Source organism: Trematomus bernacchii, unplaced genomic scaffold (genome assembly GCF_902827165.1).
Source record: "Trematomus bernacchii unplaced genomic scaffold, fTreBer1.1, whole genome shotgun sequence".
Taxonomy (NCBI): domain Eukaryota; kingdom Metazoa; phylum Chordata; class Actinopteri; order Perciformes; family Nototheniidae; genus Trematomus; species Trematomus bernacchii.
This window is the reverse complement of record NW_022988043.1, coordinates 14,539,853-14,611,941: the sequence shown is the minus strand read 5'-3', so window position 1 is coordinate 14,611,941 and position 72,089 is coordinate 14,539,853. Positions and strand designations below refer to the sequence as shown.

Here is a 72,089-nt window from a genome sequence, read left to right as displayed (position 1 = left end):
ACCTCCTTCACTTCATGAAATGGCTGCAGCATCAGGAGGCAGCGGGACACACACACACACCTCTCTACACACATCGAACTGCCCAATTACTCCCCCTTTTATTAGTTTTATGAAGGAGATGTCCAGTCAGTCACCAAGGCGCATGATGTGTGTGTGTATGTGCTCTGCTCAGCTCAGCTCTGTGTGTTCGGTGTGTTTGTGTCTGTCCGACACCGGCATTTGTTTTCAAATGTTTATGAACAGTAATTTACACACATATGGCTAACTCCATATATGCGGCTGTTCCCAAAATAAATTAGTTTAATCTTAATCTCGATGTAGTGCTAAATGCTGTCGGAGTGCACCGGAACGAACGACACTATCATAATATCTTCTGAAAACAAATGACACACACACACACACACACACACACCCTGGCGACCGGACATCTCCTTCATAATGCGCCTTCTCCTCGTTTTCCCAGCATTCACTGATTATCCGTAAATCATAAAACCAAAGCGTTGATTTATCTGTTTTCCCGTTTTGAATAAACTGAATAACGTCGGTTTTTTGGTTTTCCGAAAAACCAAAAAACAACACCGGTTCTTTTTTAAACTTTGTTAATATGTTTTGGATGCATATTGTTCTAGTATTTGTTCAGGCTGTTACATACAATTAGCCTCTGTTGCTACCTGCTGGTGGTGAGTAAATATTAAAATCAGTTAAAATTGACAACCGGTCTGCGATTTTTTTTTTATGTATCTGCCGGTCCTTGGCACAATAAAGGTTGGGAACCCCTGGTCTATAGCATTGGAATTTTCGGTACCACTTTACAATAAGACTACCCTTATACAGGATCTATAAAGGGTTTATAATTAGGTTATTAATTAGGTTGTAAACACTTTATTAATCATTAAGAACCATTTATAAACCAGTTCTAACATAGTTTTCATACATCAACACAGGCTCACTATTTGGCAAGATGACTAAGCCCATATTGGCACTAGCTTACTTCGTCTTCTTCATCAGCCAGCATCCTTGGTATCTGTTGTTCACTGAGTTGATTCTCCCCCACTTCCATCTTGATGGTTCTTGGCATCTCTTTATGACCATTTATTTATGAGTTACTAACATTCATAACTGCCAAAAGGGAGCCTTGTAAAGTGTAAAAACATTCCCATTAAAACGTAATAGAGAAGTGTTAAGCATTAAGTGGGATAATACTGTAGAATAAACGGCTTCTGTTTGAGGTTGGTAAGATAAGGTCATCCTTGTAAGTTAGAGAGATATTTGATTAGGTAGGTAACTTTATGCATTGATAAGGTTAATTTAAATTCGCTATGATCGATTATGTAGACAAGCTAACATCAAAGTAGTGTTGAAGAGCGGCGTAGTGTATGTGAAATCAACCTCACAATAAGATGTGTGTATATTACAAATAATAATGTCATATTTCAAGATGATTACTTAGATATTACAATATGGTTGGTTGAGCTGGAGTTCATTATTGAGCTTACACGTTAACGTCAGTCATATCTGAAGAACGAACCCAAACGTTGTTCTTTTTATTAATTGTATTACCAAATTGGTATCAAATAAATAGTAAGCATTGGTAATACAAATGCTGATAAAGTAAACTATTTTATTTTAGTATTTGTGTCTGTATTCTGTCCTTGCGTATGCATCGCACTGCATAGCTAACAGATAGCGAACAAAGACTCAGAAGACAGTTGTTGAGTTGACCATTTACTGAGGCTTGAAATTGTAAAACTGCAAGAATAAACAGAAAAATACAACACAAGTTACACAATTGAAATAATACATGTTGAAGATCGTGCTCGTTGTTCTCGCGTCCAGGAAGAAGTTAAAAAGAGACAATGTAGTCTCGAAAAGGTTCAAAATGCGTAATTTAATAAAGTAACGTGGTTTTGAAACAAACACAGCGCCATGTTCGGGAGGAGGAAGAAGTGAGCGATTCTCCGTGAAGTGAGCTAATATCCTATTCCTGGCTCCTCCTCTGACGAAAGGGGGACCTCCCTCCTCGAGTTCTTCTGTGTCTGATATCGCGTAAATCAGAGGATTTAGACGTTGTGTGTTCATTGTATAACTCCACACGCCTTTTCTCCTCTTATTCTCATTCATGACTTTTTATTTAATGCATTTTAACGGCTGTAATCATTTTTAGCGTGAAACCGAAAGTGACGTCATTGTAAACAGCGGGGGAAGCGACGATAGAGAGAGAGATTTTCTTCATGTGTGAATAAAATGTTTTCTTGGTTCTGTTGCATCTTACTTTGCATTTCATGTGAAAAATGTGTATTAGGTAAGCGTGAATGTTATAAATCATTCATAAATGGACATGTGTATTCAACTTAAAAACAACGCACCCTTTCAGTAGTTATACATGTTAGTGACTCATCAATAGATGGTGATGTGTTTCACACTTTACAATAAGGCTCCCTTTTACCAATTATAAATGGTAGTAACTCATTCATAGATGGTCATAAGAGATGCCAAGAAACATCAAGATGGAAGGGGGGGAATCAATTCAGTGGAACAGATACCAAGGATGCTGGCTGATGAAGAAGATGAAGTAAGCTAAGTAGCCAATATAAGGCTTAGCAGTTCAGATAAATGTGGGCTCACTATTTGGCAAGCAACCGGTCACAGTTGCCCTGTTTATCTCATGTCTTATAAAAGCTTATTAATGATTTATTAAGTGTTCACAATCTAATTAATAAATGAATTACAAACTATTCGTAAACCCTTTATAAGGGTAGTCTTATTGTAAAGTGGTACAGAATTTTCTAAACTAATATAGTGATTACATAATTGTTTGAGTCCTCTCCATGTATCACTTTCCAGCCAACACTCTCAAAAGCAGGCTCAAAATCTGCTTAGTTTGGATTTAGCAATACACTCTCACTCCATAAACGTCCAGGAGCGACGCTTGGTCAGGGTCCCGAGGCGTGCAGTTGGGACGCTCCTAGGCTCCTTCAGCTTCATAAAGGGACGCAAATAGCTTTCAACTGATTGCAATGTATTCCCATCTGCGGCGGGATTTGACGCTCATGGAAGCACGGCATTCGTTTGTGTCGGCGGCATTTAAAGGCAATGTGAGCGTCCATTCCCATTGGATAACGGAGAATTGTACACCCGGAAGTAAGTATTCCCCTTACTGTCGATTGATTTGACAGTGATATCTGCACTACTCATCAACTAAAAAAACACCAGATTATCCTTGTTAATTACACAACATTGATTGGTTTAAATTGTGTGTAATGCTTTTGTATTTTTCCCCTTCGATTCGGAGAAACAAATATTTTTTCGGAGTGTAGGATGGCAGAAGACACTACACTACCCAGAATCCCGAGCTATCGTTTAGGACTACACCATGTGCTCTGTTTGACAAACCCCATGATTAGTTCTCAAGCTCTGTGATTGGATGTTGGAGTGGCAGTGCGCGAAGTTTACACGCGTCAAACAGCACTTTGAAATGGAATGAAACCCATCGACGGCACACTATCCAAATCAAGATTCGAACGTCTCCTATTGTGAAATTAAAACCGAACTGTAAAAGAATAGTTTCCGGTCTATTCTGAGCCCGATCTCTGTAGATAAATAAAGAACTACGACAGATGTGTAATATTTAATGCAGTCGAACCATTTATTACAATGCATTCATGTGATGACTTTCAAAGAGTAAAGCAAGCTGAATAAAGTATAATTTTATCTTTTACGAAAAAAAAATTTTCATATGGAATGCAGTTAGAGGTCAACCAATCACAGAGCTTGAGAACTAATCACGGGGTTTGTCAAACAGAGCACATGGTGTAGCATGGTATGGCTACTCAGTTTTTGAGTTACAGCCCAGTCCTCCAGCGATTGTACAGTGCAGCTGCGGTGCGGTAGCTGAGCGTGAACAGAAGACCCCCAGAAGAACCAGCATTTCAATTATTATAATACTACAAGTGAAAATATATGTAAGTATTGATCATTTGTGTTGTTTGTGCTGTACTATACGGTCTGTTTCTTTATTGTGTTAGTTAAGTGAGAAGTAAAGAAAAGCTGTGTTATGAAAGTTAGCTTTTGCTAACTTTAGATCCATAACAATGCAAGCTAGTAGCCTAATAGCCCTTATGAAACAAAAATATATTGTAATATATTGGTAAATATAATACAATATACTGGATCATACATTTCCATATATGGGAAAGTAGTCCTTATATTTTTAAATATATTGCAATATATGCATGGACCATGTATGGCTATATATTGATACATATAAAAAAAACATATTGCAATGAAAACAAAAACTGCACTATACATTTATATGTAATAGTTTTATTGAAACACTCATTTATCTTTCATGAGTTACACAAGTTTACATAAAATTGAACAGATATTCATAAACAATTATCTCACTTCGTTTTGTATAGTTACCCACTTTATATATGAACATATGTTTGATGGTAGCCTATATATTAAAAAAGTACAAATTGTCCATTGAATGATGGAAAATAATATACAGTTTATAAATATATACAGACACACACATATATGCACGCATATATATATGCATATATGCACGCATATATATATATATATGCATATATATAAATATGCATATATATATGCATATATATAAATATGCATATATATATTCACATATATATATATATATGCATATATGCACGCATATATATATGCATATATGCACGCATATTTATATATGCATATATTACGGCCGACCGGCTATTTGGAGTGGAATGCAGCCCATCCACGGCAGACAGCCCAAACAGTATTCGAATGCGCCACTTCCGGCTGACAGTGGCTGACCTCCGTCTTCGCTAAACATAACTCTCTAAAACGTGTTAACGTTCTCAATGGACACATTACGTGCCAGTGATCATCACCAATCAATCTCACAGATTTCGGGGAGGCCCCCCCCCCTCTCCAGCAATAGATTGATCTGATTGGCAGATTCAAATCTGCGTTGCCGCCTCTGTCTGTTGATTCTGTCGCTGAGTGTCTGTCAAAGAGAAAGCATTCATCAGGTGCTTCGAAACGGAAAATTAAAAAGAAACGAGAGGAAAATACAGCACGAGAGTCCGGTATGTGTGTGAGCATTTAAAACTATTTTAAATTGAAATAATTCTGCATGTACACTACAAGTAGTCTAGTTGCTTAATCCGTATGTCCCGTCTCTCGGCACTACAACAGCTACATTAGCTAACGTTAGTTAAATTAGCTATGTTAGTTCTCTCGTTTTAGAGATTTTATATGTTTAACTGCTCTGCCTGTCATCTCTGCTCTGTGTCATTGTGTTGTCTCCTGGGTTCTGTAGTGCCCGGAGTCTGTCTTTTTATTTTTTTCCTCTCAAACCCCATCCCCTCAGGACGCCTTTTGCCCCCTGTCAGGTCATCATTGTAATAAGAAATTGTTCTTAATTGATTTTCCTGGCTAAATAAAGGTTCTACTACTATTTATTCAGTTATTTTATTACTGGTGCTGCTAATTGCACTATGCGTATTGTTGTATATTGTATATACGTATGTATTTACTACTACTACTTACAAAATCGAGGGTTGTAGCTTTGTGTCAGTACATATTTCAGGGTTTTTCTATGCCTTTGTTAATCTAAATTCTAATACTCATAGGCGACTACAACTCCTGCCGATGCCGAGGCCCAGTTCTCCCTTCCCACCACCCCAGGCTCATTGTGCTAGGTAAAACTCTCATTCAATAAAAGTAGTCTTTTAAAGGTGGGGTAGGTAATTTTGGAGAAACCAGCTTGAGTGCGCTAGAATTTGAAAATACACAGCCGGAAAAAATCTGCCACTTCCTTACAGAGCGCCTCCTCCAACACACACAAACGCGCACATGACCAATGAGGGCACGAGATAAGTTTGTGCACAGATGGAAGGCTGACAGGCAGGTAGGCCATCCAGTCATTTCAGCCGGGCCGGCTAAAATGATTGGTCGTGCTTTTTACAGTACCACGGCTTCCACAGATGACATTTTTTTATGGATTTTTTGTCAAAGCACTTAAGATATTCATTGCTATCGGGATGTTAAGAGCATTCCATGGAATATAACAAAAAGTGTATCTCGAGCCGGTTTCTCAAACTTACCTACCCCACCTTTAAAGATGAATGCAATTACATTTTAAAAAGTTTTAAACAGAACTGTTACAGATGCAGATGCTTGGTCCAAATTCCATAAAATATACCAACCAGTAGCGCCACACTCAGACGAAAATGTACAAAGCCTATTCTTCCACTATTTGTATTCCCACATTATTCACCAAGCCAGCCCAGGCTTTAATATAGATATTATGGATATTGTTATAATTCCTGCTGTCTTTTGTGAACTTCTAATTATTTGTAATTGTTCTGTTCCACAGATGCTGTAGTAAACCACCATCCAGGGACCAAGACATCAGATATAAGAACATCCATTAACACAAGAATTTGTGAGTTAAGGCACAAAAAAAACAAGATTGACGATTAAATAGGGTACAAGACTGTTTTTTTGGCCCTGTTCCGGACCTTGTTTTAATGAGTGATCAGCTCATGTTTAAAGTTGTCACCAGGTGAAACAAAAAACAAGATTGTTAAATAGGATAACAGACTGCTCTTTTTGGCCCTGTATGAAATAACAATGCATCATTTATTAACTATACCTATACAAAATGTAATACATTTTCCCTACATTATGTAATAACACCTCCTTTTGTAATAATTTGCCCATTATGTAGTAAACAAGTTCAATGCAAATATGTAATACATGTCGCCACATTTTGAAATATATTATTACATATTGCTGTGGTTATTACAAAATGAGTTGCAAACAATAACATTACAACTGTTTATTTATTTATTCAACCATGAATCATCCTTACTCATAATTTAAAAATATTTCAGTAGAATATCTTTCATTGGCCAAAACTAGATCAAGTGTTACCATATTCATTAGCCAACATGTATATCAACATCAATTTTGGGATATATTTACAGTTTGGTTATGGTTACATAATGAATATTACAGTTTTTTAAAAGGGCAACTCACGCATTTTGTAATAACCATTGCAAAATGTAATCATTTATTACAAAATGCAGGGAAATGTATTTTATATTGCGTTCAGGCTGTTACAGAATGCAGCAGATTATTACAAAATGTGGGTTTTATTACATAATTACATGAAAATGTTCTTGAGTCATTACATAATGTGTTGTTTATAGGCCTTTTCTTTTATTCTTTCCTTGTCCTTCTTTTAATGAGTATTTTGATAACTGTTACACATTGATAGAAAAAAACAAATTAAGCTTCTCATTATTCAGACTCAGCTCTCAGCGCTTAAGCTTCTTTTAAATGTTGATAAAACCAAGGTAATGCTCTTTTCAAAAGCTAAAAAGACACCAGAGCCTGTTTTAGATATTGTAACTACGCAAGGAATAAAACTTGGAAATGGTTACCTGTTACAAATACCTTGGTATCTGGCTTGATGATTGTCTCACTTTTAAACTTCATGTCAATAACCTGCTTAAAAAACTGAGGGTTAGGCTAGGTTTCTTTTACAGGAACAAGTCCTGTTTCTCGCTTGAGGCCAGAAAAAGGCTAGTCACTGTGACCTGTACTGGACTATGGTGATCTGATCTATATGAATGCACCTGCCCATTACCTGATCAAGTTAGATGTCGCCTATCACAGTGCACTGAGATTTGTGACAAACTGTAAAGTATTAACCCATCACTGTACCCTGTATGCAAGGGCAGGTTTGCCTTCGCTAACTGTACGGAGGCTCAGTCCCTGGTACATTTTTATATACAAAGCCATGTTAGGGAAACTTCCATCTGCTCCCTGATCTCACGGCGAATTGTAAGTGGCTACTGCCTGAGATCGAATGCTGTGGTTTTATTAAATGTGCCAACTGCTAGGACTGTCTTAGGGAAGATAGCTTTTAGATGCGCAGCTCCGCTAACTTGGAACAGTCTGAGCAATTTGGTTCCACTAAATGTTTTTAAAGCAAGGATAGATGCTATCCAATCGGAAACTGTTGGAACCTGTAAATGTTACTAGCTATGTAAACTGTAGTCACTGTAAATATGCTGTATGATGTCCTTTTTTGTTTTTCTGTTATGTTTATATGTATTCATGTGGAACCTACTTGCAGCAGGTCACCCTTGAAAATTATTGATTATTAATCAGTATCAGTTGGTGTAGCCAACAGCAAGATTTCCTTTATTAAATCTTTTCAATTAACCAGTAAATCAGAAAACAAAATAATGCAATATATTGACAGTTAATATATGGGGAAATATATTTTCTTTGCGTAAGGGAGCAGGGACAGTTAGCTACAAAGCGAGCAGTGAGTGAGTGTTCAGACACCGGCGCACACACTCAAACGGACTTGTGTGCCTGACTCTACCAACAGGCTTTCATGATTCTGTTTAGATATGCAAGTATAAGCCATGATAGCTTATTTTATTAACACGCTAATTTGATGTGAAAATCAATGGAGGCTGAGTTAACTACTTCTCTTTGTAGGAAAACCTACCGTCCATGACTGCCCCTGAGCTGTGTTTTATTTGTTAACTTCATATTTTTAATTTCCTAAAACATTTATTCTCCTCTCATATTAACAGTGTGGATCATTGAGACAGCGTGGTGTCCAGAGGTCTTATCCCGTTTTCCCACTTCCTCTGAGGGGACAGCACGGAGGGGGGGGCATGAAGAAAGGCCTGCACCAGCTTCATCCACGCTGGGCGTTGCTGTTATCACTTGCTCAGTGTCATTTCATTTGACCAAATGTCTTTATACATTTAATATATTTTATTATTATCCACCTTTTTCTTTTATGTCCTTTTATTTAAAACATTCTTTGAGACTTAATCTTCTGGTTACATTTCAATAAATGTAATTTGTATAATCACTCTTTTGTCTTTATTTTACATAAAAATGTTAGAGATTCCATTCAAATCTGTTGATTATTCATATCTTCCTCAGTCTAGGAATAGTATGTCGAATTTGTAATGCTAAATGTCTATCATTTTCTCACAGGATATAGAATGAGACAACACCGTTTTTATCCATTGTGTATGAATGCTTTAGCTCTTCAGACCAACATAGTAAGATGTGAGCATGTTCCTAATTGTGTTGGTATGCAACCGGTCTGGTCTGTTTAATAAAGCAAATCTGCCACTTTTATATTGTAGAATTTGTTAAATTAAAGCAGTCTTTAATTGTTTGTCCTAAACATACCATTATATGTGTCACGTTCTATTTCGTATAAGGCTTCGCCCTCTAAGGCTATCGCTATTGGGTAATCCCACTGCGCATGCGCAGCACTGACAGACTTAATCCACGCCCACCTATGACGTGGGCCCCACCTACGGCCTCACGTCCGTATAAATAGGAAGTAGGCCCGTCAATCTGCTCCCACTTTTCTTCAGCACGTAGTAGCAGAAGCACTGTAGCAGGCACATTAGTAAAACAAAGATTCCTCCCTTAAGTAAAAGCTTTGTTTCTAGTGGAAAGATGGAGATGGGGCAGGTAAGTCAGGGCTGTGTCCGGAACTGCCTTTCATGTGAGGCGGGCTACATAATGAGTTTTGACAAACACTCACAGTGTGAGTCCTGCTTGGGTTTAGAGCATGCGAAAGCTGCTCTTACCCCACAGGTGTCATGCTCATTATGTGCCCGGCTCCCTCTGGCCCTCAGACAGCAGAGAGCGGACGCTCTCGCTGCTGCTGCGGTCGAGGATGATTGGGCAGTCCAGGAGGTTTACTCTGTGGATGAGGCCCTGGATTTTCTGGATCTGAGTGGAGGGCACGAGTCGGATGACTACGCCCCCTCCATTCATGGATCACCAGGTGGTTCCCCCATCCTCTCTCTCCTCCGGACGGAGGAGACAGAGGGGGGTCCCGGTGTAAGTCCGGCACACGGACCAGTGGTCTCTCTCTCCGCCGTCACGGCTCTGCCGTCGATTGGCGGAATTCTCCAGGAACTCCCGGAGATCATCTCTAAGGCAGCCGCCTGGCGAGATCTCCCCGTTCCCCCAGCTCAGGAGAGCGCGTTTTCGGATGACATGTCCGGGGTGTTCTCCCAGGCACAGAGGGTCAAGAGTGACCCGATCTGGCCACGCTTCCCGCCCATTAGGAAGTACCAGGAGGGGGCGGCGGCGAACCCCAGGACACTGAGGGCTCCGATATCCACGTACGCTCCCCTCACGAGGGTGGAGGGATTTACGGATAGGGGTTTTCCGACCGTGCCGCCTCTGGAGCCGAGCCTCACGACGTTCTTTGGAGTTAAACAGGCCAGCACGGTTGCCGGACGGCGACCCATGCTGACTGCCTCCAGAGATAAGTTTGTCGCCCGACAGACCGACCGGATGCACCAGTGTGCTTACCAGGCGTCAGCGGCGGCAAACAATATTGCGTTGCTGGTGAATTCCATGGTTCGTATAGCTGAGCAGTCCGACACCATGTCCTCAGTGGAGGCTGAGGAGATCGGTAAGGCGGCCAGCACTGCACTTACCCTGAGCGCGGCAGTCGCAGTTTCGCAGGCGCGGATTGCGACGTGGGCGACTCAGGTCCACCGGTACCTCTGGCTACAGCAGGGATCTATACCGGAGGGTGCAGGGAAGGAGCTGATGGAGGCTCCAGTCAGTCCGGACGGACTGTTCGGACCTCAGTTCCACACCATGGTGGAGTCAATGAAGTCTGCAGCTGGCTTCAGCCGGACAAACGTCCCCAGCAACAGCAGCGACAGCAGCACCTGCAACAGTCTCAGCAGGGGCAGCAGGGGCAGCGCGGGCAACGGCGAGATCAGCAGCGGCGCCAGAATCGCCCTTCGGCGGCTGCGGGGGCACCGTCCCATGTCTCCGCTCCTCCTCCGTTTACGTCAATAGACCTGAAGGATGCCTACTTCCACATAACCATAATCCCAAAACACAGGAAATTCCTGCGTTTTTCATTCCAGGGAATTTCGTACCAGTTCAATCGACTGCCGTTCGGATACTCCCTGGCTCCTCGCACTTTTTCAAAGTGTGTGGAGACGGCTCTGGAGCCGCTGCACAGAGGAGGGATGAGGGTGTTATTTTATCTGGACGACCTGCTGTTGCTGGCTCACTCCAAGGAGGAGGCTGCTTTACAGACGGTACAGCTCGTATCTCATCTGTCAAGCCTGGGTTTCATTGTCAACTGGAAGAAGAGCTGTCCTCTTCCCTCCCAGGTTATCGTTTATCTGGGAGTGGAATTGAACTCAGCCCGCATGAGAGCGCGACTCTCACAGCAGAGAGTGGAGAAAGTGACAGCTCTCCTCCGGCGCGTCACACCTCGCATGATGTCAGCTGGTCACGTGGTGATCCCTCTGGGACTCTTTCACATGAGGAGACTCCAGAGGTGGTTTATTCGCCTGCACATCGACCCCGTGCGGCAGAAGAGACGCATGGTGTACATTCCCCCTTCCGTGGGTTCGGATTTAGCCTATTGGAAAAATCTCCACGTCCTGTCAGTGGGGGTTCCCCTGGGCAGAGTGACGTCACACACAGCGGTGTTCACAGACGCATTTCTCGCAGGCTGGGGAGGAACGCGCATGTCCCAGGCAGTGGGGGGACAGTGGCCGGCTCACATGTCTCTCCACATAAACGTGCTGGAGTTAATCTCCGTATGGAGAGTAATCCAGCACTTCGCCCCATTGCTGTTCAATCAATATGTGTTGATTCGGACAGACAACAGAGCAGCGGCGGCATACATAAATCGCCAGGGAGGCGTACGATCAGCGCAGCTGCTGAGCACAGCCAAGCGGCTGCTGTGCTGGGCGCAAACACACGTACTCTCTATCAGAGCGGTGTATATTCCCGGCGTGTTGAACAGAGGGGCGGACCTCATGTCCAGAGGAGGTCCTCGCCAAGGGGACTGGAGCCTCCACCCCGAACTGGTCTCCGAGGTATGGAGCAGGTTCGGGAGAGCGGAGGTGGATCTGTTCGCTGCACGCGAGAACGTGCAGTGTGCCCTCTGGTTCTCTGGACGCGTTCGCACACAGGCCGTGGCCCAAGGTGTTGTTATACGCTTTCCCACCAGTCCCTCTGATCCCTCTGTTCCTGGACCGAGTGCAGGAGGAGAGACTGACAGCGATCTTAATAGCACCGGAACGCACGGGAGCGTCCTGGTTTCCATGCCTACAGCGGATGCTGTCAGGGAGGCCGTGGGAAATTCCGTGGCGCAGGGACGCTCTCTCCCAGGTGGAAGGAGCGATCAGCGGTCACCCAGTATTGGGCCAACGTTTGTGGGCATGGCCCCTGAACGGGAACATTTAGAGGGGCTGGGCCTCTCTAAAAATGTTATCAGTACCATTCAGGGTTCAAGGGCGGCGTCCACCAGAGCATCCTACACAGCCAAATGGGCAGCGTTCCAGCGCTGGTGTGTAGGGAAAAGCCTGGACCCCGTTACGTGCCCCCTGCCTCACGTGCTGTCGTTCCTCCAGACATTACTAGACAGGAATTTGGCTTATAGCACGGTCAAAACGTACGCTGCTGCCATTTCATCTTGCCACGTAGGGTTTGGTGTCAGTACGGTGTTTAGTCACCCTCTGACAACACGCTTTCTACGGGGAGTACAGAGACTCAGACCGGTGTCACGCGCTTTGGCACCTCAATGGGATTTGGCGTTGGTGTTACGCGCACTGAGTAAAGCTCCATTCGAACCTTTAGATCAGGTCCCCCTGAAGTTCTTGTCAGCCAAAGTAGCTCTGCTCTTGGCTCTAACATCAGCTAAAAGGGTGAGTGATTTGTCTGCTCTCTCTGTGGCTCCGTCATGCCTCCAGATCCAAGGAGATGGCAGCTCAGCGGTTACTCATAGAAGCTGGGTTACAGTACGTAACCCCAGATCTGTCTGTGTTGTGTTTTGTCTTGTCTTGATCTGTCTTTGGTTTCCTGTTTTATTTTGAAAAGTGTTCACCCCCTGTCTTGCCTGTTGCTTTCTGTCTCTGTGTTCCCTCCTACCTGATTACCCGATTGTGTTCACCTTGTGCCCCTGTGTTTTATCCTCCCGCCTCACCTGTGTCTTGTTTGTGTGATTAGTCTTGTGTGCATTTAAGTTCTGGTTTTTCTGTCTGTCATTGTTAGATCCTTGTTGTTGTTTGACTGTGTTCACGGGGGAGAGAGTTCAGCTCTGTATCTTATGGCGCGTTTCCACTACACGGCCTCGCTCGGCCTCGCTCGGTATGGCTAGGCCTCGTTAGGACTGGCTCACTTTATGGCGCATTTCCATTACAGTTTAGGAACTGGGATAGTATCTATAGTAACGCAGTGTAGGCGGAGCCGTGACGTCATCTTCAATGAGAACCCCAGAAAAACAACACAGCCGTTAGCTGTTAGCACTCAGAGCTCACAGCTCCTCATATATGTTCAGAAACTAGACAAAAGTTAAACAAGTACAAACCACAGACTGCCTGTGTCATGGCGAATACAGTCGCTGCTTTATTTATGTCTGTATAGGCCGTTGTTGTGAGTGTGGACGGTCGGAGCATATACTGCGTTAGCTTAGCCAATCTCCATTTAGAAAACACGCATTTTAAAAGGTTTTTCGTCTGCCGTCTGTCTGCAGACTTGTCAAAGCATTAATTCATGGTTTTTACTAACCGGTATCAGTATGTTGTTACTTCGGCATCATTTTGAAACGTGTATTACAATTAAATCACGGTCAAATATGTCCATCTTGTTGTAGTTGTAGCCCCCTTGCCAGCGATTCTCTCTCTAGTTTAGCATACTCAGCCCGACTCAGCCTCGTTGTCTCTGGCCCTAGACCCACGATTTTATGAGGCCAGAAAAACTGTGAATTAGGACCCGCCGGCCGGTACTAGGCCAAGTGGAAACGCAACCAAAGACGGGCCGCTGACGTCACAGCCCTCTTAAACCGTGCTCCGCGCTGTAGTGGAAACGCGCCATTATAGCCTTGAAATAAAGGTATTTTTGGTTAAATCTGCATTTGGGTCCTGCCTGCTTCACTCAACCCTGACAATATGCTTTTGAAATGTAACATGTGTTTGAAAAAATAACAGTAGACAGTTTATATTGTGTATCACCTTTAGTTTGAAAATACATAGATGTGTTTTTTTTAATCTATAAAATAAATAAATAGACAGACAGGCACTTTATCAATCCCAAATTGGGAAATTATTTTACAGCAGCAGTGTGTTCAGGTATTAAAATATTTAAAGTTGGAATAAAGTATAAACTACACAACACAAGTATAATGCACAGCAATCCATAAGATAAGTCCGATATGTTCATGAAAACTCCCCTGGAGACACCAAAGGCCTGTACTACGAAGCCGGATTTTCCTAACCTGGATATGTTTGAGTTAGCCGGTTGGCCCAATCCAAAACATACGCCCTCTCGCTAAACTGTACTACGACGCTGGTTATCAAGTGGATCGCTCAAGCCAGCCGTGTCCTATCTAGTTAGGTGCGCGTTCACATGAAAGGGGTGGTATTTGGAGCATTCGACCAATCTCAAACATGGACAAGCGTACTGACAGCGCAGCGTCATACTTCCTGAATGAAAAGTGAACTTTAATATTAGTCAAATATGAAGAAGTTAAACTTTAAACATCCATGACTTAAACACTTTATCCAGGATAAAAGCCACATAGCTGCACCTGCAAGGTGAATACAGCTGGTAAAAGAAAAAGTGTTTGAATGCGTACATTAACAGGTTTATGATATCACTGCCCCGTCTAAGACACGAGTGGATCTGACTTTAATTACATTTGACTCGAGTGTTTCGTCAACTTAATGTGTTGCTTAAAATAATACTTCTGCATACAGTATGTGACACTGTGAGTGTTGCACGGCCAGATACGGCTCAAGAAGCTGACTCAAATAAGGAAATATATGATACATTATGATGTGATATGATATGAATGATAATGGGACATCTGCACTCACAGTGCCGCGGACTGTACTTAATGTTACTCTGATCCGGTTACATGTTGTGGCAGATATTTAAGTAAGCTTTCTTAACGCTAATGTTATAATAGTCAGATTGCTCTGAAGATGGGAGGGGATATTCTATTAATTTTCACGTTCACACAGTCAGTTGATTTTTGCCGGCCGTCTTTCCTGCAACGGCAGTTTTTCTGTATTTCCTCTATCCTGTAATATGACTTGATAGCTTTAAACTCCGCACACGGAGCTCTGATTGGTCATCAGGCGGTGCTTTCACTGAGTTGATCTCTTAGCCTGCAACCTAACCTCCTCCCGAGGAGGTTAGCCGCTCAGCATAAGTTACCATGGAGATCTAGCCCGCTAAAAAGAGAACCAGCGTTGTAGGACCGGAAAGCCCGAGTTTTCCCTGAAGTCAGCCGGCTAAGCAAAAATCCGGCTTCGTAGTACAGGCCTCAACACAAACGTGGCCGAGTGGACTCCGGAGTTTGCTGCATGAGTTGCACTGTATGATCTGTGGTGTAGTGGGCTGTCACTCAAAAACTGAGTAGCCAATGGGGACGGACCCCTGAAAGTCCCGCCCACCTGGGACGTTTGTGTCAAAATCGAAAACAAAAAATTAGGGAGTGCAAACGAGAAAGCTGCAGCGAGAGCTAAAGTCTGATCATTGAGAAAGAAGCAAAGAGAACTGCAAACAAAAAGACATGTTAAAACAAAGAAAAAAGACTTATAGTTTACATGATTACACAAATGATTTGTTTGCAATTTATAGTTTTATTTTTTAAATTAAATTTATTTTGCTTGACTCAGTTTTTTTTTCTCTTAAACTCTTTGCTTGATTCTGAGAAAGTGTTGCTTTGTCTTTATGAAACAAACCTAATCCCATATTCTATCAAATGTTCCTAGGCCGGAAGACTAGAATTTAAAAAGGTGTCATCAAATCCTAATGCATATTTTTCAATCAGCTGCAAGATATTTCCAAAATCAAATCACGTGGCCAAACGGAATGTTCCTGAATCAATTTTTGAAGTGATTTTTTTGTTTGATAAAAAGTTTTTATTTTTTTTCATGACAGCATTCAGAGTTATTCCATTTGAAGATTGTGTGTGTTGGAGCTTTGGAAGAAGCAGGAAGAAGTCATGGCTAACATCTGCTATCTGTGCCCCTATCACCCCGCAGACAAGACAAAATCAAATCCATTAGACAGATGCACAAAGCCAGTGTTCATCCAAGCATCACTCTCTCCCTCTCTTTCTCTCTTAATTGTTTCCTTGTTTCCTCCCTCTCCCGCTCTCACTTTAAAAGGAAGAGAAAACCAAGGTCAGGCAACCGATCACGTGAAGTTGCAGGAGAATACATTTCCACATACTTGTCCTTTTCGACCCATTGACGGTGTTACGAACGCAACCTTGTCAAGCCAGGTAATATATGACTAGTGAAGACATATGACATGTTTGCATAGGAACCTTTTTTTCCTGTTCCCTTTCCTATCTCCATTCTCACAGCTCACACACACACACATTCATATAGGAAGTGACGGTTGGTGGGTGGAGCCTTGATTCATGAGTCAGAAGCCACAAGTCCACATTGTTAGTGTTTGAGCAGAGGGGAATCTAATTAAAATGGCAAATGGAAAGAGAAGACAGGCTGAGTGAGGGAGGGAGAAAGTGAGTAAATCAGCATAATTACAGCTTAATACAAACAACTTCACATTGTCTTTATTCCAATGAGTTAATGAGGTTACAGGCTGGAAAAAACAATTCCATCACTGCTATTGTCTTCTGAAGGCCACCAAGGAAAATGAGCTGTCACCAGATCTTAATGGCGACAGGGTTTTCACCCGGGCCGGAATTAATATCTGACTCCCAGGCCTAATGAGCAGGAGCTGGGAGAGCGGAGTGAACTCTTTGTCCCTCAAGTTTGGTGAGGAAGGAGGAAACGCTAGAAAATAAATATAAGAAGTGGAAGGCACAGAGATTAAAGCCACTTGTGAGGAAATACATTGCAGTGATTGGATTCTGCTCCTCAAGGGAAATTTCAATTTAAAGAGGCCTTATCAGCGTGGCCATCGAAAAATTAACAGTGTTCTCAAAGTGTCTCACTACAAACTGCAAAACTATAGACAATGACATCATTCGGTTTCAGAAGTAATAGAGTACATTACAGCGAAGTTCAACGTTGATGTCTAGCACATGCACTTTCCAGGGGTTATATGTTTTATCGCTAACACTACATTTGCAGACAGTTACTTATTCATAAACTGGAACATAGTACACATGCCTGTGGTTACCACTAAAGACTGAGCTTATGTCTTTTGGATATATTTGGGAATTAGAAGAATTGTAGGGCTACCTTCTACAATTCATAATTTCGAGCATTTTCTAAACTCTCATTTGAAATTGTACCACTGTTTTGGTTGGAATATTATTCTTGACCGTGTGCAGAGGCTTTTAAAACAAAATGTCTTCATGAAAGAATTTCTTGCCTTTTTTGCATGAACGAATGAATGAATCTGTTGCAAAAGCTAATATATGCACACGTATTCAGTTCACACTGTACATTTGCTTCTCATTTTAGACAGCTGTGTCCTGTGTGAGTTGATGGAGCAGCTGGCTGTTATGTACTGTATAATAATGTTCCGTTGTTATTTTTCGTATTTAGTCAGCCTAATCAAATATGCGTAACGTCTGTCTAGCTCTGCCGACAAGGAAAATCTAAAAATGGTTTAATGTGCAGACTTATGAGACAAATACGAATAACTCTAATTCCAAAGATTAGAGTAAACAAAATAAGGCATTTCTCTGAACTAGTTTTACCTATCGTATTTCCCAAACACAAACTCTGAAACTCAGCCAGCAGGGGTTCCCTACCCGAGGGGGAGAGCTTTTTCTTTCCTTTTCTTTACACACATTTTTGATCTTTTTTTTTCTGTTTCTTTTATTAAAATTCAGATATTTCTTTCTCCTAGACACCCCATGCTGTGGGATTGGGGAGAGGTTGTAGATATTGCCATAAGCAACAAATGTACTATTCCAGCTTTGTTAATGGCGGAGAATATGTTATGAAGGCAAACACCTGCATCTCTGGTACTTTAGAAAAGTTGTATGCTCAGTCAGGAAGAAAAATGAGTATGCCACAGCCGTACTCAGTGTGAACATACAGTATGATGGAATGATGACCTTTGACAAAGAGGTTACATGAACCACCAACCTTTTCCTTCTATCGCGAGTGAGTTAAAGCCTTCATTGTTTGCTTTTATTAATGTAATTAACACTGGTCCTTCTGTAGCTCGCGTGGCAGTGGGACACAACTAACTTTCCCATTACCAAAGGAAATCATTTATGCCCCCGTTCTTCTTTTGATCCATCAGACTTGTGATGAAAAGAATAGTGGAGCCTCAGTCTAGTGAACCGCTGCCTTTGAGACTTGACAGCTTGACTCATTTCATTACTGTCATGAATTAAAGATTCCCAATCTCCTTTTTCTCCATTCGCACGGCAATGATCTACCATTAGTTAATTTACAGTCGCTCGTTGTGCAAGGCCTCCAGCCTCAAAGCTCCCATGACAATTTACCTGTGTCCTTTTCACTTACTGGTACATATCATTATGATATACTCTAATGGAATGAGCAGAGGACTAAGGAGTTCGTGGGCATGTTGTATAATGAGCCTGGGGGTTGAATAGTAATCAGTTACTTCATTTCCTGGCACAAGGAGGCGTATTAACAAGTAAGCCAAATTAGTGTTTTTCTAGCTTGGGATTTATTTAGGAAATGTTATACTCTGGGAATGTATTGCCATAGCCAATATATACGATAATGTCAACAATGTGACTTAATTAAGATCCTTTTATTATGCAACTTGAGTTCTTGACTGCTTAATGATGTTTCTGTTTTAAATCAAATCAAATCAAATCAAATCAAGTTTTATTTATATAGCACATTTAAAAGCGATTTTTGGTCGAGCCAAAGTGCTGTACATCTAATAAAAACACATTACTACAATCACAATAAAAGACAATCATTTACAACAGAAATATAAAAAACAAAAACACAGGGAATAGTCAGGTGTCATGCTCCGCTCTGACTAGAAGGCCAGAGAGAAGAAGTGTGTCTTTAGTGAGGATTTAAAAACCCCTAGTGTCTCGGCCGACCTCACATGGAGGGGCAGACTATTCCAGAGCCTGGGGCCAGCTGCTGCGAATGATCGGTGCCCTCGGGTGTTGAGCCTGGTCTTGGGCACTATCAGCAACAGCTGGTCAGCAGACCCTAAAGCTCTGGCTGGGGTGTAGCGATGGAGGAGTTTGGCTATATAGGCCGGAGCCAGCCCATTAAGGGCTTTGAAAACAAATAAAAGGATTTTAAAATCAATTCGGAACCGAATTGGAAGCCAGTGTAGTGAGGCCAGAATTGGGGTGATGTGGTCACGCTTTTTGTGGCCAGTCAGAAGACGTGCAGCTGCGTTCTGAACTAGCTGCAGGCGTCTAATCGAGGCCTGGTCCATACCCACATACAGAGCGTTGCAATAGTCCAGTCTTGAGGTAACAAAGGCGTTAATAACCCTTTCTAGGTCTTTAAAAGATAAATACGACTTGGTTTTGGCCAATAGTCTTATTTAAAAAAAGCAGGATTTGACTATGGTGCTGACCTGCTTGTCAAATTTAAAAGTGCTAGTGAAGGTCACTCCAAGGTTCATGACAGAGGGGAGGATGTTTTCATTGAGAGAGCCCAGAATATCAACCGGAGAGGCTGGAGGTTGGGGTCCAAAAAAGATTACCTCAGTCTTGCTCTTGTTGAGGTTAAGGAAGTTTTTGCTCCGCCAGGATTTTATCTCTATCAAGCAGTCCATCAACTGCTGTAGTGAGTGTTTGACATTTGCTTTGAGAGGCAGATAGATCTGTACATCGTCGGCGTAGCAGTGGAAGGGAATATTGTGTTTAGTGAGAATTGAACCTAGGGGCAGTATGTACAGTAAAAAGAGGATGGGGCCCAGGATAGAGCCTTGGGGAACCCCACAGGTAAGAGGGGCTTTAGCAGAGGAGAAGGCACTGAGAAGCTACGGTCTGTCTGGTTGGACCTGAACCATGCAAGGGCAGAGCCTGTTTTGCCTGCGGACTGTTCAAGCCGTGACAACAGGATGCTATGGTCCACAGTGTCAAAGGCAGCTGTCAGGTCTAACAGCACCAGGACAGCTGGGCTACCTGAGTCGGCGGCTAGGAGCAGATCATTAAAAACTCTTAAAAGGGCTGTTTCAGTGCTGTGCATGGGTTTGAAGCCAGACTGAAACTGTTCATGGATGCCATGCGTGGTTAAGAACGACTGCAGCTGGACATAGACTACTCGCTCCAGGGCTTTAGATAAACAAGGTAGCTGGGAGATGGGCCTAAAATTTGCGAGAATGGAGGGGTCGAGACTTTTCTTTTTAAGTAGTGGCTGGACCACGGCATGTTTGAAGGCAGCTGGGACACATCCTGAGCTAAGAGAGGTGTTTATTAGTAATAAAATACTTGCTCCAACTAAGAGTTACCTACCAGACACTACAATATATTTAACAGTAATATATAAACATGTTTCAAAAACTGGGTTACTCCAGAATATATTTTATATAGGTTACAATTCTGTATATAGATTAAAGACAATACATGAATGTTGGTTTAGGATATTCAGTTTGGGAATTAAGGCTCTTTAAATGGAGCTCTATGTTATGGGTCTATCTATGCCTTTACGAGATGCGGCTCATTATCTTTAATGTAAATTAAATCGACAGTCAACTATTAAAAGGGCCCTATCATGCTTTTTGGGGTTTTCCCTTTCATGTAGTCGTGTAATAGGTTATTGTGCATGTAAATTGTCTGCACATGCTAAAATCCCAAAGCTCCGTCCAGAGGGAGTTTCGTAACATTCCTGCCTCTATTGGTTAGCACTCTAACACATTGTAAGTGATATGCTAAGGGGGGGGACATCTCGGTGGTTGGTTGACCAATCGTTTCAGACAGAGGGTGAAAAGAGGTGCTGGAGCACAGGCACTATGAGAAGTATGAAGCACTTATTGAAAATCAAAGTTTGTAAACATGTCACAGTACAGAAACAAAATACAATAATGATCATCATAATATGGCCCCTTTAAGTCTTGACTCAGTTTGCTTCTTTTCTTGCTCTAGAATCTACTGACAAATATTGAGAATTAGTACGTAATTGGCAGTGAAATTTGGGCACAGAGATAAAAAAGAGGGCCCGCAAGTTTGACTTTGTTCCTTTCCTTCACTCGTTCATGAATGTAACATCACCAAAATGCAGCAGTTTAATGTGTATTCTGTGTGTTGCCTCTAGCCTTGTTAGTGGTGTTGAAAACCGCATTAATATAATTATTCTTTCTCTTGAGAAAAGCTTTATAAAATAGAACACAAGAAATGGCACTATGCCTGTTACAGTATACTGCCAGGCACACAGCATACACATGCATGACAGGATTATGCACACACATGTGTTTGCCCGCACGGATGCATTCAGATAAAGTGGGGAAGACAGACGACCGTGAAAGGTGACAGTATTTCCTATTCTCGCGGGGTGACCTCGTTCTCAGCAGGTCGCTGCGGCGGCTTTGGACTGGGTCTCTACTGGCCATCTGTCCCTGCCGGTCTCCACTGTGAGCAAATACCAGGCGAGTGGCTCACTGACATATTCTGATGTGATTCAATATTGGTAGTTGTAAACCTGGGATTAGCCTGCTGCATGTACACCCATTTTACTCCACTACACCACCCACCTGGCTGCGGTTTCCATTCACCTGCTTCCTACTGTAATCTGTTTGCTTTTAACTGTCTCAGTCTACATATAATATATGATTAACACACTCATTTAATATTGTGCAAGTGCCCATCCTAATACACACAACTTAGTATTGTCTGTCACAATTCCAAAACATGCAATTCTAGGATATAGATTGAGTTTCAAATTGGTTTCCCCACATTTCCTTATGCCAGCAGGTGGGTATATTCCAGATTCCCTTATAGGGAAAAAACAAATATAAACAACATTGTCTCCAGGGGGAATTCAATAGTTCCTTTCCCCTGTCGTACAAACAAATAGACAGTATGAGTCCTTGCCGTCTGATAGGCCGAGCAGGGACTCATCATCCACAGAAGAAGCTGCCGTCTGTGGTGCTGAAGATCTATTTGTTATGTTTGCCGGTAGGGGGCGTGTGGTACCTAAAGATAATAGCACTGCTGCTGTGAATCCAAATCTCCTGGGCTTCAGCAAACCAAGCAAAGCTGCCGACTAGAGCGATGGTGAACTGGTCTATGGACCAATCAGCATTGCCACAGCGTGCCTGCTGCTCAATGGTCTAATCACTTTGTAAAAGCAACCTTTATCATATAAAATGCGTGGAAACTGAATGTTTAATGTGGGATTCTCTGCAAAGACATGCTATGCTTCCAGGCACTTTGACTTTCCATATGGAGAGGAAAAGGCAGGAAGAAAAATGTCTGCTTGAGTTGAAGATAAGATGTAAGATAAGATATTATATAATCATAATAATAATTAAATAATGTGCAAAAGTATATAGGCTAATTAAATGTCGTAAATTGAAAACATGTAATAAAAAATAATATTTCAAAATCGGTCTGAATTCTATTTAGTTTTTATTATATCTTGTAATCCTCTTTTTGTTAAACGGTCCCCTTTTTGCTGCTGTAATATCGCCATTTTTGTTTTTGTGGTAGATGATTCTATAATGTTATATTATCTTCAAATCAAAATCTAAAAAGGAGAAGATTTCCCCAACAGTCCCAGGTAGTGATGGCAACTCCAACTACGACACCAGAGAGACCAAATTATCCAATTCCCAGAAGGGATTGTGGGTCCCACCAGCAGACCAGGCTCTCTTCTGTCTTGTGGTTCCTGTTTTCGTATGCATGTGCGTGCCTGGACGTGTCCGATCCAAATAGATTCGCCTCACGTCACCTTCCTACCCACCCTCTGCACATAAAACATTCATTATAGAGCAGCCCTGCACTGCAAGAAATTACCGTCTGAATCGTCCATTAAGTCTCGGATTCACTCTTGAAGTAGCCTACATCGGTTATGTAAAATAACTTATATTTCCTGTAAATTTCTATTTGTGTACGTTATCTATTATTAAGTTTGTGTTAGTTAAAGCAGGAATACAAACACACAAAGTTCAATAAATACAATCTAAGTATAGATGTTTTTTTTGCAGTGTGATACATTCCCATGAAACATTCATCTCTCAAATCTCTCTCTCCCTTTTTCTCCCTCTTTCCGCCAAACGCACCTCGCTGCCCCGCCCTCCCTCTACTCCTCCCTGTGGTGGTAAACGCACTCTGATGCTCAGCAGTGCGGCCGACATCCGTGCGCAACCACCACACTTTTTCTCCGTGTTCTTGGGAAATATACAGCGGGGCAAAGTGGATATGTGCTGCTGTTTCCAAACATGGATCCGATACTGATTTTACGCCTGTGCCTGTGAGTCTCCACTTCTGCGTTAACACTTTGCGCTCACCTCCGGAGCTGTTGGCGCGTCCTATTTTTAGGGAGGTGTCGACTGGTGTGTCGAGTCTACTGATCCCAATTTGGATGTTTATTGCTGACTATTTTTCAATCCCTCGTCCAAATGACTGAGCTCGGGTGCAGCTGGAGACGTGGCTCCCCACTCGGGAACACCTACGGCTAAAGTTTGAAGGTGCAGGGGTGCTCTTGGCTGTCCGCCTCCCACCGTGCACTGGATTTGCAATTAGCCATACATTGCAATAAACAGCGGATATCCTATCTGTCCCGAACACGCTGGGATTCATTCGACTTGGATTTATACAGCATCTGGATTTCGCCCCAATCTAAATCATGAAGACCGTTATTGTTAATGGTGAGTACGCTTTAAACAATAGGAAATCTCTTTAAAGTTTTCAGATAAAGCAGACCGGAGGATCCTTGCTTACTGCGCAATGGCAAAATCCACATCGGGCAGCAGTGGCACCGCTCTGTGGAGAGCAACCAAAGATAAATCAGATGTCCTAATTGGAGTTTACTCTGCTTGCTCCTCCGGGGTTTGGTAAACTGGTACATGACGGATAATCTGGGCAGAGACACCTCTAATCTGCACAGAAACACATTATCCTCTTTCGGTACGCACTAGAGAAAACAGAGTCAATATCAGTTATGGATAGTGCGGCTGTAAACGACCTTGAATCAGTTGCTCTTAATTGAGTCATAATTCAGAGCTGATTTTGTGCTTCTTTCTTTCTTGTGCGTGTATCAGTGTGCGAGCGTGTGCGCGTGACAGGCCGTGTGGGGTTTGTGCTGGTCAATATGCTTGATATCGCAACTTAACCCGGGCATCCGATCAGCCCGTCTGGTCGCTGTGGGCTGAGTTTTTTTGATCAAGTCTGAAGATGGTCCGCTTGGCGGCCCAATAATGCCGCTTTAACTCTCCAGCTCCTTGGCTTATAATTGCTGTGTTTGAGGCATCGTCCCACTCAGGGTGCCGCCAAGAAAGACAGACAAATCGGCCTTGTAGCGTACACTGACATGAGCTATTCTAATGAGGACAGAGATGCTCCTCCATTCCCGCCGGAAATGGCTAATAATTTCATTTTCTTGGCAGGAGAATGCCGTGGGCTGTGTGTTTGTGTTTGCGCGCATAGGTGGGAGGAGGGGCGTGAAGGAGGAAGCACCTGGCATGTCAGTGCGTGTGTTCCTGCACGCTTGATTGTACCCGTGCCTGTGTTGTGTAAATACGTTTAATGCAGTGCATAGAGACTCACACTGGCATGGCGTGTTTGATAGGCAACACCAGGATGAGATAAGTGCATGAATGCAACATCCAATTTGTTTCATCCAGAGCTTGTGGAAACCCCTTATCTCCACCCTGCCCCACCCTTGCACACACAGATACTCACACACACACACACACACACACACACACACACACACACACACACACACACACACACACACACACACACACACACACACACACACACACACACACATAGCCTACTGGGTGCTTATGCAACATGCAGTACTCTCTTCCTCACGTTGTTCATTACTTGGATAAAACTGCAGGATTATGGGAAGAAAGCCACAGATTATGTGGGCCTACAGAGTAACTTTGCATTTCACAACTATCAAAATCAAAGAGGCACGTCTACTTGTGCATTCCCTTTGATATGTCACAGGGTGATGCAAATTCAAATGCACACCCCTTCATTGGCACAGAATGGCTGTGGGTCCCTCAGACTCTTCAGGCGGGTTTTCATCATCCGACTGCTGGTGGGATTTAGCACCAGGCTTCTGAAACACACCTGTGTCTGATTATTTCTTTCCTCTGCTGCAATTATAATTGGTATCCATCTCTCCACTGATTTAGCAGAGAAAATATGGCCTGTCGTGTCTTGTGTTGAAGGTGTCAGAGTGAGTAGGGACTTTAATTTACACTGTTTTTCACCCAGTCAGCATATGATCAAATGGCTCCATGGGAAAGCTGTTGCTCGGAGTTGCCATTGCAACCCACTGACTGCCAAGCAAAGCCAATAAAGCCTAAATGAATGGATAAAACCATTAAGATGGAACAGAAATATTTTCTTTTCAGGAGTTCAAACTGCTACACAATGAGTTTTTTTTGTTGTTTTACTTCAATTAGTTAACTTTTGTTGTTGTTTTGGCGGTGCCTTGCCAACAAGTCTGCTCTATTTTAAAAAATAGGCCACAAGATGCAGCATCTGGGGTGGCAAGATAATTGTTTAGAACGCACAAAGAAGAAGATGGCACGCAAAGAAAGAAAAAATAATGACAATGGGTGATTTGCATAGCAGCATTAGGTGGGATCAGACATTGTACCATAAACTGACAATAAGACGCCGCATCTTGAAAGTGAATGTGAAATTGATCCTTCTTTGTGTTGGGTGTGTATGAGTACAGAGGGAGTGCTGGGAGGGATAATGTGTGTGTGTGTGTGTGTGTGTGTGTGTGTGTGTGTGTGTGTGTGTGTGTGTGTGTGGGTGTAGCGTTCTATGAGTGTATGGGGAGGTGTGAGGCGAGAAAGAGAGAGAAAGACGACAAGAAAAGAAAGCTGCATATGAAATTAAGAAGTGTGAAGGCTGTGAGACTTATCATGTCTGCCGCTTATGTGCCACCATTTGTTTTCCAGTTACATTGTCTTCCCTCACTGTCAGTCTTTAACCTGCATGGATGAATTAGCAGTGCAGCATTTCTGCAGCATTCACTCCCATCAATGTGGAATGTTTTTTTTGTTACTCTTAATTGGAAAACAACACCAATATAAGCACAGCTCCCTCTTTTCCAGGTGAAATATGAGGGATGTGTAACTCCTGGTTGTGCAAAATGACTATAATATATCTGAAGCTGGAAAGGTTGTTGATCAATAGAAGTGACTTATTGATTACTCTTCCAGGTGCTGAGATTTCTGGCTTTCATTTCTAGCTTCCAAGCCTACATTTCAAGACCCTCCCAGTCTCCATGGTCTCATTTATTTACCTTTTTCCAAGTCTTTAACAATTGGAGTGGGTCCTATGAGCCAGACCTTTCAGTTATGAAGACACATACGCCTTATTACCTGTTCCAAAGACCTGAGCATCTCCAAGAAGAGGAGATAATAATTACTGATAATGTTGTTGCAATTCCTTAAAATAACCAATAGGTGTCGATGTAGTTCACAGGTTTTTTGGGACACATTTTTGGGGGTCAGTAGGGTCAACACAGCCATGTCAAATTACACTTTGGGAGTAAAAAGGAGTTTGGCTTGGTAATTCAGTTGTGTATTGCCGCAAACTGCACATGCATTGTTTTCTTGGTTGACAATGGATCCAGTAGACAATGAGGGTTAATACAGAAGGTACTTGCAGGGTAACTGGCTCAGATGCAGTCCAATGCAGACATCCAGCCATTGTTCCTCTTGTCTTTGTCTTATCTGCACAGCATTTAATTTGTCTTCGTTCCACAAGATATATCTTTGTTTCTCTCACAAGTCAAACATTTCCATCTGTGATGTACCTGCTCACCCAAGTTGGCAACAAAGGTATCTAAAACGTATCATCCACTCAAGCAGACTAAAAAAATCCCTCCAATATATCAAAGATGTTAATCGAAAATGTGATTTTGAACTAAAATAGGACCTTCTGTTTATATGTCATTATTCAAGGTAGGCCTACTTCAAACATAATGATGTACGTCATTGACAATAATATAAATGCATTACTGTCTTGTGACTCATTCTACACATCTTATTATATTATTTGGTTTAACATTGCCAGATTGTATTATAATATTGTATTACTATTTCCAATATTTTGATGTTGATTTCAAATGAACTATTTTCGCATAATCAGTCACAAAAAGATTGTGCAACACATCATTCATAGAAAAAATGTTTTGGATTCCTTCATAAATACAAAAAAATGAAGAAGTCAATATGTTGTGCTACATATAGCCTTGGTGGTATTTATGCCTAATGTAACAGTGACATCTGAGTGGATCTGCTAGTTCACTGCATCCTGATGAGCACGCTCCTTCAGGGGCTTCTTTTAATTGGCCGCGCCCTTCAAGAAGTACTGCATTTGTTTTTAAAGTACATGCACATACACACACACACACACACACACAGAGATTCCCTTCTGATACACACACACACACGCATGCTGGCCTCAGATATCCTTGGAACCATCCGCTCTAGGTTATCCCAGCCTCCCAGCCCTTCACTGCTAATCAGCAAGACAGAGGAACTAAGTGGATAAACGAATAGAATTCTATTTGTTTATACAGAGGAAGCTAAGGGGCGATATAATACAGAAGCTATCGAAATGCAATACACTATTCCCCCAGATTACCAGTCCTTAATCCTCTCTGTGGGTTATTATTCTACAGTCAGAATATTCAGAAAGACAATGAGCAGAGAATTGTAGATGCGAGCCTCCAGCTCCCTTCACTTCTCTCCTTAAATAAAAATAAAAACAAGTGTTCTTGTCTCGAGGAGGGTGTGGGGGGAGATGGAGGACCTGAAGATTTATCGTTATGCAACTTAAGGGTGGAGCTTTTACGGGGGGATTTATTAGTATTTTTACAAAAATCCACTCTGAAACTGTATCATAATCCTTTAAAGGTGCCATCGCATGACAACCCCCCTCCATGTGCCTAAGCCTAACCCTTAAATAAAAGATGAGTGAAATGTACCCACAATATGCAGTTGCATCATGCCTTCACACCAGAGTCGTGATACATGCTGATCGGCAAGCAACACGAAAGCCTCCCCCCCTGGGAGCAAATAGGCATCTGTTGATTCCTTTATCACGGCAATAACATTTTACAGCTGCAGCTCCTATCGTGCACAGAGCTGGCTAATTTGTCGAACACTTTGCCATCTCACTCCAGCGCACAGTGTCATCTTTCAATCAGAGGTTTCACAGTTCTCGCTGCGTCCTTGGAACTCGCCGTGCCTACTTTTCTGTCTGTGTATCCAGGAAAGTTGCATGGTTGTTCTAATCCTATTGCAGATGTGAACGTGTGCACCGAGCCGCCCTGCACGTCTGTGACGCTGATTATACCACAATGGGGAGGCTGACTGATGGCCTAGTAAATTGTTAATTAGACAGAGCAGAAGCCGCTCTTAAATTAGACGCATGAATGGAGTCGTTGTCAGCCTTATAAGTCAGACCTGCACTGCGCTTCTTTTTGCGGGCAGCAGTGCCTAGCTGATCTGAGATGCGAGCACAAGTACATTAATCACAGGGTTATTAGTACAAACGATCGACCAACACACGTAGATAGAACGATAGATGGACAACTACAGACTCAAACAACATAGTGAATACAAAAAAAGCAGACAGTCTCCTGCTGTATCTGTCAAAACGTGACAGATACAGCATGAGATAGAAAAACACGTTCTCATAGATCTACAGCAGAGAGCTTGATGAAAGCAAAGAGGCAGGTCCATCAATACTTAGCTTCAGTAAACACGTAGGACATTTTGAAATAATTAGCAACATCTTGCCAACATATGATCAAATCTGAAGTCTAGTCCAAGCAACAACAGGACTGTCAAATGTAAACTAAATATTTGAAGGCAGGATATCCCGAAGAAGAGCCACTTTTTACCCCCGTGGATATATATAAATATTCTCTGGTATTTTTAGCCCTGCTGAACTCATTAGCATCAGTGACGTGAAATGGACTCCCTAGCAATCCTTGTGATCATCCTTTGCCAGTGTGCCTGTTGTTGTGATTAATATGCAAACCCGACAGATGGGAGTTTGTGTTTTGATGCTGCATCTTATTTAATCCATGGTACCGCCTCGTGGAGGAGCTTAAGCCAAGGGGGGGTCACCTTTCTCTCCTGTTTGTATTGTTGGATCCTTTTCTTCTCGTTATTTATCCTGATTCAAGGCAAAGTTCTAAAAGACTACTTCAGAAGAACTCAGTGAGTTGCATAAATAGCTGCATATATAGGTGTTTTTAATGTGAAGGACAAATACTGTATGCTGAATCCACAGACTGCATATTTTAGCAAGCTTTCAAAGGTAGTTCTACAGCGTGGGGTGAAAGAAAAAAGCACCTTGAGATCACGGAGCACTCTTAATGACAGAGAGGGCAGCACACAGAGAAAGACAGGCTCGATACCACTTTGAATTTACCCACGCTATGAGATGTGTTATGTAGATAAAGTTGCCTTAATTGCAAATAATTAAACATTTAATATTAGAAAACTTTGTGTTAAAGTGTCTTATTAAACTAATAAAAGTGTGTGCAAATGGCCCTTCCAACACCAGATAATACGCCTGAACATTATATAAAAGTATAATTACAATAAATTCATAAAAACAACCTACCAACAATTATACCTCTTGTGACTGACTGGTTCTCACTGTTCCTGAAAAGCAGACTGGATCTAGGGCAGGTAGAATCATTTGGGCAAATCTCTCACCAAGTACAACTGGGTTACTTAAAAAGTGACAACAACAGAAGGTAAACATGAGGGATTCACATCCTGGCATTGGAATAGCGGGCTCCATCACCACCAATTAATTATTATGACGATTATAAATTACTTAATGTAACCCAAATCTTTTGCAAAAAAACTGCTTTTTACCACGTACAAGAATGACACTTATTTTGTATTGTTGTGACAGAAAAAGCAGCACAACCATGAAAGTCATAAAAGCTCAAATATGTTACAAAATGTTAGTCGAAATGACAAATTTAGATGGCTGTTTTCTGTCCATTACAAATATACAATAGGGGTTTAAGGTTGTGAAAATAGATAGATAGATAGATAGATAGATAGATAGATAGATAGATAGATGGTTGGATTGATGGATATATAGATAGCAGATAGATAGAAATAGATAGAAAGATACTGTAGATAGATAGATACAAAGCTGGATTTAACATTGTGTCAAAGGCTACTTCCATTTGAAATTGAAGTAGAACAAAGCCTTTCAGAAACTCAGCGACATATTGTGCTTGCATGGAGTCACATTGCAATACATTCACAGCAGTAATGTGTCCCTCTGAGCTTGAGAGCTGAAATATGTATGGGCAGCCCTTCAAAGGAAATAGGTCGTCACTCCTCGGGCTCAGGGGAAATTGATCTGTTATAGATTTGAAAGCTCATTCCGTATGTGCTAAACATATATCATATATACCTGTTCTGGTGGCTTTATACTGTAATTCCACAATTTTAGGTGGCGGATGTAACTTTCTTTCATACACAAATCAATGTCCTCAATGGCAGGTGGGAGTAAAAGGATTTGTCGAGCAGGAAATGCATAATCAGCTGCTGTAGGAATAAAGCAAGAGTTTTCGAGCACTCACAAGTAGGAAAGTGGAATCAATGAAGATCCCACTCGTCTGCTACAATAACCCTATAACCTTCACAACAATATTGTTTGTCTGGCTGTAATTGGACAGGGCTGCCCTCGCAAAGCAAAATACAATATGAAGGTAAGGTAACTCCCTCCGAGCTAAGATGTAACATCTGTGTTCAGGGATGCTCGTTTGAATCAGGTTTTGCTCTCAGTCATCTCAGGGGCCCAAAGTAGGTCATTCTTATTAGAATGCAAATCTGACAAGTGAGCCTCATCGTTACTCTGCTATTGTCCCAGCGGATTGTGTGCCGACAGCGTATTCCTCCTGAATCTTTCCTTCACTCTCACTCTCTCCTCTCTCACTGTGTTGGTCATTCCCCCCCCCCCCCCCATCCATTTATATTAGACTCTCACCTGCATACCCACCGTCGCTCATCTTTCTGTCTTCACTCTCAGGTGTAAATGCTGATTATCTTGTGTAGATATCAGGCCACGGCAAATTAAATATGACCGCTGCTAGCCTGCCAGGACGTCCATTATAATGATATCTGTAATCTGCAGGGCTCAGGGGGGAAGCAGTGGGGAGGGGTGCGAAGATATAGGGATGGGGATTCAGTGTGTAACTAGAGGCTGGCAGGGGAGAGCGGACATGGATTTTCCACCACTGATGAGGTTCGTGTGGACTACAGGACCATATGTCATCCATGGGTTTAAGTCCAGGGAACGAGAACACCATCAAATGACTTTCAGGGCTGAGGTCATGATCTATTGTAAACAGTCTGTCGTGTTAGTGGAGAGCTGATTCCTATCATTCCCCCTAGTTCTAGCCTTTTTTCTTTTATTAAACTTCAACTTTTGTGCTACTTGCTGCTGTTTTTCTGCACCATATATGATAAATGTTTTAAAATCTATGTCCTTGTATTTTCCCTGTAAAGTATCAATTTGGTAGTGTATAAGGATCTCCCTCTCTTCATCCATATAGTAGCGATGAGATTCATGATAGCTTCCTGTGGTTTGTCTTCATTTAAATAAGGCTGGATAGAATCACAACATTTTCCCAATATAAATATAGATGCATAGGCTTTTAGGAACATCAAATATAGATGCTTTTGCCTTCTTCGTGTGTTATCAGTTTGGATCCTGCAGTGCAGCATTTTGACATGACACTCAGCGCATTAGTATTGATGGGAGTCCTGTGTAAAAAAAACTCCCATGGAATCCCTTTGACAATCGGGATAGGAGAGGCACAAAGGAAGAATAGTTCGGAGGAGCAGCACAAGATTGTTCTGGGGATATGTCGCTGTCGAGGCTTGTCAGCTTGGCTCTGTTTGCAAAACCTCTAATCAGGAATTTTGCTTGTTTTCACATGCATGTCCATGTTGTAGCAAAGCCTATCATCACAGCAATTATTCCAGTGAGGGAAAAGCGCCAACACTCCATCTCTGAGCTGTAAACAAATTACGCTGAGGGGTTTTGATGATGTCTGTGTGAGAAACTAAATAATCTGAGACCAATGCTGATGGTCCCGCTGTGCCTTCTTGGGTCCACAGCCAGCAAACACTCAAGGGGGTAAAACGGTGCCACTGCTGGAAGAGCTTTATTTTTGTCTCTTCCGTCGTCAAAAAAACCCAAAACCTGCCTAGCTTGTTTGGATAATGAGTTTTGACAAATCCAGCTTTTTCTCTGTTAGCATAAATCAAAGCCAGAGATTTCCACCTGGCACTTGCAAGGTATAATTGATGAAGATATAACTACCATATGCAGCCTTGACAAAATATAATTCAACTTAACGCCATTAAGTCAGAGGAGGTTAATTTTACTGACATAAACTTGCAATTAGTCAAACAACTGGTGGCTGGTGTTTTGATCTATCGCATGTTTAAGCTCTTTTGTCTTGTGGAAATTTCGGGTGGTTTTCAATAAATCTTTGAGTGGTTTTGCCGTGGGTAATTGACAGGTTATGTTTTCTCCCCCTCCATCGCTCCCTTGGAAGGTATTACCATATTGAGTTTCGTGCCTGACTGTCGAGCGATTCCCACCATGCGTTTAAAAGGCATCTCATGAATAGACTGCACATTACACCGCAGAGAAATATGAGACTAGAGAGAGGGCACACTCTTCCTTCACTTTTCCCTTTCAGCTCATACACACTTGAGCGGGATGAGCTCGACATGCACACACACACACACACACACACACACACACACACACACACACACACACACACACACACACACACACACACACACACACACACACACACACACACACACACACACACACACCGGCTGTTAGAACCCCCTGCTGCGTGCTGACTCACACAAGGTTTTAGGAGGTGGGCCGTATTTCGGGTGCTGGGAGTTGTACATGCTACATCTCCCACGGTTAACTTTGGTGAAACAGCCATGAAATAGGTACACCTTCACCTCCAAGTTAAAGACACCTGAGCCTCCCCTGGTTTTCCTCTTGTTTATTGTTGCTACTCTACTGCAACGCTGAAATTAGGCCCGGGAACTCGCCAGAATCAGCAGTTTAAATTCACACCTAGGAACTCAACTGCTGGATACGGGAAACACATAAATCAAAGTGCTGGAGTACATTTACTGTCAACAGCCCAATGTAGCATTAAATATGTTTCTGAGACGGCTAATATATCTCACACACTTTTTTATTGTTATTACCATTGATTTTCAGGCTTTACACTCACATAAAGAAACACCAGAGTAAAGGAAAATAACTGTTGTCTTAAGTCCAATGCAATCTTTTTAATCATTAGTGGTCTTCTGCAAACATCCTCATGTTTAACATGAAAAGCCGTTCTTCATCAGAATGACATAAGCTACTGATTCAGCCTTTGTACTAAATATAGCCTTTTAACCAGTTTACAAATCCTATAAGCTACAGAGCAATGAACCTAACATTATGTAAATTGATAGTATAGAAAGGTCATAAAAGGTGGCTTATACATTCATTATTACAAAAACAATTAAAACATGGTTTGAATGTTTTACATTGTTGTACATTTTTCTTTTTATATTTCAGTTATTTCAAGGTTATCTTTATTTATTGTAATGTTAATCTATTAGTCTATTACTTTATGTACATTTTCCCGACAACACTGGTAATCTTTTTTGTTAAACTAGTTTGCCTATTCTGCCTATTAGAGTTGACATCTGCTGCTTTTCATGTAGTCTTTAAGTATTACAATCTGTAAGCTTCATAGAAAGGTCAGTGTATTTCCTAACGGGTCATCGTTTTAACGGTCACTGAAGACCAATAGTACAGTACCTGGTAATCTATTGCTGCATTTCATAAAGAGTATACCTTTTCCAATTCAAATGCTTTGTTAGAGAGGTAAAGACATACAGTGAGAAATTCTAGGAGGTCACTCGTGGCAGAGTTTCCCGTCAATGGACTCTAACTGCACACAAAGTCGTAATAGAGACCTGTTATTTGAAAAGCCAAAGCATCATGCATTAGAAACCATAACCAGCCATTAGCTTCCTCCAGTGTGAGAGCACTGCACCTCAGCACTGGCTGGGAGAAGCATTACTCAGCAAATGGAGCGACTGGAGACTGGAAACTTTATGAGTGGATGAAAGGAGATGGTTTACTGACATGGACTTTATAGGTATCTCTTCCTCAAAGCCTCAATTGATCTCGCTGGGTTTTTATATGGGGAAGCGTTTATTGGGTAAACATTGTTGACTAAAGCTGAAATAACGATGTTTTTGTGTCTTACTTTGGACAGTTCTTAAAAAAACCTGAAAAGAATGTGCTCTTATTGTTGTGTGTGTTTTTTTTCTTCCAATTTCGTTGTAGCCATACTCTTTGTCTTTCCACGGATATGTTTACTTTATTTTGACAAGATGTCATAATAAAGCGCCGTTCCCTCCACTGACAATAGGCCCTGCTGATGTTTCATCTCCTCCAGTGGAAAGGTATTCTACATTATGTAACTGACATTGAAACAGCTGCTCTAGGAGGATTCCTCTGTCAATACAGCAGCACTCTAATGATGTCCTTTTCATATCAGAGCAGTGAGTGAGTACTGCCTGATATGCTTCTGGAGTATTTCATACCTTCTTTATTACTGAATGAGTCTATCCAGCCCGCCCTCTGCCATTGCCGTGAAAACTATCCCCCCGTGCACCACCTTCTCAATGAGATAGAGTCAGAGCTGTGCATATTGGGACTGTATTACAGTATCGACTCCTCGTCCACTTAACTGGTGAATCAGCTCCGTTTACCACTAATTAAAGCCATTAAAAGGGGCACACGCTAATGCATTTTTGCACAGATAACAGAAACATGGGTGGCTGTGGCAGCCGGGCTCATTTTACTGGCAGGTCAAGAGGAGAGTAATTAACCGGGTATTAAAGGCGCAGCGTGACGTTTATGCAAGCTTGCTCTTAGGCGAGACAAGATGGAGACACGGGTTCAGATTCCTGTTATGGATGTCGTTAAAACTCTGGCAGATTGCTCCTCAAACTTCACACTTTTTAATTCAAAAACTTCCCTCGAGGATCCTTGGGAAAATGAACGTAATGTCTGTAATGAAACAAAGATGGGCATCAAATGTTTCGCTAATGAGTATTAGATGAGTAGAACTCTGATCAACATCAAAACACCTGAGTTTATATAGCTGCTTTATCTACATGACAGTGGTGATAAGAGGATGTTCAGATATAAATACAAAACCTGATGAAGGGGAAGGTGAGGAAATCAGAGGACTTAGTTGTGAAAAAGAGATGAAAAAGCTGCTTCCAAAGGTATTATAACACCAAATGCTGCTAGACACTCCTTTGTGTTGCAGGATTTGCTGAAAGTTGCCTTACTTTGAAGGTTACATCATCAGAATTAGCATAAAATGGTCTGCCGATTAACTGGATTGTGTACCACATTGTACCTTTTTTGGGATTTTCTGTTCACCATTGAAGCATGTGAGAAAAACAAAGTTTTATTCAAGAATTAAAGGTAACATGGGATGGGTAATTCATAGACAAACAGTCATTCTAATGGTGAATTATTCTGCAGTATATGCATTATTTTGTTATTCCTTTAACCAGCTACAGTATAAGCTGAATGAAATGTATCTGTAATAATCATGTAGCACCACAATGACATGTGTCATTATGCATTACAAGTATATTTATTGTATTACTTCAGGTGCATTTTGCTCCGTATCCCTGTACTTTCACTAAACATGTAAAAACTCTGTTACTGTGTTTACCTTTGGAAATCCAGGCCGACAGGTGCAGTCTGTTTCTCTGCAGGGAAGGATGTAGGTATGAGCAGAAATTACATAGATACATATTCAGTGTCCAGATGTAGATTAAAAAGACAAAACAAAGCCTGGTATCTGCCACACGGAGCAAGATGAAAGCAGAGGGCTTTAAGAGTTCTTCCACCTAAGGTAAGCTGTTGCTAAGCTGAGTCTGCACTATCTATTATCCACTGTGCTGAAAACAGGAAGATGGGAAAGGGAAGGGAAAATAAGGGCTACGCATTCTGTTGCCAGATTGACTCCATCTTCAAAGAGATATTAACATAGCTCCAGATTCCCTTTTATCTTCCTTTAATTTCAAGGATGCCAGCCCAAATTAAAATGCAATGTGACTGAAATGAACCTAAAATATCAGACACACAAAGGAAGGACAGAAGGAAGGGGGAAAAAAAGACATGCAGGTTGAAAACATTGATCCAAAAGAGAGAAAGCAGCTCCCACATTAACTTCCCCATCTCCCACGAATCCTGTACTCTACACATTTTATTGCTACAAACCAAATCATGTTCCAGTTATCTAAATATAAAGAACGAATTGGACTTTATAAATCCTTGCTTATTAAAGAACAGACAATGAAATCATAGAAGTAGGAGGTGCAATAATTCAATTAGAGAACTGCCAGGTTCATTTCCATTCAGATGGAAAAAGATTAGATCTGCATGAAATGTGATTCTTGCTAAACGGGACACTCGGAGCTGTATTGTTATAACTGTTTAGATAAATTACTATTTGGATGTCTGGCGATGGTATCAGGAAGTAAACCCAATTACATTACATTTCAATATTTACCAGGGCAAGGTGAATGTGCTTTTTGTTTGGTTTTTGTTTTGTCATGAACATAAACATCCCTACTGCTTCTTATGATGAAATGCTTCCCTGAAAATGTGGTTTTAAAATAAAAAATATGAAGGCAAGTGCAGCTGGTTCCAAATAACAAATATGGGTTTTAAATAAAGTCCATAGGGTTCATTGCAGGGTTCATATAGGCTGTTCACATCAGCAAGGAAATAGAAATAGCACATTCAGGATTGAATGCCACTTCACAACAAAACATAGTGCCTCTCTCTGTCACCCCGGCTCCGTATATATATATATTTTAACGGCCTTGCATTTCTTTAAAAGTTTCTTCTTTGTATTGCAGAACTTGTAGTACATTTTTACCGTGTCCCCTCAGCAGGCATACACATCTTTCTTCCTTCTCCGCGGAGCCAGTTGGCAGAAAAATGTTAGAGATTGAATGTCACAACTGCTCCTTTAAAAGCAGATTTCAGCTGCTCTTTCCCCATGCGGTGCTGCTGTCAGCGACATAGCATGTTTTAGATAAAATGGGGAATAAAGGGTCTTGGAAGATGGTGTAGCAGAGTTGGTGATGATGGCAAAGAAGATCAGACTGCAGTGGAGAACCCTGGGAGCTGAGAAAGACAGAGAAGGAGAGAGGAAGCATGCATACTAATGCCGCCCTCTCGTTCATTGTCTCTCTTTCACAACTTTGCATAGGGGTCTTAACTTCAACTTTAGAATTCACTTTTATACTACATACTACTATATATTCCAGCTTTTATATAACTTTCCAGAACTGAAGCACTCATGGATTACAAAGCCTAGGCTGTATCCATGCTCTGCCATCAATCTGTCTTCCTGATTGTTCCAACTGCCTTTACCTTGCATGGTGTCAACCTGATAGAGGCGTCAGTCATTTACCTATGCTATATTGCTGGTAATAACTGACACAGCATATTGACTGGGCTAATTGACTTAAGAAATGATGGTAGTGGGAAGATAAATGGTGGGTTGTCTGTAGTGTATTTGTGTCATTAGTTGCATACTATGCCACAGTGAATACCTGAGGAGGAGCTCAAATGGGTTATCTGTCTGAGGAGAGGTGATGAAAACAGATGAAAGTGACTGATGCGGCGTTCTCTCGGCAGCGGAAGAGATATGAGGGTTGATTTCTGAAGGCCCATATGGCCATGCAAAGCCTTAGTCATTATGTTTGGATACACTGCAAAGGGACATTTGGATTTCATGCCGTTTCAGCCATCAATCTTGTCATTGCACTCACCGAGTTAATTCATAAGATATTGGAAAATAAATCAAGATGACACACAGTACATGAACAGTCATATATAAGGAGGGGAAGAAAGGAAAAAATAGCATGTTAGCCAAACTTTGGGTTAATATCATTACAAATTTGCACTATCGTTCCCTGATTCAGCTTTGATCTACTATTTATTTTTCTATGTATTGAGGGAATAAAACCTGGTCTGATATGAACAATATCTGATAAAATAAGTAAGACAGCTAAAATAACGATTAACTATAATTTACTAAATCATTGAATTGATAATTATTTTCTGGTCAAATTGATAAAGAATGATTTCTATGAAATCCCCCATTATGGTACCTCCCAGCTCGTTTGGGAAAGGGATGCAACACAAACACCTTATAACAAGTTATTTATTAACAATAGTTGCCTTTAACATGGGTAACAATCTACAAATTAGCGAAATGTCTCATAGTAGCAGCAACAGACGAAAGACCAGCTTAAGAACTAAAGGTACATGGAGTCTGACACAAATTCAGCACCTCAAATTACGATCATCCACATCTTAGGCTCCCTCTGAAGGTGTGTCCCAGGATTAGAGGGTACCGCACCAATTGATTGATAACATGAATGGAAAAGAAGGAGGGCTCGTTCTGGGTACCGCGCCAATCAGGATCCTCAACGCTTCCAGTGGGCGGGACAAGGCAGCACGTAATGACAAGGAGGGGCCAATGGCATCTAAGATGCAGCACAGCTAACAAACATACAGAAACTCACAGTACTGTTAGTGGAGTGGAATCTGGAAATATGTTAACAACTCAATATTAATATTTGGACATTGGTGCACCTTTGAGTCAAAAATACTTACCTTTCCCCGACACTCTTTCTGAAATGCTGCTGAAAGAAAAGGTCACATTTAATAAATACTTGATTTTATTCTTCTACATAGTAACATTTTGTTCCCTTAAGGGTTTCTGTTAAGATGAAAAGAAGGCGGCACACACATGTAATGGTATTTTTAAACTAAATGTGAACTGTGAAAAGATTTGACTTGACTTGTGCGAAATACCAAATGGCAACGCTTACTGCAGGGTTGGATGTTAGACTGTAATGTCAAAATACATTTCTTAAAAAGAAAGTAGGTCGGACGTCAGCATGATACCCATGTCTAAATACATTCACACCACCAACACTGCCTCAAAACTAAATACAGGAATCCCTAGAAATATAAAGGCAGTGTGCCTCTAAGTTGCTAACAGACACGTGTTCAGATTTTGGGTGACATCCGCAGTCAACAGGTGCCAGAGCGCAACAGCTGCTTCTGCTGTGCCTCGTCTGCTCTGACGGTGCCCTGGGGAGCCTGATGCCAGAGCTGGTTTGGGTTCATCGTGCATCCCACCCTGCATTCCTGCAAAGTTTGTTAAGGGAGAAATGTGATGGGACAAGGAGGAAACAGTAGTTACATTTTGACTGGTCTTATCTTCCTTTGTATTCATGGATTGGATTGACATTTGAAATCCTTAAAGGTCCCCTATTATACTATTTTTCATCAATATATTATAGTTATTTACCAAACATGTCTCTGAAGTGTTTGGCTCGAAATACCCAAAAAAGTATGCATTGTAGCCATGCTTCATACCCCTCTATTTCAGCCCTGTTTCAAAAGTGCTTATTTTGTGTCTGTTACTTTAGATGAAAATAAGGAGCCACTCCCCACGCCCCTCTGAGAGATATTTGGTTTAAAAAAACTGCTCTCGGAGGACATTCAGGTGATAAGGTGGCGGGTGTTACCTTGGTTGGTTATTGACTAATGGTTACACAACCAAAAAAAACGTTATGACATCTTAAAGTGGCCAACATCTGATCAGCTCATTTTCAGACAGGTTTTTATATAAATGCATCACGACAAAAAGAGAGCGAATATTTTTTCCTGAAACTTTCAGAATCTCTTTACACAGAGGGGACACGTGTTTATGTATAAAATACATGAACAAGTGGATTTTGCATAATAGGTGACCTTTAAGGTATGGGAACATCTTGAGAACCGCAATCACTTGAGAAAAAAATCAACCTGAGTTTAAGGTGATTGATAGATGAAGGGCTCAAAAGTGTTTGGTTCTCAATCAACCCAGCTGTGAATAACCCTAAAGTTCTTGAGGGTCTATTGACTTCTTGACCTCTCTCCAAATAAGAGAGATGGGGAAGGTCTCCACTTGGCTCCTTGGGTGCCTTTTAAGGAGCCGATCGACTGCGCTCACTATTTTATCTGCGCCACAGAGCGGCTATTGGGTCCACATGATTGATGTGGTCTCATCTCTCAGGCTGTCACACTGTCCTGATGAGCAGATACTTTATCGACTCCGCTTTGGTGTGTCTAGTCTCACCACTCACAAGAAGTATAAGCTCTTTTAAGGACTAGCCTCCAACGGGTGCCTCCATCCCTGATCCTCAAAATGTCGATTTAAGTGTAAGGTCCCATCAGATAAGTTCCTCCTGGTAGGATATTAGTCTTGAGGAGAGATTGTTGGCGCTGTGTGCAAGATCCTATTGACAAAACAGGACATTCTGGAGTTTGAATAAAGGCATTAGCTAAGGTGACAACAGTCCATTGATGTTCTCTTTTGAGCTGAGTCTTTTTCAGCACGTACATTGGCTCCATTCTGCTGCCATTAATGTCTAGCTGGTCAGTTTGCAGTGAACATCAATCCTGCAAGCTTCTCAGATAAATGCACCCCTTTGTGTATGTGCATATGAGAATTAAACTATTTCGAGCAGACCTGAAAGTACATTTAAACGTACAAGTGGATTTTCCTGCTGTTGTTTGCTTATCCCTGCTTTGTGCTGTGATATTCAGTTTAGGAACAAATATATATATATTTAAAAACTGTAATTCTCTCTTCCCTTGGCTTTGCATTTTCACAGCTAAGCTCTGTCGGCTGTATCAGAGGGCAGCCTTCACAGAGAGATTGTACGACCCTGTGTAATAAGCTTCTTCAGTTACAAAGGGCAGGCGCTTATCTTGTCTGTATAGAAGGCTTTGGTCAGGCTGATCTGGTTCGGAGAAACAAGATCATTACCTTCTTGACCAATCCTATGTCCACCAACCATCTCTAGCAGGAAACAAGCTTTTAAGTGAAAAACCAGATTGAATACTGTTGAAAAATCCATTGAATGACAAGCTTTCTTTTATGAGAAAACATGCTTTTCTTCCCATGACCCTTTCCCCTTTTGTATCTTGATCTGTGTTAGGAAGTCGTGTTTAAGACAACCAATTTGTTCCACTGAGGGAAGGAGGAACACTTACATAAAAGGTCTTAGTGTCAGGAGGTTTTCAGCTGTGTGTTTTTATGCCGTGTGAAATCATAACGAGAAGAAAAGACAAGAGACTAAAAAATAAAAAAGTGTGGTGGAAATCACAGAGGAACATTTGAATGGAACCACTTACATTTAAGGCAATCTATCATGCTATGCTACCAAAGCTCTCTGTTTTATGTTGTTCCCATTGTCTTGTATTACATCATTTCCTGTCCCCTTATTAATTTAAATGTCTTTCGTTCTGATATTTAGCCTTATACCACTTTGACTGGTAGAATTTCCATTTTGATATTATGCAGCCAAAAGAAGCAGCTTGTTTCAACACAGACTGTTTTGCATGTAGGCGTTTCCTGCCCCAACCAAGAATTGGCCCTAAAGAAGCACGAGTTTTGACTGGGAGCCAGCATCGTAGACAGTCAGAGTTTCCAGTGTTAGGATTCCCAAACTGCAGCGCCTGTGAATAAAAACACCTGCGAGTAACACCATAATAACACTACACCACTATGTGTTAATAGAGTCATATATATACGTTTTGCATCAACAATTGACTTTAATTTGCTCGCCTTTGCCTCAGGACTTGGAGCGGGTTGTGTTATTGTCTTGGGCAAGATGCTGGGTGTGTCCCTTTATTTATATGGACTAAGCAATTCATCAAGTAATTAAAAAGTCATCGACAAATTAATCCATGATGAAAGTAATTGTTACTTGCATCTTTAAATTGATCCATAGCCAACAAAGTCTAATTAATTGTTGATGCATTTTCCCATATTGTGCTTTTTTTTCCATCATTGAACCAAGATAATTAAAAATGTGGTTTAAAACACTGGTATTTGTAATATTTTGATACCTTCATGCATTACAATGATAAAATAAATGAAATCCATCCGTGCAAACTAATGGCTTGTCTTATGATTTCAAACAGTTTAGTCAACAAATTGATTAATAGTCAGGGTTTCACCTTCTTCTCTGCTTATATTATCCCGAACCCAAATCCTTTCTTGACAAAGTGTTTATTAGGAATGTAACAGGGATAGTGACACTGTTCACTGATACTTTAAAAAATGCCATTGATAACCATGTTAAGCCAATGACAGCTAAGCTGCTACAGTCACTTTGCTGTGGTTTGCCTTTCATACCACTGGCTACTGGGATTTGAGCTGTCAAACGGTAAAGCTTATCTCAATACAAAAAGAGATGTAAGAGAACATCTCTCTGGTGTACAGCATGGACACGAGGGCGGCGTGTCTCATTAATATGCCTTTTCACATGCAGATGTTGCCTCAGCAGCTGGAACATTTTTAACAAAAATGGAAATGAACATCATGCAAAACAAAATACTTTTTGTTCAGTCAAACTTCTGCATTAGTGCTTCTGCTAATGCACAGTGGTGCATTTTTTTCATGAATTCTATGACGAATATGTTACTGATCTTACAGTGTCTCCATCCAAATTCTTTAAATATCTTTATGTATTTTCCTTTGTCCAAGCATGTTGAATAGTCTTATGTGTTTTCTTCGTTCAGCCTGCCTGGCGCTGGCATCCCCATGTTGAATCACTGCACATTATTAAATCAAATCTGCTGCTGGCAATACAAAATGGAGAATATCCAAAGCACAGCGGAAGGAGGTCTATTTAATAGATTACATTATTTTTCATCCTTCAAATAATGAATCTTTCTATAAATGTAGTGCTGACTTTGATGTCCATTCACAGGCTTATACACCATTAGTTATAAAGCTGTCTATTGCCCACTCTGTTTGGTGTTTCTTTCACTGTAGGACATACTTTGTTTTCATGGCCTTTGATGCCAGACTGTTCTATTTTCCATCAACTTACTACACATCAATCTACTTCTCTAACCTTTTTATCTAAATAGGGAAGGTGTTCAAAGTCAGCCGAATTGACTGTAAGCGTATCCCATTTTATTAATGAATGTACAATATATAATTTATTATTGTGACAAATTCAGTAATTAATCAAATTAACAACTGTTGGTTAATCAGATCCAAACATTTTATTATTCCATCAAAATCAAATGAAAACCAAAGGATTGTTGACTATAAATAAAGCGGTAAGTGAGGCTGGTAAATTCCACCTGTCACAATGCAGCTTTTCTTGTTTAAGAAGATGTATTGAAATGAGCATCAGTATCCTAAACCAGACTGCAAAATGCAGATAGCTGCACAGCAATCAAGAAAATGACACAGGTTTAAAGACAAATCGAGAAACATTATGCGCCCAAAAAACCGTTGAATACTAAAATCCTCCTCTTGGCAGACTTTTGGTTCATGTTCTGAGAAAATGAGATTTTAGTATGTGATAACACCGTTAATACCTTGTTTAGATGGAGATTGCTCTGCACTGTGCTGTTCTGATGCCATAAGGGACTGGAATGAACACTAGGGGGCAAGCTTAAGCCTTTATTTTTTGTCCATAGCATATTTGGGCAATTATATCTCCTCTCTCTTCTCCCATCCTTTAACACTCAAGATTGTGTGTTTGCCTCACAGTGGCATACGCTTGTGACAGACTGTGAAGTCACACGTTTGTTCATATTTGTTTGGGTGTGGGCCTGCGTGTGGTGAGCTGCACGCATTCATTCTAATCCTAAAAATAACATTCATTAGTCCATGTGCCATTCTGATTGAGGCCAGTTGTGTGGATGTCTCGGATTAAAAAATGGATTGCATTCCCAAATCCTTCCCTCTCTTCCTGCCCTTGCTCCCCCTTTCCTTTTTTCTTTCTGTCTCTACAACCCTTTCACACACTGTCAAATCTGCAATTGCAGGCTGTCTCTAAAGATACACTAGCCTTTCTCTATGCTCTCAGGCTCTTTTACTGGAGGCTCTCTCATCGTGTGGCGACTACATTTGCTTTCTATCTCTTCCTCCTTCCTCTCTTCCCCCCAACCCTTCGTCTCCATTTCTCCTGCTCCCTAGCTAGCGAGAGTCTCTCCCATTGCATGGCGGCCCCTTTGCAGTGTCGGCCTCAATTTGCATCACTCCTCGGTTTGCGGTATCTGCTCAGGCCTCCTGATCAAATCCTAGCAGCTGATGACTGTTTTCATCCCACATTAAGCTGCCTCGCGTCCGCGTATCTGCCTCCCTGTTTCCCATAATTCCTTGCTGGTGCGGGAGTGGTGCCCGCCTGTGTCTGCTGGTCTGTCTGCTGCGTTGGTCTGTCTGTTGTTTGTTGCTGGGGATCGGCGAACAGATGGTGCGCTACGTTTCCCCCTGCAGAGTGTGAATGCTGCAAAGTGCAGCATCAAGCAAGATGGATCTTACTGCAGAAAAAGCCTACCATCTTCTTATACTAAATAAATATTACTATAACATACTGTTTGCAGAGAATACAATCTCATCGTTTTACCTGCCTGCATATTTGCTCTTTTTCTCTGAAGGTTTTATCTAAAATGTGTTCAATTTGTAATGCTCAAAATGCATTGGTAAAAGTTTTCGCACAAAATGAAAGCATTAAAAATGAAATAATTGTCCATTATAGTTCTCCATGATAACTTGTTAATTTTTAAGAGCTTCTAGGGGAACTCTTTGTGCTATAGAACTCCAGAATCCACAGTCATTTGACGGTCCCCAAGTTCTGTAGGGATTATGGGCTTCGGAAAAACTCCCTGGATAATGCTGCTGTAGCTAGAAATATATTTGGAGGAAACTAGCTTCGGTTCAAGCATGTAGGCAGGATACCAACCCCGGGGGAGTGAGTGGGCTTATGATAATTCTCAAGAGGCCCCTCTTGCTAAAATATTAACAAGGTGGATTAATTAATTTCACTTTATTTAATTTCTAGCAAATGATTGCTGCCACTGAAACTGCAATATCACATCAATTGCAGCATTTGGTCAATTGCGTGATATAAACATCCATGCAGCCAGCGTCATGCAGCGCTGCATTCTGCCGCTCACAGCAGAAGTACTTTTTTTTAACTGCTAATGAATCAGTTGTGTTTCACAGCCGATGCCAGGCACTCAGAAGCCAAGATTAAAACTCTGCTCTTGCTCATCATAACAAAAGCCACAGGATTAGTCACTGGAGATAGAGGCAAGGTCCTTGCCCACACAGCTAATTGAGCTCTTATCTTGGCCCAGCCGGTAATGACATTAATCATAAATGTCATGTCATGTTCGTGAAAAAGTGTGGAAGCTCCGTAAGCTCCTGATGAGCTCATAACGTGCATAGAGCTTTGTTGCAAAATCTCATGCCGAGCCTTTTGGATATGGTGTACAGATTAGCCTATGCGGGTGTTCTATTGGTTGGCTTGGAATCACACAAAAAGGTAAAACAGGCACGCTGTGATTTCTTGCTCTTCTTTATGACTACATTTGTGCTCAGACCGCTAGCCTTGCTTTCTTCTGGCTGGTGAGACTAATGATAATCTGTGGGAGCATGATTTGTAGCCCGCAGTAGACACAGAGCCTCTGTTTTCTTGTTTATTCTACTTTACCGCAGGCAGTTTGCAATAGATATAGCCAACAAAAGTGGAAGAGCAAACATAATCTATTGTTAACCACATCAGTTGCAGCACATCTATTTCTATATGCCCTGTAGAAATGCACTGGTGTACATGTGAAGCCACATGCACTGTAAGTAACTCGCACTGTTTTCTGCCTAGAAGGTATTCTCTTTGGAAGACATGTGTGCTCCGGCAGTGGCTCAGTAGTAGGGGCTTGGACTGTGAGCTGTAGGGTCGCCGGTTCAAGTCCCCGACCAGACTTAAGTATGGAGTGTGGACTGCTACTTGGAGAGGTCCCAGTTCACCTCCTGCCCTGCCGTGGTGCCCTTGAGCAAGGCACCCTTCCCCCCTCACTCCCATTGCTCCCCGGGCGCTGTACAATAGCTGCCCACTGCTCCTAGTACTAGACTCCTGGTACTAGGATGGGTTAAAAGCAGAGAACACATGTCACTGTGTGTGCTGTGTGCTCTGCATGTGTGACCATAGAGGGTTTCATCCCTCCGATTCTTCTTCTAAACCACGCACTGTTGTCTTATGTCGATTTTCCCAAGGAGAGTGCAAAGAATTATAGCCTTTTGTGCTATTGTATAAAACCGTGCATAACTTGAATTGCCAGCCAATGATGGGGTCTATGAGGAAGCTCTAAAACGTGAGTGCTCCCATCAGTGTGGACCAGTAAATTAGCATGACAGTGGCTGCGTTGGGAGTATTGAGGAGGCGGTGTTGCAGACGGGGTTACGAGCTCAGCAGAATGATTGAAATCCCTGCTGTCAAATGATGGCTGCTCAGGTGGTGCGGCAGAACGCTAGCGCCTCTCTAAGCAGAATGCAGACGCGACGACAAGACTTTAGAGGTTTTCATATAAGAGGGGATCAGGAGGGGATTTCATCCTATGCTGACTGTTTCTTTCTTGTTTCTTGTCAGGGCGGCGTGTCATACTCTGTCAGAAAACGATGCATAATGTGAAGAGGCACATGTGCAAACTGTCAACTAATACAATTACATCACACTGACATTCTGCCAAACAAGTTAACATAAACAATCTATCAGAGCATGTAATTGGAAAAACCAATGGCTTCTTTCAACAAGTCCTTTACCAAATATCAGTGGGTAATAGGATTTAAGATTCAAGGGTTTTATTTACACAATAACTGCAGCGTAGCTATGAAGGTAATACACATTTAAATCCCAGGCACCTCAAACTGTGTAACACTCAATATGGTTAAGATATATATAGAAAAAAACATAAATAATGCAAAATAAATTGTGCAAGTGACGTGTTAGGGCACCTTAGTTTTCTTTCTTAGTATTGTACAAACCCTAGACGCATATCATCAAAATTATGTTACTTGATTATCTATAGATAATACAGCCAAGCAAGCCTAGTATTGCTGCTTAACATATCTTCAGACTACAGACAAGACGTACAAAAGGTCTGTCCTAGGGCACTTGATCGGGAAAAGCATAAAATACCGCAGAACTACTGTGTCTCTAAACTATCTCTTTAACCAAATCACAGACAATTAGGGTTTGGCTATTCCATGAGATCTTCTTTAACTAAAGTTAATGTAATATGTTTCATTTCTATTCACTGAGCCAACTGTTTGAGCTACCCTTGGGAGGCCCAGCTTCCACTTTGAAAACTTCTGTGTTAGAAGTATCAGTTCCAACTTATGTTGAGATTTTGAAAACAACAAATATTTAAAACAATTATCAAGGAACCTTGATATGTAAAAAACACATGTTCAACTTTGAATATGGTACTTTGTTATCGATTAAATCACCAAGTGATATGTAAAATAGCTCAATCAAAAACATCGACAACATTAAATTGGCTGCTTATACTGTAAATAATCAGTAATAACAATACAATACACTTTAGAAATGTACATCCAGTAAATTGTGGATTATACATTTTTGTTTTAGCCTGAGTACAGATATTTTGATGGAGGGTTTGATGGATGATATTTTTTCTCTTCATGAAAAGTATAATAACAAAAATGTTACAGATCAGATGACTAGTATTGAGTTAACAAAGTTAATCATTATTCTCTGTTCCAGTTATAAGTTAGCTGCTGAAGAGCTATACACAGGGCTGCACCAAATGCAAAGGTGTTCCATGAGGCCCCCCGGGTCTGTACACAAGTCATCACTCATGTGTCGCGACGGGGGGGACGGGGGGTTAGGGTTAGGGTTAGGGTTAGAGGCGCATAATTGCGCCGCATTTTCGCATAAGATGAGGCCCCCTCCGCAAGATGAGGCCCCACGCTGTTGATATAATCTATTTAGTTGTTTGTATTTTCATACATTTTTCCCACATGTTTTATGAATCAACACTTACTGTACATGCTTGTCGTGTGCTGCTTTGCTTCTGAAAATGACACACATAGGTAGATGGAAAAAATCCTTAAGTCTTAACACGGTAGGGCATGGATAGACCAAAAGTGGCAATAAAAGCACTCTACTGCATGTGTATTATTCAAACACAAGCACAATAAATGACATGCATTTTACAAGCCACCAACAGCTTACAAGCTGGAGCTCCTGGGAGGAAGGAACAGCTGAAGGATGCGGTTTAAAATACCAGATTGTTTTTCTCCAGGGCTGGAATGACTCATTACCCAGGCAGCAAACCAGTGAGTCTTGTCAGTTGGGTCGTCCCACAGTACAACGATGCGCAAATTGCGCCAGCGCATCACTTACAGTGCTTAAGTCATTTTAGGACTACAGCAGCGATACACACATACACTTGCAAATATAGAAATAAGTGTGTTTAAATCCAGGGAAGTGATGCAGACAGGGATTTTTTTGTGTTCTGGGAGGTATGGTTAAGTCCCAGGTGTTTGCCATATGCTGATGTGTTTATCCATTCAGCACATCTTGGGGCTAACTTGTTAAGATGCAAGGGGTGTTTGGTGATAGCGTGACCAACAAACTCACATACGACCGCGCCGCCGTGACGACTTGCTACTATTGGACTACACTGGTCTTATCTGATGGCCGCCCGGCTCTGAGGTGTTTGGCACTCACGTCACCAGCTCTCCTACTATCTCTCTGGATGCAGCCCAAGGAGGTGAGCGAGAGATGTTGAAAGGGATTAGAGGGCATATTGGGGGCAGACTGGCATGGCACTCAGTCTTGGATCATCCCTCACCTGGGAGATAAAGGGCAGGAATGATGACTTCGCAGCATGAACCGAGCTTTAGGCCAGCGTTCGACCTTTGCGGTGAAAAGGTGACTGATCCGTGGATGCCTCTGATGTAAAGTACTGCCCTTATCAGGCCAACAGGGAGGGAGAGGAGGAGATAGCAGACAGGCCTGTGCAAACACATTCAACTGATTCTGGGCTTGGCTTGGTGGGAATGTTCCTAATGTCTCTCAGTTTGTCTCCCCTCTTTTTCTGTTTTCTATCCTCCCTATATCCTCCTCATCTGAGCTCCTCTGCAGAAAAATCTATTTTCCTGCAGTAGGCCTCTTTGTCTGCGCATGGTGCAGCGGTTCTGAGGCGGGTGGTAAATAATGCACAAGTCCTTCTCCTTTCATTCTTTCAAAGGAGGGAGCGCTTACTAAGAACCTCTCTGAAGTGGGCTTATTAAACCAACAGGGCCAAAGCCATTGCGTTTTCTTTTTTGGGGGGGTAAGGTGAGGTACAAGTGAGAATGTCCCTCAGGAAAATATCTGCTGTAAGGGCCCATTTTCCAATTCCCTTAACTCTTAACTGGTGAAACTAAAAGAGGAATACAAATGGGAGGCGGATAGAGCTCCCAAAGTCACCAAGTGTGCCTTTGCTGTGGTGCACTGCAGAGATCCTGCAGTCAGTTTGTGCCCGATCCCTTGTCGAAAGATGAGATTGCAGACTCGCTGTTTGATTCTCAGAGGATGCTCTGTCTTATACGTTTTGGTAAGGGAAAACAGGAGCAGATGGCCGCCCACTCCTGGAGAGGACTCAAAGCAATGGTTGATAAATCGAAGTTTGGAAAGCTTGCCCACCTAAAACCTTGATATGAAATTGATGTCTTACTCCGGTGTGTCACTTTCTGGCTTATACTCCATTTTAAGAGTATCCTCAATATTTCTTCTTCACCTTATTCTTTATATATTTTGAGTACTTTCTTTTTTTGGGGGAAGGGCTTTTTGCCTTAATTTGATAGTGCAACCAAATATGGGTAGAAAAGGGAGAGAGATAAAGTAGACAACATCGATAAATGGCAAAGAGTCGGATTTAAACCGCAGGCAGCTGCTGTAAGGATTCATCCTTAGTATTTTGAGTGCTATGCAAGCCCACCCAATTCGATCCTATAACCCCGACTCAATTGCTGTTTCATTTTTAGCCTGCGTTCTGCAATGATTTTCATTTCTCTTTAATTCTTAGAATAGAGATCTTAAAGTATGCTTTTATTCTCTGCTTTGCTTTAAGATACAGTTCATACAGTATATATGAGTCAACAGAGGCTGGCCAAATTCAGTTTCAAAGCTGCAGTTTTCGCATGCTCTGGGTTCATGTGGAAGGTCTAGCATCGAGAATGAATCAGATACATGTGGAGGCAGGGGAAGATATGAGATCCTATACCTCACTGATGTCAAAAACCCACCTACATACGCTCACAGAGGGTATTCTGGCCTCCGCACATATTTACCAGATTCTTAGTTTCCATTGTGCAACAAATCCCAACAGAGCCCATTTACTGTACTATTTCGCAAGTTGTAAAAAATAAATTCAATGGGATAGGAGCAATACACTGATGGGAACTCTGCTCTTGTTACAGAGCAGAACAGCAGAAGTAGGCCTCGTATTATTGGCCCTAACACATTTGGTTTCAAGAACTGACTCAAAAAAGATGAAAGGCAGGGAGAGGTTTGTCTTTTTCAGGTCAACATGCCTCCAGGGCTGCCTACACATCCAAAATAGATGGATCTACAAGAAAGCTGGCCAGAGTTAACGCTTGCACAATGATGACCCTAATATATTATTTTCATATTCTGCTAATCTAAGGACGTCTTTCTCCCTCTAGCGATTTCTTACAGATGCTTTAAGGCATATTATGTCTCTGTATTCCTGCCACTGCGAATCCGATGAGTCATGCACGGCGAGCAAAAATAAATTAAATAGTCATTGTTTGGGATAATGGATAACTAATGGCTACCATATGAGATGGAGATTGAGAGCATGTGTCGTGTGAGATGAAGCAATTGAATATGCCATAAATGTCAGTTGTGACATTAAACATGCTGACATTCTGATGTGATGAAATAAACCATGTAAATACCAAACGCACAACAACAAGCAGGTCAGTCACCACAAACTGCAAAGTAGGTGTCACCTGCCCACCTCATTGAAGTCATCCATCTCATCCATCTTTCATTGTATTCTGTCTGCATTACTGTGATAATTATCTGCAAAACTCACTTCTGCACAACCAATGTAATACAGGCTGTTTTAAGAAATACATTTCTTTGTTTCTTGTTTAGTTATCTAAATAATACTAGACATAGATTGACATCCTTGAGAATGTACAGCAAAATATTTGAAACATTTTAAAACTGCCAAACAGTCACAGAATGGTACATTTTATTGTATTAAAGATTTAAATAAATAATCCTGATAGGCACCACCGACCAGCTTGCCAAGGCCGCCAACATCAGCCCCTCCCTTGATGGTCAGCTCATTTCTCTCTCCTCTGTTGTCACCAACCTCGGTGTAAGGTTTGACTCCACTCTGTCTTTCCAAGCCCACATCAAACATATCACCAAGACCTCTTTCTTTCACCTGAAAAAATATTTCCCGACTGAAGCCCTCACTCTCAATTGATGACACCAAAAAACTGGTTCATGCACTCGTCTTCTCAAGACTAGATTATTGCAATGCACTCCTCTCCGGTCTCCCAGCCAAATCCATCAACCGCCTGCAACTTGTCCAGAACAGCACAGCCAGAGTTCTCACAAAGAGTTCGCAAAAAGGTTCGCACACATAACCCCCATACTTGCCCAACTACACTGGCTCCCAGTCCACTACAGGATCCAGTTTAAGGTTCTGCTCCTGACTTACAAAGCCCTGAATGGACAATACCTCTGTGACCTCAGCGGTACACAGACATCTACCCGCTCTCTCCGCTCCTGCCACGCTACTCTTCTTTACATCCCCCGCCCATGTCTCCGAATAATGGGAGACCGAGCCTTCTGCTCATTCGCCCCTCGCCTCTGGAACTCCCTCCCAGATCAGCTGAGATCTGCCCCTTCCACCGAGGTCTTCAAAACCGGCCTTAAGACCCTCTTCTTTCGGCAGGCTTTCCAATAAACTGTTTTCATGGTACACCGGGAGTACTGCCGTTTTTATCGCTATCTCTGACTTTTATTTTATTTATTTTTTATTTATTTAAAAATATATATATATTTTCATGTATTATGTATTATTTATTCTTTAACTTTTTATTTATTTTTTATCTCTCAAAAGTTATCAGTGTCCTTTGTTGTGAAGTGCTTCGAGATTTGTCTTGGCAGATGAGAAGCGCTATATGAATTAAATTTATTATTATTATCATAATGGGCTTGTCAAAATGAGCAAAGCCTTCGAAATAGTCACACATTGATATTATCCATTGGCAATATAAAAATAAGGATTTTAGCAGCTTTAAATACCTATTGTCATAGTGACAGCTCACCTCTTCCACTTTTTACTTTTCATGAAAGGGCTTTCCTCTCTTTCTATCAATGGGTTTGGATATATATGCTTTTCAATTAATTTATATTTACATTTGTGCAATGACATGGCCAAGTATACATTGTATCCCCTTCAGTAAAGAGTAGTTCAGTGGTTCTTTGTAGCCACACTTGCTGGCTAAAGCATGCCTTTCTGGGCATGCACTGTCAGTCAGTCTGAGGTGATTGCAGATGACTCATTTGCAGCCAGTCTGCACAGTCAGCTGGCCAATCCAGCAGAGTGCCAGTATCGCGAAACTGGAGAAGAGTGATAAAGGTTAGATGACACATTATTGCTGTAAAAAGGCGTCAATAATGGTCTGTCTTTTAAAGAAATGTCCCTGCCTCTCGCCTCAGGCAGTGGATCTACCTGTATCCTTCAGTGTCTGTTCACATTGATAAGAAATCTGCCAACTCAAAATACCACTCTGTACTGTAGAGTACATTCACCTATGCCTAACCTTGGAATGATTAATGTGTGTGCTTGCAAATGTTTCTATCCCGGGCTAAAAGGCATTCAAGCTTAAGTAGAGCATCCATGTGAAGAACAAAGCAGCAAAGGTGCTGGCGGCTTAGAAATCCTTTTTTTGTTTCCCCTTAAGCTACACTTTTCTACACAGCAATTTTCCAAACCAACTAAATGGATTTCTCACAGAATGACTTTTGTTTAGTCTAGACTGGTCAAAGATTAAGTCCTTTTTTGATGTATTTTTTCCCCAATTGTAACTCACACAAACACAACACTTTATCAGTAGCTAGTTTCTCTTCGACAAGCACAACAAGTGCCAGTCTAAGAGGGCTGCTGCCAAACACAGGGATTTTGTAGTAATGAAGCTGTCAGAGAGATGTGGAGTGGATAATGTTTGCACCCGCTGCACTTCCAGGCCTGGAAAACAGAATGGACCATTCTCTGAGAGCCAATCTATGCCTGCAGCAAAGACAGGCCAAAATGACATTAAACGGGGTAACCAACAGCATGTTTTCTGCTCAGGCCACCTCAATGTGCTTCTCATCTTGCCCAAATATACTAGCCTGCCTGTGGGTGCTGTCACTGATGTCTCCCTCTCCAGGTGACTCTTCACATGAGGAGGTGTAAGCACTTTCTGTGGCTATCATCCAATATTTACTGGGCCCAGTTTCATTTTGAGATAATACAGCAGTGATTCATTATGCTTCATTTGGTTTAGGGCCAGTGCAGTGGATTAACTGTGAGGAGGCTCACAATCCTCCCCTTTTCAAATTGTTGACACGATAACCCCAGAACTGCGTGAGGGACCGGTTGTAGGAGTGGTGAATCATGTTTTTTTTAAATAAATGAAAGGTAAGGACTTCATTCAAAATATGATACTCCCCTTTTTCTCTGAGTCATAACTATCTTACACACATATTGTTAGAATTAACGCCACTTATCAAATTCAGTTACATCAATGTGTACTGACGTTAAACAATAACTCAATATTTGATTACATTATAACAGTGACTGGAGTGCAAACAAGAAATGCCAGAAGGCAGAGGCGTAAAGACATAATAGACTTAAACCAATTACTGATTCAAAGGAAACAATATTTTCTGTTGGCTTTTTTTTAAGCATTTTGAGTCACTATTATCAAAACAATCAATTTAAATGAACTTTACTCACTTTTGACTATTTCAATTTTGTAGCGGTAGTAAGACATACAATTACCTTATATTTTCACATCAATGAAAGACTGACTATTCTTTTTCTTCTCTGGACATACAGATCTTTCTTGCTCAAAAGTAACTTTCTTAGTTTCTTTTTGACATATATTTTAGTATTCTGCTGACTTCATAACAAAGGAAGTAATAATGGCTATTTTTCCACGGACTGTGTGTGACTAACAACACTGTTTCTTCTGACCTTTGAGTTCATGTCATTTCAGTTTTTTTATATACATGCCCACGCTTTAATGGCATTGGCAAGATAAGAGCATATATGCCAGTATCTTTATTAGAGTGAATACATGATGAATAACCCATATGAATCAATCATACATCAATGGCAGCCTTTACCCACAATCCATGATGATGAAGACATAGAAAAACTGAAATGCATGGAACAAACATTTTAGAGACCACCAAACATTTGTCATGTTTCTCTTTCTGGCTCTCCTGTAGTTCACACTCTACTGTACATAATACATACAACAACAAAGAACCAAGCAAACACTCCCTACAGTACAGCTGAAACACTTGGTTTGGGTACTTCAAGTGCCAACAAATAGGAAGCAGTTTCTGTGTATTTCTTTGCATGACAGATTTTCCCACAAATCCTCTAAAGTACTAGGAGGAGGATGACACATTCTGTGTTAAAGAACAACTAAAAAGTATGCCTCCTAAATTGTTGTTAACACCTGTGCTAAAATCTGCCTCAGAGCTAAACAACACGAAAACACATGGGGCATGTACTGTTGTAGCTACCCTCATTTATTTTCTCTCCAGCCATGTGTAGATAAGATAAAGCTTTATACACTCTGTTAAGCAAAAATGCTTGGCTGCACTACTGGCAGACGGCACGGTACAAAACCCCAAAGTAGGACATTCCAAATTCCTGCTCCTCTGAGGCCTGAAGAGTGCATCTGGACACCCCCACACACTCATGCTCTGCGGATGCCTGCATTATTTTACAATACTTAAATGATGCATTTTACATGCTTTCCCATGTGAAAATTGCCCATGTCTGTGACATGTGGAGGCGGGAACAAAGCTAGATTTAAGCCTTTCTGCATAAACTCAAGGGTAGACTTGACTCCCAACCCTTTCCGTGTAGTGAGCTGAAGCAGCACTGAGAGCTACTTGGTTTGCTGCCAACTATGCAATGCAGTTGTGAGAAATGAGCCATTTTTGCCCCCTAATCCAGTGGCGCTTTGCCACCACACGACAATGAATCCTTTGTAGTGCCGTTTAAGCATACCTAACTCTATTTCAACTTTCTTTAAATGCAACTAAGAAGAAATAGCATTGCCATTTAAGCAACTACGTTGATTGATAGTGGTAGGAATGGTGCCCATATATTCAGTCAGTGGTGTAAGAAGCATCCATGCTTTACTTAAGGGGACACTTTGCCAGTTTTACAGGTCATATACTGTTTAATCGTGATTAGGAGTCCTACACAGCCTGTGAAAAACTGTTGAACAATGTTTCCTGTGTTTTTTGTCGGAGCTTTGTCCAGTCTGAGAATTGTTTTCAGGGGAAATTGCTTAGGTTTTTCATCCTTGGCATATAAAACAGAAATTGTGCAATAGAAACTGTCAAGTTCCCCACTGCAAATTTGATAGAAGTGCAATACAAAAGTTCTTAAATACTGTATATTCATATACAGTAGTACTTAAGTAAATATACTTCTTCAAGTTATTCAGCACCACTGAGCACAGCAACAACAGTTTGTAAATGTTGAGCATTACACAGTCCCGACTGATATCCTGCTGAGGGCAGATTTGAGCAGCTGGGAGGTCAGTATACTTCACTCAGGGGTCGATGGTAATTTAATGTCAGTTGTTGCAAGGGAGAACTCTTCACTTCCACTTTCGCTTCCAATCGTTCACCAGTCGAGCAGGGATTCGATCCGACAGCCCTCTGATTGCAAGTTCATTGTCTCACTGTCAGGATATCGCCCGCCCTCTGCCTTTCTCTCAGACAAGAAGACTCCCATGTGCACATACATAGACCCTCTTTTTCCAAAACACACGCTGTTGCCTGGCTCTGCTTCTCTGTCTGTCGGCCGACCTCCGGTTCTCTCAGTTATTCATGAGCCATCTGTTTGGGCAAGTGCTGTGTCAGATGTGTGTCAAACAGGACCTCATCTGTCCCCCCTGTTCGTCTTCTAATGGTGTCCTCGTATGCATACTGAAGCCACAAGCCCCTGCAACACTCCATGGATAGCCAAGGGACTCCAGTTCCACTCTCCATCATGTCCTAAATAACCTGTTTGATCTGATGGGTGCATCTTTATTTAAGATCATAGCATATGGTTCATCACTGCTGTAATGGCAAACACAAATCTATATTTGTGTGTGTGTGTGTGTGTGTGTGTGTGTGTGTGTGTGTGTGTGTGTGTGTGTGTGTGTGTGTGTGTGTGTGTGTGTGTGTGTGTGTGTGTGTGTGTGTGTGTGTGTGTGTGTGTGTGTGTGTGTGTGTGTGTGTGTGTGCGTGCATCCGTGCATTTGTGTATTAGTCATGGTTCCACTGGGATACAGAAGTATAGCCAACTTTTTCAATAATAAACCCATTATGCCAAGTCAAAAGTAAAATGGTTGTGCACTCTTCATTCCAAACATATTCAAGCAGTAGCGAGAACACCATTGGAGAGTGAAATTAGATGGCATCAAGGTTGAAATTGACTGGAATGTACAAGTGAATACAAATATAACTTGACCATGAAGTAAGAATAATTTTGTAGAAAATCCAGTAAAAGTAGTTCTTTTGAACACTGTGATGGGCTAAATGTGGTATCCATAAAAAGGTCAATGTAGCCTTGTGATCACAACCTTTTCCATATAAACAGGCCCTGCAAACCAATCCCTCTGCAATTCACTTGAATGTGAAGAGCATTTATTCTCTTTAATGGAACTTTTCCCCCTGGCTAAGGAGAAATTACAGTTTCAATGAAAACCTAAATTCTCCTGGTTTGCCATTTACCTGTAGGCTAGTCTGTAATGTTGCCCTTTCAAAAGTAGTACTTTTTCAAAAAAACTTTACTTGAGTGAAAGTAGAGCACCGATTTAGGGATGTATTCCAAAGGAAAGGATTTACAGTTGGTGGAATACAAATACATGCAAATTATCATTAGCTGCTGTTGAAAACATGCATTTGTTTCCAGTTTCCGCATTGTTCACAATTTATCTGTCAGTTTTAAATTGGATTTAGTCTGAGGAGAAAATATCTGACTTATCACAATTATCTAAATCCTCTTATATTCGTATATGACATAAACCAATCATAGTAATAATGGCTGTATTATAATGTTGATAACATTGCGGAGGTTTTGGGTTAGTATGATTAATGAACATTTCATTATTAACTAGTTGCGTTATGCACAATTTAATTTTGAGCAATGCAAGATTGAACACAATTCACATTTGTTTTTTAATGAAAAATGACAATAAGTACCAGAAGGGAGAGCAGAAGGAAGCAGAACAGTCAGCCCTTGATGACAGGCTTGAGAGAGAAAACAAAAATCAACAAATCCAAAACAGACAAACACAGGATGATAATAATTGTTAAATAAACAATAGAGTCACAGTCACCGATCTGTCTAACTATAAGCTATTAATGCCACACTTTGGAAAAAGTGGATCTCTGATGCCGAAAAAAACAAAACAACAGACAAGGTTTTTGATGAACATTAAAACTTGGTATTTCTATAACAAAGGAAAGAGTAGTAAGAATTTGTGTTTACTTCTCATAAAAAGTGTGTGTATGAGGTTTCCAACCTATGCTGCACTAGTTTATTGCCCTATATTACTCTCAGTTCAAAAAGGCATGTGTAGCTGCAATGCTAGTGCAAACATCGGGCTTCATACAACTGTCATACCATTTACAGTTTGTTTAAGTTATTCCTTTCAACATGAAAAAACACAATTTATTTATGCATGGCTGGATTTGCATTAGACACATGACCTTAGCGAGAGGATCATGACTGTAATAAATACAGGCCCGCCTCTGAGCAACACAATAATGTATGATTTGGGAAAGAGGCCACGAGGTCCCTGTGGAGAGCTGCTGTGATTCATCTCTGACAGAGACATCACTTCCACTCTGGGCCAAGGGGATAAGACTGTCATGTTAGCCATCCCTCCCCAATCCACAGCCCTTCAAAGTAAAGCCACCGTGATGAATCGGAGGCCCTCTTCAATGTGCTGTCCCAGCATGCCCTTTGTGTTCATTATGGGTTTCAGAGCATGAGGAACGGTTGAAATGTGTGCTGTATTTTCACAATAAGACAAAAAAAAGGGCTAAAAGTTTCTGGCTCCAAACATGTCAGGGACACTTGCAAATGAGCACATAGTTTGGCTAAGTGATTTGCTCATGACATAAGTAAAGAAAGCTGTCTGCGCCGACTCATTCCACTCCTGTGGGCATCTTTCTGTTTTGCTACTCAATGCAGCGTTGTCTAGCTGCTTCTCTAGCACTGATAGCAGTATTTATTATTTATCAACACTTATTTACTTTCATGCTCAAATGTTGCTCTCTCAGTATTTATTCTTCCTTTTTTGCAACGGGACAAAACTCTCCTTAATCCATAGTAATGCAATTATTTGTGTTGAGTTGTTAAGGAAAGACTAGACAGGTTTCATCGCAGGTCTTTCTGATTGTCATGCCTTGAGCTGGCTTTACCTTTCTAACCAAGCATTGGGGACACTCAGATGCCAATATCCAATTTATTTTGGGTGGAGGACCAATATTAGCCAGATGTAATGTCCTAACCAGGTTGTCCTCAGCAGCCTCACATTCATTTGGAGTATTACATTTGACAGACAATTAAATTAGTTAAGCAGGGAAGCTGTACCGCCTGCAATTTGTAAACCTGCCATATATTGTCAGGCTCCTATTGTAAAAGGAATGCTTGTCTTGGAGGAGACTTAGAGGGTGATGTACAGAAAGCTGAAGGGCCTACAGTGTCAGTCTGCAGGAAACAAAGAGTCTTGTATGCTTTCTAACAGAGTGATGATTGCTACTGTACAATAATATAGCTCTCAGAAAAGAGAGGCCCCCTGGCACGGTCAGATAGGGGAAGATTAAACGTTGAAACCAAAGCTGGCAGAAGACGATAAGAGAATGGATTTTTTTCTCGCCCACTACCTTGTTGCTGTATTTTGAGATGTTTAAGTTTTTGTCGACAACAACAGCTGTGAGGACAAACAGCTAAACATAACTTCCTATTTGTGTAATCTTTGCAACGGTTTCTTTTCCACGCAAAGACAACAAGGTAGTGATGGAAAAACAAAAGGGGTTAACCAATATTGTTTTTCGATCAATGTTGTGAACAGCGATCTTACATTAGCTGAACATAGATAGACAAGCTCTTGAGCTTAAGGTGAGAGATGTAACTGTGAAGTCATGCAGAGGTATTCAGACTTGTGATGTGAACATGTTGTTAAATGTGACAAAGATGTCAGGAAGCGGTAACTCCCAGATATTTGTTTGCAACATCTGGTAATGCAATCAGCGTTATGCAGATGGGAAGATGTTGATAATGAGCAACAAATAATTGGGATGAAGTTGATGACATTGAGGCGCTTACGCTGTCATTCAACAGATGCTAACAAAGACGAGACATATTATGCCGAAGGCTGAGGAAACCGAGCTTTGACATGCAACGCGTGGGTGGAAATAGCCTGCTAATGAATAGACAGCAGAAGGGGGGAAAATGAAGACGGCAGAGGAGATACACGAAGTGTGCTGTGCGATAAAATATGGCTATTGTTAGGCAGTGCTGAGAGAAAAGTGCTGCGATGCAGAAACAGTGGAAAGTCTTGACAGCTTTCCGGTGGCAGTCTGACGGCTGAGCATGGAGATTGGAAGGAAAGTGCAGCAGAGGGCTGCTGTCAGGCCACACCAGAGCTCCGTTTAACAAGGTCCAGAGATGAGCTGCACCACAATACATTGCAGGGGAATGAGAAGAGGAAGAGTTGGGGTGGAGGGAAGGCTGAGTAAGGCCCATGCATTTCCCAGAGCCTGGCTACCTGTCAAGCCTGAAGGCAAGGGATTCCTCACATGTGCATGGGAGCAAAGAATGGACATTCTCAAGAAGGACAGGAGCTGAAAAGGGTTCAGAGATACCTGCCATTATATGCTGCTACTACACAGGCCTGTGACACTTTGACACAATCATTTTTTACATGAAGGAATGTGAAGCCCAAATAGATGCACTTCATCTTACCACAGCTGTACAGTGTGATGTCGGTAGTGATCATATGCCGTAATCCAGTCCATTTCACTTATCGTGACACTGAGTAGCATGCTGATCCATGGCAAAGGACAAGCAGAAATAATTAATGCGTGCAAATGCGGCATAGGCCCTATTTTAAACATGGATGCCTTCAGGGCAACACATACAATAATCTTTACAAGCCTCGCTCTGAGTGCTACCACACCTCCTGTATATCTCATCTTCATGCTGCACTTAGAAAAAATGCTTCAATCATGGCTGTGCAATGGAAACTCTTGCGGGGCATATGGACCCCTCTTTACATTTTGACTACAGGCATCAATCTCTTAGTCCGGCATGAAAGCTTATCTCCTAGCGTCAGGCAGAATGTCATCCTCACGAACGCTGAAAACACCATTAGTTATGTCTGCCCTATTAGAGCAAGCTGATTCCACATACAAGCCACCTACCTAATTTTAAATGAGTCTCAGCTGCTTCTCAGCTGTTCAGGTCCTAACGTCAGCAGAGGCAGCAGGGAAGAGATGTGTCCCCAGATCCAAATAACGTCACTGTTCAAATACATGCTGAACCACTATAATGTAGAGGGTTCCCTATTCTGTTGTAATGAGTTGTACGCTACACAATGTGATTATGTGATTTGATGATGTGTTCATTGTCATTTGCTTAAATGGCACATATTGAATTTTGCTCATAAAGACATAATGTTCCCAGTCAAATTAATAAAAGGAACAAAAACTACACATTTGTTTTATCTACACTTTATGCAAGATACCCTCACGCTATAAATAAGACTGATTCTTCAATTCATTGTATGATTTAAATGTACTGGGTTCTTTCAAGGGTTTATGCACATTACATCCTGATCTAAATGTATTTATTTCTACAGACTCCCTCTATACTAGAAGTGTGACTTTTAATATTAATATCCATGATTTACTAACCCGATGATGTCTTTTCTCTGTCTTTGTAGGGGGGCGGCTCCTGTTTCTGGTGATGTGGCTGAACCTTGTGCCTCAAACTGTCAGCTGCCCTGACAAGTGTGTCTGCTACAGTGAGCCCAAGCCCACCACGGCCTGCCAACAACAAGGACTGTTTGCCATCCCGACTGAGATCCCAGTGCGGAGCCAGCGGATATTCCTTCAGAGCAACAAGCTAACGGTGGTGAGGTCCACCAGCTTCAGTTCCTGCCACAATCTCACTGTTCTCTGGCTCTACTCCAACAACATCAGCTATATTGAGGCTGGAGCCTTTTATGGTTTGGAAAGACTGGAGGAGCTGGACATTGGAGACAACAGTAACCTCCGTACCATCAGCCCTACAGCCTTCCGGGGCCTAACTAAGCTGCACACCCTTCACCTGCACAGGTGTGGCCTGTCAGAGCTCCCTGTTGGGGTTTTCCGAGGAATGTTTTCCCTACAGTACCTTTACCTGCAGGACAATTTCATTCTATCCCTGCATGACGACACCTTTCTGGACCTTGCCAACCTCACTTATCTCTATCTGCACAATAACAAGATCAAGATAGTAACAGACAACATGTTTCGAGGCTTAATCAATCTGGATCGGCTGCTGCTACACCAGAACAGGGTTATCTATGTCCAACCAAGAGTTTTTACTGATCTTGGTAAGCTGAAATCCCTGTTCTTGTTCTTCAACAATCTCACCGTCTTGACGGGAGAGACCATGGATCCGCTGGTGTCTCTCCAATATTTGCGTTTAAACGGAAACCAGTGGATCTGTGACTGCCGAGCGAGGACCCTTTGGGACTGGTTCAAACGTTTCAAAGGATCCAGCTCTGAGTTGGAGTGCAATGTTCCTGAGTTGCTTGCAGGAAAGGACCTGAAACGACTGAAAAGTGAAGACCTGGAGGGGTGTGTGGAAACACCTCAAATCCAGACCAATCTTTTCAGCTCCAAGGGACAGTCAGGGAAATTCTCTTCCACCGAAAATCCTCTCGGGGAGACCATTCCCAGGTGTTGCCTTGGAGATAATGACAAGTCCTCTATCCTGTCTGGCAAGAGCCGCCAAATTACCAACAACCCCCTAAAGGAAAAGGAAAACATTTCAAAGACTAAATATAAGGAGCAAGAGAGAACGAAAAACGAGACCCAGAACAAGCAAAATGATGGACCACTGGGAACCTTGTCCAACACCCTGGACAAGTCTTTGGAAACTCTAAACCCTGATCTTATAGACACTTTGGAATCATCTACAGCATCAAACAAAAAGAAAAAGAAGTGTTCCAAAAAGCCCAAATCAGATGCCCACTGCATTAAAGGCCGGGCTTCTACTGTGCAAGTGCTGCGCTTTCTCTTCATTCCTACGATCTGGATATCTCTAGCCATGTCTTAGGACTCCTGATCTCACTCCGAACACAGGACTAAAGATTGTTGATGCTCATGACAATGATAACAGAAGATGCAGTGACATCTTCATCAGACAGTGACTGAAAAGCGAGTTTTCACGTTAACCAAACGTGTGCGAGGACAAACAATGATGATGAAGACATTAGAGTACATTTAACAAAATGGATGCCTTTACAGAACTCTACAGATCTAATGTATATAATGAATCGGTGCCCAAAATTGTTCGTTCTCTATGTACTTAAATGTACTGTGTCCAAGCTAAACTTCTGAGACTTCTCCCTTTTCCCCTCTCAAAAGCTTTTACTGCTTAGACCACCAGAAGATGGAAAAAAATGAAGACAAAAACAAAAAAACAAATACTGGAAATAAGAGACGGAGTGCACACAAAGAATGTTGGGTCGGTTTAATGAAAATAAACAATCTCCCCCCATTATTTATTCAAAGTGATGCATTTGTTGGGTAATGTTATGTTTTTTTTATGTTTATAAAAACAAATGTTTTACCTCCCCTGATTTTAGTTCTATTTTCATTAAAGAAAGGGTTTATGGGTATCATTTACCAAAAGAATGCTGTCAGTTTGTATGGAGATTGCAATGGAACCATAGATATGCATTTTATTTTACTTGTGTACAAGTATGAATATATTATGAATAAAAGTTCTTATTTCGTAGATGTTTTGATATTGTGTGGTATTTTCCAGTACGGAAGAGTCAAGGACTCAAAGCTTTTCTTTTATAGCTCTGACAATTCAAGGTTTAAAAGATTTGAGCTGTTGCTAGGACAAACACCTTCAAAACATTGAGGTAACATTGTAAAAAACGATTTTATTTACTAGATAATCATAAAAAAGAATCAACAGATTAATAAAAAATACAATTCAAAAAGTATTTTCTGGCAAAAGTAGTAGACAATTGCTAGACTTCTTGTATTAAATAGGAAGATATTTGTCTGCTCCATTTCTGGTGCTATTGTTTTAAAGCGGTTAAGATAAGCTGAATCAGAACGCTCTACATTCAAAGATTGAGTACGAAAAACTGCTCAAAATTAGTACCTAAATCCATATGAATTGAGCAATGACAACAGCTTTTAGTAGCCTGTCTCACTTACAAACTTTTTAGCCAAAAATAAATCTTCTTCCTCAACAGATGGTGAGCATACTGTGGTATGTTTAATGTTTTTAGGATTGTTGGGTCAAATCTGTCCCTATCCCAAACCTGAAGCATCACCATTTTGTTTGTGTTCTCCTAAGCTTCTTCAGGCGATGGCATCACAGTGCTCGACACATTCCAGATAAGACCTCACCAGCAGTGATATAAAGAAAAGGAATAAAGGGAAAATAAATTACTTTTATTAACTAAGCATTTGAACTTTTCACCTGTTCTTTCCAACTGATGAAACAACCTTTTTAACTTTGATTTTATGTTGGTCCTTAATGAAATTAAATGATCATGCCTCCGTTTGATCTTTATTAATTGCAACCTCTGTTGGTGGTATAATTTTACTTAAGCTTTCTGAAAGATCAAACAGATCAATGATTATGCCATAATTAGCAGCAAGGTCAACAACCAACCATAAAGTATATTTACTTCGTGTGTGACTGCTGCACAGGCAGTATGATGTTGTTGGATGAAAAGCCCCAGGCAGCTTGATAAAAATTCAGCATACGATTATGCTGCATGATTAGACCTAGTTATGTATATTACAGACACTGCCACATTTCATATAGTTTTGAGTGAAAAAAAACTGTTTTTGAAAATGCTGTTGGATAATATTCAAAAAATAACTCCTCACATCATAACCTTGACGTTGAGAGCAGAAAAGACCCCTAAGGCTTCATATTAAGTACTGTTTTGCTTTCCTGACATGGAAAATAAAATATGAAGTGTTGGAATATAAAATAATTTAAGCCTTATTTAAGTCATATAGTTCTGCTAGGAAGAGTTGCCAGTTGTGGGTCCATCATGGCGTGTCCACAGGCAAGGATAATGTGGAGAGACTTATTTTCTGTGGCAAATTAAGTCAAGATCTTGTCAACAGCTCTCAATTTATCTGGCACAAAGTGAAAGGATTAGAAGACAGGTTCTCCTTATGTCCCTGGAGCTTTGTAGTGTCGTCGATTAACCCTGAAAAGTAAGAGGACTGAAGGGGACCTGAGAAGATATTGATCTTGAGGAATCAACAGATAAAATCAACAAGGCCCCTCCAACAGAGTTCTCCTATCCTCTGCTGATACACACGCAGCTGCAGGCTGAGAGGAAGCAAGTAATTGTATATCAGACGAACCTCTCCTGTATCTGATCAGGCAATCATCAAATAACCCTCCCTATCTGAATCCCATTCATATGGTAAACTCTTAAAATGACTGCTGTGCATAAGGGCCTGTCACTCTTTTATTCTAATAAACCTCTCTACTTCAAAGAGTAAAAGAGGTCAACAGGTCTATGATCAAATAACTTCTCAAACCAACACTGTGTTGCTCAAAAAAGTGCTGCCCTAGTGTCACACATTAGAGATGTCTAAGGCGCCGTTTAGACGAGGATAAAACGGCTTGTATCTGCATAGTTTCGCGTGCGTATAGCCCTATTATTTAGACGAGGCCGATAGAAACTGACCACACAAACGATAACGGGTCCCAAGGTGGATAGATTTGCAAACGAAACGCTCTGGGGGGTCAACCGAGTCCGTTTAATCGCCTCTATACGAATATTGCCTGAAAAAATAACGACAGCCCCGCCTCTTCGCACCTCTTCCCACCTCTCCCCCGCCTCATTGCTGATTTGTTTCTACAACAACAACAACAAGAATGGCGGATCACAGGGTTGCTGTTGTGCTCCAGACGCTACTGACCATGATTAATATGTTAGTGCTACAACTACGGTGCTTCTACGACAACCACAAGCAACTAGTGGACATGAAGAACCACATACACGACATGTGGCTAAATCCACCGCGGAGAACAACCAGAAGGGCGACCAGGAGAAAGTTTTGGGTAAGACCGGGCAGAACTAGCAGTTGGTGGGACAATTTTGTCAATGGCGTTGTCGTGGACGATGAATGGAGGGAGAACTTCCGCATGTCCAAAGCCTCTGTCGTTGCCCTGACTGAAGAACTGCGCCCATATATCGAGAAGAAAACTACAAACATGAGGGCGCCAATTGATCCACTGAAAAGGGTTGCTGCGGTTCTTTATTACCTGAGCGACGAGGGAAGGCTACGGAAGACTGCTAACGCCTTCGGAGTTTCCCGCCCGTCTTTGTCCCTCATTATTAGGGAGACATGCAGAGCGATCACCATCCACCTGGGTCCAAAATACATCAAGCTGCCTTTTACTGAGCCCGAGACCGCGGATCTGGTTGAGGGGTTCCATTGTACACATGGCATGCCACAATGTTTAGGAGCAGTGGACGGAACCCACATCGAAATCAAGCAGCCATCTAACGACTCCACTAGTTACATCAACAGGAAAGGAAAATATTCCTTTAATGTACAGGCTGTCTGTGATTACAGGTACCGATTCATGGATGTCGTGGTAAAGTGGCCTGGGAGTGTGCATGATGCACGGGTCTTTGCTAATTCCAAGCTAAACATGTACTTAAAAACTGGAAAGATCCCTGCTCTGAAAAAACAGATTGTGGACGAAGAGGAGGCCATACCATGTATGTACATAGACTGTACATTTTTTTTAAAGGTGTTTATTAAGATGTGATAAACATTCTTTGTTACATTCCCTGTCCTCACTGTGCAGCTCCTTCAGCGACAGGCTGCTGTACAATATTCATATACCTGGCTAGGTATATGTACCTGGCTGCTAAATCTGAGGACTGTTACAGGATTTTTTGTATTATATCCTAACTGTTTTTAGTACTTTTTAATGCATGTCACATGTGTGAAACTAAGCAAATAACTATGTGATTCTCCAATGTCAAAAGTGTGAAACTAAAAATAAAATTGGCTGCAACCACTTCCAGACTTTCTTTGAACTTAATGTGCAACAAATGTCATCATCCTCATGAATGAAGTTATATGGCCCATTCTACCGAGTCAGGTTGTCCATATATATTTTGTACCGTATTTATTTACACATATAATAAAAGAACCGTACATTTTTATATGGTATTTTCAGACTGTATTGGCCACTAGCGAAACATAGTACATACACTGTAGTAAAAAACTATTATATTAACCTGTTAAGATTGTGTTACCTTCCCTTCTCTAAATAGTATTTTAACCAATATTTGAGGATTTTCAGTAAAAGTAATATAAGCAAATGTTGAATCAAAGTTGAATTTATACAATTCATAAAAATCATAATGCAAACTTTCTTTGTGAAATGCATAATACTGATCATATTGATTCCAGAGATGAAATAGAAGGGAATGAGGCTATAATGGGTAATTTTTTTGGTATTTTGAGCAAAACACTTCATAGACATGTTTTTTATATATCTGAGACTATAATATATGCCTAACAATAGTTTGGGCTTTACCATTAAGGCCCAATGTGACATATCACAGTTCAGATATTTGACACTAGGGGGGGGTTACTTTTCATAAATGTGGTGTATTTAGTCAAAATTAGGTTTACAAGGTGAAAAGGACTTACAGCCTCCCACACACTGATATAGATATCTCACTGACTGTAATGAGGGAGAAGGAAAGAGAGTGAGGAGAGTGCTTGCGGAGTACATTGACCCTTACATGAAAGACAAGACTGTTCTTTTATTTTAATAAGGTTTTTTATTAATAACATTATTTATAAATGTGTACACAGTAAAAGGGAAAAAAATACCTTTGCTAGCTAAAAAAAAAAGTGATTCTCCATTTGTACAAAGTCTGGTGGAGTTAAAAATAAAAATGTTTACAGACTTCCTTTGACCAAAAAGTGCTGTGAAAAAAAAAGAAGCTCACTGCTTTACTGCTCCTCCTCATCCAGTGACCGCCTGAATGAATATGGAGGAGATTGTTGCTGTGGGGTGTGTGGTACAGAGGGGTTTAATCTTGGTGTGGCCGTGTGTGGCCTTCGGGGTGGGTATGAGGGCACCTGGAAGTGTCCATATCCACTGTTGTTAGTATGAACTTGCATGAACTGGCTCATCAGGGAAAGGCCATTCTGTACAGTCACATTAATGTTGTCCATGGTGTTGTTCATACGATCCATGCTGGCTGCGCTGCGGCTGGTTGCTTCCTCCATTAAGTCCAACATCCGGCTTTTTAATCGCAGCTCTTCCTGCACCGCATGTTCAGCTGGAAGCTTCCTCTTCATGCGGTCACTTCTGTGGCCGTCCAGCCGTGCCTATAATAAACCAGAGAAAGTTTGAATTAATACACAATAGGACCATAGCCACCAGATAACAGAACACAAAAGGCATGTTGTGAAATAGCTCTCAATACATTTTACAAATAAAACAGCTCTAAATACTTTCTAATTTTACCAAGCTTAAACCGGTTCAGTTTTTCAGTGGAAGGTACTGCATCATAGTATATAGCAAGCCCTTTAAGATTGAAATCATGAACATACCTGGAGCAGATCCCTGCGATGACTCACAACCGCAGCAGTTGGCAGAGTTCCGTTGGATCTACTCGACTCTGGCAAATCCGTGGAATGCTCCAAACTCGGGGATGAACTTGGTCCGGGCGACGACTCTTCCATGTCGAACAAGTCCCCTTGTACCTGTTTTAGTTTCGCTGTAAGCTGGCCCTGTGAAATTGTGTTCTTCTCGTGAGGGAAATCTTTTTCAGTCGGGGTCCTCGGATATTGCGCCTGAAATAAGTCGGCTATCTCCGTATATTTAGGCTTGCAGGACTCCCAGTCTACATTATCCTGTATTTTTGTCGTCTTATACTCAAGTGTTACACTTAAAAGAAGTTCCACCTCGTCGTCGGACCACGAAAATAGCTCCTTTCTTGCGCGAATAACAGCCATCTTCGTTTGTTTGTTTTGTTTGTGCCTCACACACATCCGGGGGGGGATCTTACTCGCTGCTTTTGGTGTATTTTGTGGCGGAAGTTACAGCGCCACTTACAGTCCCGCCATATGTACTACAGCTTTCGAGCGGTCTCGTGTGGAAGTACAGCGCCACTTACAGTCCAAGCATATGTACTACAGAGTTTCCAGCGGCCTCGTTTGAACAGACACGTTAAATGAAACAAATGCATGTGAACGGAAGACTTTTTTGAATACGAATACTGTGCATAAAACGCTAACGGCCTCGTGTGAGTGGGGCCTAAAATGTGGTTAAAACCTCCAGAAAAAGGGTGATCATTTGTGAAACTTATATATGGTAGCATCCAGTACTGTACATGCTGCTACATTGTTTTAACACCATTTCCAATTTAGTTCAATTTACATGTATTTAAAAAAATAAAAATAAGGAAATCCATGCAAGGTCATCATCAACATTTTCAGTTGTTTTTTTGTGCAGTAAACCAAAAAAGATTGAAATAACATGGACGAAAGTTGTGGCAAGGGCCAACAACCTTATTTTGTTTTGTTTGGGCTCTAGGTCCAAGAACATTCTAGTTAGTCTAACTAATTTGTCATGTATATCTTCACCTCAGTTATAAAAAGTATTCATACATGTGTCCTAACAATACATATTGAGGCGCCTTATTTCACTCTTTCCAATGAGTCCTAGTTGATCAGTTTAAAAGGCAAACTTGTTACCTGTCCAATGTCCCCTTTCCTAGATTTTAGTTTCCTGTCTCGATAAAGACAGGAAGTGTGAAAACCAAGTTCTTCTCTTTCCCTTCAGAAAGTTAACAATTAATTTACTAATGAGGTTTTTCTTGTCAGTGATTAAGCTCGTGTGGCTATTTCAGTTCACTGCTGCTGTTCTTTATTAAATATAAATCACTGTTGTACACATACAGCTTGATCTATTGCACTGGAAGGAAATGTGTTCTGTGGTTTTGTCCTGGATTATTAATTAAAAGGCACTTCTCCAATGAAAATATTATGAAGTGTCTTGACTTCAAGAGAACACTTTTAAATTAGCTTGATCATCAGAAGCTTTTCTGTGCTGGCAAACACCAGGCCTGTGGATCTGGGACTTTGAAAAAGAGACTCATGCTGGGAGGAAGCTAGAGTTTCCTGGCATTAATAATATTAGTTACATTTGGCAAGATAAATGAATCCCCCTCACAAGAACATCACATCATTCACACACTGAAGTCTTTATTTCTCCTCAAAATCTACATATAGGTTTACATAATTAATTGTCATTGTCTTTCAAATTCCCTTTGACTGTATTTCTTTATTCTCTGGCCAGATTCATGGTTCTCTCTGCAGATTTTCCAGTGTGATTTCTTTCAAATGTCTTTTATATTTTTTCAGTATTTGTGTGTTTAACAAAGAAAGTCATTATGTATTAATTTGTCAAACTACAAAAGCATTCCTTAGCACTTTTTCACTGATAAGAAGAAGAAGAAGATACACTTTATTAATCCCTTACAGGGACATTTCTTTCCCCACTCTGTTGTGTTAACACACATTACACACACAGGGGAGGATATACATGCACAAACACAGAGGATATACATGCACACACACATGCAGATAGGAGAGCTGGCAGAGCAGAGAGGCTGCCAGGTACCCGGCACCAAGGGAGCAGTTTCGAGGTTAGGTGCCTTGCTCAAGGGCACCTCGGCAGTGGCCTTGGAGGTGAACTGGCACCTCTCCAGCTACCAGCTCACTTTTTTGGTCTGATCGGGACGTGAACCGGCGACCCTTCGGTTCCAAGACCAAGTCCCTACAGACTAAGCCACTGCCGCACCAAGCTCAAACATCAACTTTGGATGTTATCTGTATTTTTGACAGACTGTTCACAGAAAACTATGCAGATACCCAATACAGTATAAACAGAACTGAATGTCCAATTTGGATGTAGATAGCGGTGTGACCGGTATGGTAAGGTGAGTTTTACGTAAAACAGAAAGTATAGCAAAAACAAAAAAGGCAATGCAACGCCATATAGTAACCCAATGTTTCAGCCATTCGAAAGTTTTAAAATTGCCTCATTGTGTTATAGTATAATAACTCTGGTGTGTTTAATCCTTTAAATTCAGTGTATGTATCTCAAACTGGACTAGATTATAATTCATATTTTCCTTACTTACTGGAAGCAACCACGCACAAAACGTCTTCTAGTTTAATGCTATTTCCGGTCTGAGAAATGTGTAATGCACATGAAGGTACATATTTTCACCCCAAACTCTCTTCTCAGGGGCTCAAAACAACCATTTTGACTCACTACTTCAGCGACATGGAAACTGGCTGTCCACCAGTAAACGCTGCCAATGGTGTTGGTTGGGATTCCAAATCAAGCCAGAGGGAGCTGTATATATAAATATACATATGTTCTTTTTTTCTGGACCTTTAAAGTTGATAACGTGTTGCCACACTAACACACACCTTGGGATCATTCCAATTTTCTTCTAGTTGACCGCCCAAGGAGACTTAAAACCCATCAGCCCTGTCTCTTTACAAGCCCCCAAAGTTGTCTGCGGGGGCTGTGAGGTCTGACAGCAGAGCATTGCCAGGGCCACAGCTCCATTTAATGGTGGCTGGAAACAGGATAACCTGAGCCTGCAGGCGCCCGCCAGACATCAAGAACTTTCTCATCAGAGGGTGTAACAACTGATACCCACCCCTCAGTCAAAGTGTATTTCTTGGTGTCTCACTAACAGTCTTACCCGCCTTTTGCACTGATGAAAGGAAATTAAGTTAATTATCGGCACTCAATCTGCATTGGGGGTCCGGATGCAACATGGATTAGCATCTTGGCAGGGAATCAAAATAACCACAGGCTATAGAAGAAAATCTGGTGTAGGAAAATAATCAGCATAGCAAAATGTTGCATTTAGCAAAGATTCTGCACGCTGCAGCTGACAGCCATATCAAGAACGCTTTCAACATTCCCCAAAAGTTGCTTGTTATACTTCTCTATTATGAGGGATAGTTTTACCCAAAAAATCTAGTTAAATTTGGATGTTGGATGAACTTACAATGATTTGACCAACCATTTTAATTACAGGGAATTGAGTGAAACAGTTTGGCAGTGTATACTGTAGGCTATAATAATGTAAAGCTCTCCATAAAACTAGCTTTAAAAAACTATTTAAAAAAAACAGAAAATCCTTAACTTTTTAAGCAGGGGTGAGGCAGGTGTTTCTAACAGGTGTTGCCATTTCCGAAGCAGGCTACACACAGATCAACACTGATTGACTAAAAAGTCAAGTGGTTCA

The 72,089-nt window shown here is 41.4% G+C and overlaps 2 protein-coding genes across 2 annotated transcripts; one reads left to right on the top strand and one right to left on the bottom strand.

Annotated features, from left to right (window-relative positions):
- The first annotated feature begins 23,272 nt into the window (after nt 1–23,272).
- rtn4r (reticulon 4 receptor) lies at nt 23,273–63,517 on the top strand. Its single transcript, XM_034118643.1, has 2 exons — nt 23,273–23,811; nt 61,452–63,517. Exons 1-2 carry the CDS (start codon nt 23,790–23,792, stop codon nt 62,831–62,833), a joined length of 1,404 nt encoding a protein of 467 aa, XP_033974534.1. The 5' UTR covers nt 23,273–23,789; the 3' UTR covers nt 62,834–63,517.
- Nucleotides 63,518–67,592: 4,075 nt separating this feature from the next.
- On the bottom strand, nt 67,593–68,844 carry LOC117473150. Its single transcript, XM_034118649.1, has 2 exons — nt 68,365–68,844; nt 67,593–68,139 (listed from the first exon to the last, which is right to left on the bottom strand). The coding sequence occupies exons 1-2, from the start codon at nt 68,803–68,805 to the stop codon at nt 67,759–67,761; spliced, it is 822 nt and encodes a 273-aa protein (XP_033974540.1). The 5' UTR covers nt 68,806–68,844; the 3' UTR covers nt 67,593–67,758.
- Nucleotides 68,845–72,089: the final 3,245 nt, after the last annotated feature.

Excerpts from the sequence above, each read along its gene's own strand:
- rtn4r (XM_034118643.1), top strand. The coding sequence starts at position 23,790 with ATGAAGACCGTTATTGTTAATG. Across the intron at positions 23,812-61,451 it reads GAAGACCGTTATTGTTAATG|GGGGGCGGCTCCTGTTTCTG; the intron begins GTGAGTACGCTT and ends CTGTCTTTGTAG.
- LOC117473150 (XM_034118649.1), bottom strand. The coding sequence starts at position 68,805 with ATGTGTGTGAGGCACAAACAAAACAAACAAACGAAGATGGCTGTTATT. Across the intron at positions 68,140-68,364 it reads ATCGCAGGGATCTGCTCCAG|GCACGGCTGGACGGCCACAG; the intron begins GTATGTTCATGA and ends GGTTTATTATAG.